The 72,089-nt window shown below is 40.1% G+C and overlaps 1 protein-coding gene across 4 annotated transcripts; it reads left to right on the top strand.

Moving 5' to 3' along the window:
* The first annotated feature begins 31,476 nt into the window (after positions 1-31,476).
* Positions 31,477-70,452, top strand: LOC121998550 (G-type lectin S-receptor-like serine/threonine-protein kinase At4g27290). 4 transcript variants are annotated; one of them, XM_042553522.1, is made up of 7 exons: positions 31,477-32,849; positions 32,917-33,033; positions 33,115-33,254; positions 69,128-69,341; positions 69,436-69,673; positions 69,754-69,904; positions 69,987-70,450. In XM_042553522.1, exons 1-7 carry the CDS (start codon positions 31,520-31,522, stop codon positions 70,293-70,295), a joined length of 2,499 nt encoding a protein of 832 aa, XP_042409456.1. In that variant the 5' UTR covers positions 31,477-31,519; the 3' UTR covers positions 70,296-70,450. The 4 variants fall into 4 exon arrangements, with proteins under 4 accessions (XP_042409456.1, XP_042409455.1, XP_042409453.1 ...); XM_042553521.1 differs by lacking the exons at positions 69,128-69,341; positions 69,436-69,673; positions 69,754-69,904; positions 69,987-70,450 and adding exons at positions 33,360-33,573; positions 33,670-33,907; positions 33,988-34,138; positions 34,221-34,619 and having other exon boundaries at positions 31,497-32,849; XM_042553520.1 differs by lacking the exons at positions 31,477-32,849; positions 32,917-33,033; positions 33,115-33,254 and adding exons at positions 67,217-68,629; positions 68,699-68,821; positions 68,890-69,029 and having other exon boundaries at positions 69,987-70,452.
* The last annotated feature ends 1,637 nt before the right edge of the window (positions 70,453-72,089 follow it).

The following is a 72,089-nucleotide window of genomic DNA, read 5'->3' as shown; positions in this document are numbered from 1 at the left end:
GGTCATCAGATGCAATGAATGATGAACATGATATATATATATATATATATATATAATCATCATCCATGCAACACCCCAAACCTCATAAATACCTCCAACATGAGTATAATCGTCATGATACCTCTACGTATCCCACCAAACATATGTACACACTACACATGTATAATCAACCAAAAATCTCCAATAATCCCACCAGACACATGTACACAAAATATAAGTACAATCAACATGTATCCTCCAGTAAAAACACAACAAACATGTGTATATACCCCAAACATACAATCAACACAACTCCTCCAAAAGTACATGACAAATACGTATGTACACATCACATGTAAATGCACGGTCAACAAGATGACTCCTATAACACATACCCACCTATGTACAGTCCACATCATATACTCAATCAGCATGGGAATACCAACAACCCGACAATCCCTACAAGACATATTCTACATGTGTAATCACAACAGAGTAGATATCAAGGGTTGAGGCTGTATATGAATTAAATGGAACACCTCAAAGATCAAGTATAAGTCTCAAGCAGGAAATCAACAAACGAACACGATATAAGATAAAGAAGCTCAATCCATTGAATAATAACCATGCACTAAGTACAAGAAAATCTACATAGAGCCAAGGAAGAAATACCCGCCTTAATACGTAGATCGTGTCCGAAAATCTCACGTCGAGACGCTCGTCCCGAATCCAAGTCCTGCGATCACATAATATATTTAGCTACTCACATAATCAACAACAAACTAAACTCAAAACCTAATCCTACGTATTAGGTAACCCTGTTTAGTTTCCACCTAATGATCCAAACCAAAGTAGATGATAGGCCCATCCTTAAATTCAACTCTTTCTATATCCAAACACAATTCACAATCATCACACTAATCAAATCTCCTCATGAATTAATCCAATTTAATTCACGTAATTCATCATCAATCAAACACTAATTCAAACTCATCATAAATCCTTCTAAATCCACTAATCAATCCAATACAACTTAATTTAAATTCCTACAATCCATCACATAAAGATATCAACCACAATAACCTATCATAAAATCAAATCTCCATCACCACAATACTACTATTCACCTCCCCTTCCTCTGCCAATTCACATTCACAATGACTACTATATCACAATCAATCCAATGATCCTTAATAACAATCATGAACTCATCAAATGCAACCAACCCCTAATTAATCAAACCACAACATAATACAAACTCCAAGACGGACACTACTCTAATTCAGAAAATGATTCATCCATTACATCCAAGAAATAAGATCTCCCTTAATCAAATACTAATACAGAAATGGAAAAATGATTACTGTTTGTTACCTCCACACTAGGGCACAAAGCTTCATTTTGTCCAGCTGCCCTGACCACCACAAGGTTCACCAACCTTCGATTGTAGCTGTTGAAATCTAGAGCAAAACGATCCGGTGGCCATGGCTACAAACAATTAGAAATGTGGAGGCTGGAGCCAAGCGAAGCTACTGCCTACCAAACAAGAACCCTAAATCAACACTACATCAAGATCAAATGCCCAAATCTAATGTTAGGGTTAACCAATTACCTTCAAGAATCAATCCAGTTCCATAAACTCCTCTCGGATGAACACTACTGCTGTGATCATGAGCAAAGGCAGAAGGTAGGGTGACACCGCCCATATAGAGCAACGCTGTGTTAACCCAAGCTAGGGCAATGGATCTCCTTAATCCAAGATCTCGTGGTGAGGAGGCAGCTAGGGCTCAAGTTGGCCAGCCGGTTGTAACTCGATCGCAAGAAAGGTAAGGGAGAAGAAAGGCTCCACGCTGCCAGAGAGAGAGAGAAAGAAAGGGGGCTCGACCGGCAGTAGGTTAAGCTGCATCGACGCGATCAGAATGCCCACAAAGCGCCCGATGTCGCTGGGAGAGAAATCGCCGGAGAAGGGAAGTTAGGGCAGAGGCGAGAGGAAGAATGGGCGGGGAACAAAAATGACATCATCGGCTAACCTCATGGCCTCCAGCGACGATGATGGCATGGAGCTAACGGCGCTAGGGCACGACTGGGCGACGGTGGAGATCGAAGAGGAGAAGCTTCGGTGACATCGTCTGCTCTGATGTTGCGAGAGCTCAGCGTTGAGGGGTACATAGAGCACTGCTCGACCGTCAACAATGGTGAATCGGGAGGAGGCGGAGAGCTTTGGCCGAGGGATTTGGGGGAGGAAGATGGTGAATCGAGGAAGGAGGGGGATCGGGCGAAAGGGGGGTTTTCGGGAGAAAGAATAGGAGAAGGAAATTATAAACCTAGGTTAATTAAAACTTAGGTTAGTTTAATTAAATGCTAAATTAATTTCTTAATCAACTCCTAACTTATTTTGGGTATCTCAAACCGGTCTCCACTAGTCCCACGATTTATCCCCTCAAAACGAGTCATACGGACTCCGTTTAAATCCCGAAAAATTTCTAAAAATTTCAGAAAAATTCAATAAAATTTTTCTTCCAATAACATTTATTATTTAATTTTGCAATATCTTACATTCTCCCCTACTAACAAAAATTTAGTCCCCAAATTTACTGGTCAACTCAGGGATCCTCATCTAAGAATAACAACCAACCAACATCCTCATATATCACTCTAGCATAGCATTATAAACATATCTCCCAACATGACAATCCACCCCCAAGTGAAAAGTGATGACTCTGTGAGCTACGAGCTCACTCTGCTTTCGCTACTTCCACACTGCTACTTAGCCAACTGTGGACAAATCAACTACCTCTAAAATAAAAAATTCACTATCATCAAATCCTCCAACATCTATATAGGGTGTTCAAACTATCCATCAGTCTGAGGGTAAAATTTTATACTAAAGCGATGCTCCTAATCCAAAGTCTGCTGTAACCACAGTCAAAACCATGATGTGAAATCACTGATCTCCATCCAATACAATACTCAGAGATATACCATAAGATCCGGTAATCTCTCTACAGTATATTATCCCTCTACTCAATCCAAAAGAATACGTCCTATAAATCGATAGCTAGGGAGCATAGTCCTCAACAAATCAATGATTACCCGACGCACCATATCCTCTCCATTTCCTGGATAATCCCACAACAAAATTCGTCAAACATGCTCCCAACTCCACTCTAGTACATGAATCAACAGAGACAATCCTGCTAGTCTATGATATTCAGCCTCCACGTGCTAACACACTAGACATCACGATACAAAATCCGCGATGTCTTCCTTCATGTCAATCCACCAATAAGAACACTCCAAATCTCTATACATCGAGTGTCACCCAAATGTATCGCAAACTCACATCAACGTGTTTCCTGCAGTAACTTCTCCTGGATCAAAAGTGACTCGGAAACACACATAATCTCCCACAAATATCAATGAATCTCATTCCCATCACACGATGATTCGGTATAATGGCATGAGACTGTTCCGCTCATGCTACATCGGAACTGCACCAAACCCCAGGTACGCCACATCTGTGTAGAATATAAATCCGTCTACACTAGAATGTACAACTAAGACGGTGCAATTAACAACTTTTCGTTTCAACTCCAGAAACTGATCTCATAAGCATCTATCCAAGAAAATCTCATACCCCTCCTAGACAGTCCGATCAACTGCCTAATGCTAGAGAAATCCTCAATCAATCTCCAGTAATATCCAACGAGATCAAGGAAGCTACGAGTATCCTGTATAGACTACGACTACTCCCAACTGATAACAGCCTCTATCTCCTGTGGATCCACCGATATCCCTCTACCAGAGACAATGTGTCTCAAAAATCCCGCACACGACAATCAAAATACGCACCACTGAACTTCACATATAGATGTTCCCATCGAAACATCTCTAGAACTATGCGACGCTAGTGTACGTGATCCACCTCGGATCGAAAATAGATCACAACATTGTCAATAGAGACAATGAAAACTGATCTAAACACCCTAATAATACCAACTACATCGAGTCCATGAAAACATAACGTCAAGGGTACTATAAGCCTAAACGATAAAACCATAGACTCATAATATCCTTACAACAGGCACACCCAACTGTAAGATCCCCAACAAATCTGTGACCTGATCACGCACTACAAATCAACAAATCCATATATATTGTTGGGTTTTTCGGGCCGCGAAAACCGCTTTTCGCGTCGCGGAAACCCCGAATCACCCAAGGCCAACGGATCCGTGCAAGGTAAAAATTTTTCGGAAAAACCAAATACGAGTTTGAAAAACCTTTTTAGATCTACTCCTAGATCTATGTGTTGAGAACTTTACCTTTATTGCGTGCCCTTTCGCGTTCCCGCTCTTCCAAGGAGTTGCCGGATCTCAAGACCGTCAAGCGTCGGTCCTCTAGAAGTATCCACACGGACACGTAGGTGGAGAAACCTCACACAAAAGGTGTGCTAGCACCTTGGTGAGATTCGGCCAAGCAAAGAGGAGAGGGAGAGGGAGAGCTTGAGGAAGAAGAAAGGAGTAAATGAGGAGTTGAATCAAAAATGCATTTCATTTCCCTCACTAAAGTGGTCGGCCATATTTGGTTGTGTAACCCCCATTTCCATTTAATTACAATTAAGTGGAGGCCATTAAGAGGTGTCTTGTAACTCCTATGATGTGGCACATCATGAAGATGTGGACCATTACCATTGGTCCACATCTTGCCAACTCACAATGATGTGGCAAATGAGTAACCTCCACTCATTTAATGTGGCCAACCCACATTAAATGCAATGGAGGCTTGTAACCTCCATGAGGTGGCAAAACAAGATGATGTGGAACAACACTATTGGTCCACATCTTGCCACCTCACTCATGATGTGGCAAAGAGTCAAGTCAAACTTGACTCTTCCTCTTCCTCTCTAGTCAAGTCAAACTTGACTCAATCTCTCTCATGGTTGATCTAATCTAACCATTTGATTCAAGCCAACTTAATATAATGAATCTAATTCATTAAATTAAATTGATCTAATGAGTCATAATCTAAATTAGACTCATTAAATACATAAATCAACTTGAGTCTAACTCAATTAGCCCAATTTGGATTACTCTTAATCCAATTTGATTCATCAAATGAATCTAATCCTCTTGGTTCATCAAATGAACCAAATCTCCATCTAAATGTCCTAAGTGTGTGCCCCTATAGGTTCTTGTAACGTTGGCAATGCCCTAAACCCATTTAGGAGCATAAGTAATGAGCGGTATCTAGCAACACATCATTACTACCCAAGTTACAAGAAATGTCGAGATCCAACATCACCTTGTGATTACTAATTGTGACTCCTCACAATATGTGACAATGTCCTTCTATCATAGACATCTAGATTGATCAATATGAGGCATAGACCGTGTCATCCTCTAATCAATCTAAATCTTGAACTCCAAGTAGACACACTAAATCAAATGAGCTCAATATCCCATATTGACTCATTTGGGCATGGCCATGCACTTCGTGGTCTCACTCTATCAAGAATACCGATGTCGCTCCCGTCATATGAGAGGGATAGATCCCATCTACATCACTCACATCCCTCTACATAATTTGTTATATACCCAGTAATCACCTTTATAGTCCACCCAGTTACGGATGACGTTTGACGAAACCAAAGTACATAACTCCTTATGTAGGGATCCATGGTGACTTCAGGTCTAAGGACTAATAGTCATACTAATTGCCACATGAGAAAATATATGACACTCATATAACGATCCATGATACTTTCTCATGGCGGGTCATTCAGTATACATTCTCTAATGCATACCCATGTGTCAGCTTGATATCTCTATATCCATGACTTGTGAGATCAAGTCATCGAGCTGACCTACATGCTAGTCTTATTGTATTAACATTGTCCCTGAATGTTAATACTCGACTAGGAATGATTTAGAGTAGTATTCCCTATATCATCTCACTATCGATTCAACTAATCGATTGATATAGGTATGAACCTACTACTCAAGGACGCTATTATACTTAGTGTATTTGTCACTAATACAAATAAGTATAATAACCAAACAAATACCTTTACTAATATACAAGAATATGATACAATGAGTCCATACAATCATCAAATGATTGACTCTAGGGCTCTAACTAACATATATCACACATGTGATACTTCTCATGTCACTATCAACATCAATTACCAAATAATAGATCATCAAACCAAATATCCACCAATAGATCATCAACAAATAACATATCACCACACATGATCTCACAATGACCACTAATCACAAATCATCCTCAACATCAATCAATCATACCAGATAGTCTCCCAAACAATGATAAAGGAACACTAGATACATCAAGGATATCTAACTACATCCGATAGGTCTATGAGTCAGGATCTCCCATAGAGCAACGATAGGCGAGTCTACTAATCATCACCTTATAAACCATCATGCTACCGAAAGAGGTAAAGAAGTACTCCCTCTCCAAACACCTCAAAGAAATCACTAAGTGATGATCTGATCTCCAAAAAATATTCTCTTCTTCTTCCTTCACGTAGTACCGGGTCACGTAAAGGTTAAGCAGCTAACTTCAACTCCCTCACGTTAGTACAAATCATATATCCAATTGTACTCTCCAAGTTATACACCCTAGTAACGGTTGTATCTCATAAGTGTTAAGCATGCAGCTTTGATTTTAAACACCCCTTGTTGGAGAAATATTCAGCAAGTAAACTAATGTGGACACTGTTGGTTAGTCCTAGGAAAACGTACCGGTTCCACTGTACAAAAGATTTTTTGTACAAGTGTCGAACCTTTCCTTAAATAACCTATTGTGTTCTTAAGAAGTTAAATTAGGAATCACAAACGGAACTTAACATCTTTGATTACAAATTTAATTTATCTGTTTTTAATGGTTTAGATTTGAATCGCAAGCGGAACTTAACACTATTGAGTCAAATCCACCTATGTTATTAATTCCATTAAATATTAATTTCCAAAATTGGCTTCCAGGATTGCATGGCGAGGCACATGGCCTTCTTGGATATGGGAGCAACCACCACCGCCTAGACAAAACCTTTTAAGGAAAGCTAATATTTAATTTCCTTAAATAATTCTAGGTTAACCAAAAAGAACAATCGAATCACAAATTCGAAAAAGAAGAAAACACAAACTCGAAAAACTAATTCGAAAAACTAGATCTAATGCCTCTTATGTTTGGAATTCTTACAAAAAGAAATAACTAGATGGTGCGGAAAATAATTGTTAATTATACCTTCTCTTGTAAACTAATGACCTCGAGATTTTCTGCCGTATTCCTCGCCTCGCCTTGGACGTCGTGTGGGCGACGATCCTCCAAGATGAACACCACCCAAAAGCTTTCTTCCTCTTCCTCTAAAATCTGGCCACCACCACCACCAAGGAGAAGAGAGCAAAGGGAAAGGGAGAAGAGAGAGGGCCGACCACCAAGAGATCCTCCAAGCAAGAGAATAAGAGTTGTGTCTCATGAAGCATCCTCTCCCCTTCTTTTATAATACTTGCCCAAGGCAAATAAGGGAAGAATTTTTACAAAAATTAAAATCTTCCTCTAGTTTTTTCTTTTCCCTTTAATTTTTCCTTTTCTTTCCTCTTGATTGAATCAATCACTAAAAATTAATTAATGATTTTATTTTTTTCAATATGACCGGCCACCTTGCTTGGGCACCAAGCAAGGGTGGCCGGACCCGATAAGAGGAAAGGAATATTATTTTTTTTATAAAATTTTACAAGAAGAAAAACTCTTATAAAATTTTACAAGCTCTCTTTCCTAAAGTAAGAGTTAAACAAGGAAAGTTCTAAAAATTAAAACCATGTTTTAAAATTTAAAACTTCTCTTATAAAATTTCCTTTTTTTAACATAGTGATAGAAAATTTAAATTTTAAAACTTATCTTCCTTTTTTTTCTTAAACCATGAGGATGGTTAAAAAAGGAAAGTTTTAAAACTTTTAGAATTCTCTATTAAAACATGTGACCTAATTCAAATAAGGAAAATTTTAAAAAATTAAAATCTCTCTTTTAAAACTTATAGTTTTCTACAAAGAGAATATTTTAAAAATTCAAAACAACCCTCCTTATTTGATTAATGTGGCCGACCCCTACTAGTTTGTTCACCAAACAATAGGGTCGACCCCCATTGGAAGAGGATGTGGTCGGCCCTTGCTTGGTCACCAAGCATTGGACCGGCCTCCTTCTTGGACACTAAGATGGACTTATATTTGGATGAACTTGAGGCTATAATGAGGCTACGACAGGGACCTAGAGGAGAAATTGGTTTTGGCCTTCCGATGAGCTTGAGTATCCCGTGTTCGCCCCGAACACACAACTCAAGTTCATCGATAATAACTCATTCCACTAGAGAGTTATTATCGCACTACCACACCAATCCCAAATTACATTATGGGATTCTTTTTATCATGAGTGTGTTAGTCTCCCTGTGCTTAAGATAACAAATACCCACTAATTAAGTAAGTTACTGACAACTCACTTAATTAATATCTAGCTCCAAGAGTAGTACCACTCAACCTCATTGTCATGTCGGACTAAGTCCACCTGCAGGGTTTAACATGCCAATCCTTATGAGTTCCTCTTGAAGACATTCTCAACCTAGATAACTAAGACACAAATTCCTTCTATAATCAACAACACACACTATAAGTAATATCATTTCCCAACTTATCGGGCATATTGATTTATCGAGTTAAACCTCACCCTTTGATAAGTCAAAGAAATAAATATTAAATATATGTGTTTGTTATTATATTAGGATTAAGAGCACACACTTCCATAATAACTAAGGTCTAGTTCTTTTATTAAGTTAGTACAAAAAGAACTTACCTAAAATGATCCTACTCAATACACTTAGAGTGTACAATGTAATTTATTAATCAAGATAAATTAATACTTAATTACATTACGACTATTATGATGGTTTGTTCCTTTCCATCTTAGTCGTGAGCAACTGCTTATAATTTATATAGAACCGACAACATGATCTTTTGTGTGTGACTCCACACACCATGTTGTCTACTATATAAATTAATTGAATAATTACATTTAACAAATAAATGTATATATTGACCAATGTGATTCTTTTATTTCGAAAATAAATATTTACAAAAACTAGGCTTTTAGTATACACTCTAACAGACACTACTTCGACCCAAAAAATATTTGGAAGTCCTTTAATATTCAGCAAACTTCTTGCCATTTCTACAATGGTTCGATTTTTCCATTCAGCAACACCATTTTGCTCTGGTGTATAAGGCGTTGTTAATTCCCACTACAACAAAAACCCTCATAGACATTGGTTTTCCACCGGTGTCTATTATATTTTCGACCGATATCTATGAAGGCGATGTAAAAGGTCTGCCATTTTAGACATCGGGTTAAAACCGGTGTAGTATCACTTAACGACACCGGTTTTTGAATCGGTTATTAACCGGTGTAGTATCACTTAACGACATCGTTTCATCAACGGTGTAAAACCGATGTAATATTATATAGTAATAACACCAGTTTTGGCAGTGGTATACGACCGATGTAATATTAGTTAATGACATCGGTTTTGCAGCAGTGGAAAACCGATGTAATATCAGTATTTTTTACCAACACAAATTTGATTTCCGAAAAAGTGAAAAATCGACAGTAACCAAGAAAATACACAAATATTCACAAATTACACAAATATTCTTCATTCAACAGTATCTATAAAATACACAAATATTCACAAATTACATAAATATTCTTCTTACAACAGTATCCATAAAATACACAAACATTCTTTTTACATCAAAAGCTAATAGATATCAAAATCAAGGTAGAACATTCTTTTAACAACACATCAAGGTAGAACATCGTGAGTCAAAAATCAAGCTGAGGCTACATTAAATTATATGAATCAGAATCTATTCAACTTGCTATACTGCTCCATTCTTCTTGCACCTTTCATTTCCCTAATCTCACCACTTTTCACCTTCAAATGCCTAGTTTTCTGAGTTAAAACATCCACTGTTCTAATCTCTCAAACAAAAGTATCATTTGGTCTACTTAACTACAGCAAAGAGCAAAAATAGAAGAATTATACATGCTACAGAAGTCCTAGAATATCACCATCAGAAAAAAATTGACATGAGACAATATACGCAATTTACATTCCGTGCAAATGCATGCATCATCCAAAGTTTTCAAAAATCAAATACCTTTCCTACTCAAATGTAATCTAGCATGCATTCAGCCCACTCGAACCGCACTTCATCAATTTCAACTCTGGAATACTTGAGATTTGTAAACTGTAAAAACACATAAATAATATATTAGTAAACCAAGACCAAAAATCATAGTTGAAAAAGTAGTAAGAGCACCAGGTAACAAGATGACTAATTTGAATGCTTAAAAAGAGACACATGCATCATTTATCTCAACCACATCATATGGTGATAGATCTATCATTCCTGGGAACTTAATATATTCCAAACCAGAAATTATTGCAATAAAGTTTTCTCATAGTTGCAATTTAATTAATCAGTACTTGATGGAGGTTCAATCTTTTCATATTCAGAATATCATTCAAACGTCCTGGTGTAGCAACAATGATTGAACACTGCGTTCAAAAATTAATCAGTACTTTAGAGCCTTCAAAAATTCCCACTGCGTTCTTCACAGACTCAACATCAATGTCTATTAGCTTTCCTGTGCTTGATGCAATGATTGAACACCTCTTTTCTCGGGCATTAGGAACAAAGGTGTTTGCTTTTTCTTCATAAGAAAACAATGCAATACTGAAAAGAAACATCTCAACTATCACAAACAAAAGAATGATTTGTTTGTTATTAACCACTTACGAATCAAATAAAGTTGAGCTAGAATATTGAGGTGATGGGAATTTAGATAAAGACTTCTTTTTTTTAATGTACAAGGTTTATTAGTAAAGAGATTATTTTGCTGATCTCTTTCATCCTATATCTTTTCCAATCCATCATGGTATCTTACTGGACATAAACTTCAAACGATGCCTAACAAAATATCAAAAATAGTACTAGAGCCAAAATTCTCAAACACATCAATCCTCTTCTTCCTTTGGTTTATCTTACGGCAAACATTTTCGTATATTTCCTTTACGGCACCCTCTTCTTCCCTGGTACTTTCTATACCAAACACATCAACCCTCCCATGGAGCCTCTATATAAAACAATGCCTATGCGATATAACTCATGATATATGTCATGCAAACTTTATATGCATTCAGTATCATCAGTTTATGGAGGTATTAAGGAAAGATTAAAGTGATTGTTGTCTAATTCATAACCAATTCTGCCTTGATCCTTTCCAGCTTGATGTATTACCATATTAAACTTCCTAATTGCTTTCGCATGATGTGATTTTTCTCTATTCTTGTCCATTGTTTTTATGTAACTGCTAAAGTACTGCTTGTGTTAACTATGAACTCTGAACAATGCTGAACAAATCATCAAGAATATTATTCTTTCCACAAGTTCTCACAAAATTGTGTATAATTGATCTAAATAGTTAGCAAATGCAATTTTGTGATTGTTTTTTCAGAAAGATATATAAAGGAAGCCCTTGAGCCTCCATTCCCCAATAACTTATAATTGTTGTAAGACATTGACATTGTTGTAATACAATTTCAAAGCGTGTTGTATCCCAAAGGTTCAACTAACTGGGGCTCTGACAATATTAATCTTAACTCACCAATTAGCTTATATTGCTAGTAATACCATAGTTATCCTTCACACACCTTTTACTTAAATCACAACTTAAAGGCCTAGATAACCAAATAAAAGGATTGAACACAGAGTTAAGAAAAAATGACCTCGGTTTGTTGCGAGCATTAGCGAGTTGCAGGGCAGCAGTGTTTGTGGCAATTACTCTGATTGCATCATCGACGAGAGCTGCTAGCTAAGGATGCAATTGCAAAGCAAATTAGTACTGAATGCATTTGAAATATAGAAAAGGATAAGTAATTAGATTTAGGATACCTGGCCAGGAGTGGTAATGAAGAGGATATGTGTGTCATCTCCGACCACTTCCTCTACATCCTCCCTCACTTTCTCATGTGGGATGACAAAGAGAGGCTTCACACCCCTGTTTCCACAAGCTAATAAGATGTATCTAATATGAAATCAATTCTTGAAGATTTGATATTCATAAAAATAGGACACATAATTCTAAATTCACTTTCCAAGAGTAAGTATTCTTCTGCATACCATCAAAAACAAGTACTGTATGAATTAGACAGTGAACTAAATTTTCTATGCAAAGCAAGGATACATTACCACCATCACGAAGGGAACTATACGATTATATTGTCTTGGCTTCTTTATTCATGAGCTGAAAATCACTCATCTTATGTGTACTGATCTAGTAGTTAAAGTATGCACATGAGTTAACATCTAGTAAAGTGTCATTCATGTCTAGATTATAGATTCTACATGATGGCAATAGTGTCATCCATGTATACTTTGTTCTTGACTGTTTCTTCCACTTGACTAAACTTATTGTAGATAGCATGACTTCACTCTATAAACTCGTATCTCTATAAAGGAGTTCTGCATACCTCAAACCTTTTACTATTTCAACCCAAACTTAGATCGGCAACAAGCTATCACTGTCCCCCTTGGATCTCATTGAAACCACAGAATCTATTTCAATGCCATGAATGACAACAGATCCCCCCCTTTCGAACTCCAACTTTGTTGTATTTTTCTTCCACATAGACCCTGAACTTCTTTGAGATGGACACTCTGAGAGGAGACACTGGGTGCCTTGGCACACTGCGAAATGGTCTCCCTAACCATTCCTCCATTTCATCATACCTGAAACGTCACAAGTATCACAAATGAACAATCCATAACAACAAAAGATTTTTTTGTTTGTTTGTTTAGAATTGAGGCATCAATGGTGGTTGCCTCACATGTGGTATCCACGTTCGGAGAGGTTCATGGTTGGAGAAGTGAAGGTCTATGTGAGCAGCAGGCCTGCGCCTGTTCACATGAGATAATGAGCATTGAGCATGAGCTGTCCCACGCACTAGAAGGTGACAACAAACCTAACAGTGCCCAGGGCCATGCAGCATCAGCAATTGGTGGTATCTCTCTAACGCCGGCATGTCATCTACGCTTGTTCACGCTCCCCCTCACTGTGCCCACCTATGCTCTCACTCCCACACATGACAAGTAGACTCTAACCTTTTCTCCATCGTCTCCTATAAATTAAATCTACTTATTGCTTTCTCTCCAGCATACTGTCAAACACCTTCAGTGCGCGGGCCTTCTCCAATACAATGGCATTGTCACTCCGTCACACCTGCTTCTTCTTGCTCTGTTCGCTTTGTTTCCTCATCTCTGCAACCTCAGGCGACGGCTTCGAAAACTGGCAGAGTGCGCACGCCACGTTCTACGGAGGGGGAGATGCCTCCGGCACCATGGGTGAGATAATTTAAGTTTGTTATGTTGCTGAAATAATTACTGATGGAACTGTTTGCAGGAGGTGCGTGCGGGTACGGGAACCTCTACGTCCGGGGATACGGAACCAACACGGCAGCTCTGAGCACGGTGCTGTTCAACGATGGGCTCAGTTGCGGCGCTTGCTACGAGCTTCGGTGCAACGACGACCCTCGGTGGTGCCTTCCGGGCTCCATCGTCGTCACGGCCACCAACTTCTACCCGCCTAACTCCGCTCTCCCCAGCAACGACGGCGGCTGGTGCAACCCTCCCCGCCCGCACTTCGACATGTCCCAGCTGGCCTTTCTCCACATCGCACAATACCGAGCCGGCATCGTCCCCGTCGCCTTCAGAAGGCAAGCTAAATAGGCAAACATTTCGACGAACATTTTGTGTCTGCAGTTTAAATCCGGTGAGATTTCTGCTGTCATTCCATTTCAAGGATCATGTGTTTTTCCCCTTTCATTTGTACCTTTAACAGACCGATCATGTTGACGTACTCCGCCGGCTCCGGGAAATCTTCGTCGAGGTCATACACATTCGCCCACCTCACATTCTTGTTCACCTCGTACACCTGCTTCCCCCTGGGCGAGGCAACGACATTGATCTGCACGTCGGGGTACCTATCCTTGATGAGCTGGATCACGGGGAAGAAGAGGAGCTTCTCGTAGACTCCGCCGGAGATGACGCAGCAGCAGAGGCGCACGTCGCCGCGGACCTTGGAGGCGAGCGAGGCGAGCTCGACGTTGAATCCCATGGGAAACTTGAGGAAGCCGTAGGGGTTGTCTGGAGGGCGAGGGTCCTCCTTCTGCTTTCTGTCGGTGAAGAGGGATCAGTACTCGATGAGGTTGAGGAAGGGGAAGAGGGAGATAGGTTAAGAGAGATGGTCGGAGGTTTAGGTTTAGGCTGAGAGATGGTCGGAGGAAGGGGCGCGATATAGGTTTAGGTTTGGAGGGAACTTTGTGAAGTGTTGCAAATTTTAGGGAAAATTAAAATATTTTATTTTGGTTCATTAACATCAAGTTTTAAAAATCGCTGTTAAAATCGGTGTCTATTAACGAAAAAAAAAGACGGTTATAGACATCGCCTAAAAAACCGATGTCTATGAGCGAAAATCTGTGCTCATAGACACCGATTTTTGGAAAATCGGTGTTTGCTTAAAACTGTTGTTGTTCCACCGATGTCTATGAGAGTTTTTATTGTAGTGTCCCTGTGAATACCATGTTCTTCACAAAATTTACTAAATTCTTTAGATAAGAACTCACCTCCTCGATTTGTACGAAAAGTCTTTATTAAAGTACCATTCTACTTTTCCACAAGCACCTTGAATTTTTTGAAATTTTTAAAAGTCTCAGACTTGTCTGCTAAAAAATATACCCAACTCATCTGACTAAAATCATCAGTAAACATTAAAAAATATTTACTTCCACCAAACGATGTAGTTCTCATAGGACCACATAAATCACCGTGAATTAGCTCAAGGCATTCTGAAGCTCTCCATGATTGCCCACTTGGAAAAGACTTCCTTGTTTGTTTTCCATAAATACATCTTTCGCATAAACCAAGAGAACTAATTTGAGGTAATCCAAAAATCATACCTTTCTGATTTAAAAGTTGCATGCCTTTGATGTTGAAATGCCTATATCTCAAGTGTCACATCTTGGATTCATTATTTTCGCTAGCAATAAAAGCTTGGTTTACCATATCAGAGATCTTCAATGGAAACATCTTATTTTCTGTCATTTGGACACTAACAATAGACTTTCTAGAATCTTTATCAGAAATAACACAAGCTCCATTATCAAATACAATAGCATAGTCACCCATCATCAATTGTCCAACACTTAACAAACTATGTGCCAAACTAGGAACAAAATAGACATTATAAAGCAATTTTACTTTACCATCGCTAGTCTCTACGGTAATTGTGCCTTTGCCTTTGCCTTCGACTTATATCTGCTTATTATCTCCAAGTCTTACTAGCATCTTCTGTGATTCATCAAACTCTTTAAATAATGACTTAGTTCTAGTCATGTGATTTGAACATCCACTATCCAAAAATCAAATATCGGTTTGAACTTCGTTAAAATGAGAATGAACCATAAATAACTTACTTTCCTCGTTTTCTTCTTTCACATAGTTTGCTTGTGAGTCATTTCTGCAATTTACCTTTACATGCCCAAATCTTTTGCAACCATAACATTGAATGAAATTTTTATTCCATTTTTATCCCCGTTAAATTGCTTCTCTTGTCCATTAAAATGGTTTATTCCTCTACCATGTCCTCTACCACGAAAACCTCCTCTTCCACAACCTCTGCCAGCGAAGTCTTTCTTTTTTCTATCTCCCCCTTCACTTGAGAAGCCTGAAATGCCTTTTCTTCATTCTTCTTAGCGGATCTATTTCGCCTTGCCTCATGAGCTTGCAAAGAACCCATTAGTTCATTAAAAGATAAAATCGAGAGATCTTTTGCCTCCTCGATCACAGTTACTATGTAATCATATTTAGGAGTCAAACTTCGTAAAACTTTCGAAATAATAATTGCATCAGTGTTCTTTTCTCCATAAGATATCATTTGACTGATAATTGAAATTACTCTAGATAAAAAGTCTTGTAAAGTTTCATTACCCTTCATAAGCAAGGCCTCAAACTCACTTTTGAGAGTCTGGAGTTTCACTACTATCACCTAGGAGGAGCCTTGGAATTTTTTTTTGTAATATTTCCCATGCTTCTTTGGAAAATGAGGCAGTTGTAATTCTTGAGAAAATCGTCTCATGTACTGCTTGTTGAAGAATGAACAGTGCCTTCGAATCTTTCTTTCTGTTCTCCTTCAATCGACCTTCATCTGTATCCTCGTCGTCAAAGCCTTTCTCTAGTAAATCTCAAAGATCTTGAGATCTAAATAGAGTCTTCATTTTGATACTCCAAAATTCGTAGCACTCTCCTTTGAAAATGGGGATGAGGGGTTGAGAAACTCTGTTGATTGCCATTGCGAGTAAACTAGTGTTGGATCGTGAGTTTCGCTAGAGGGGGGAGTGAATAGCGATAAAAACTTTCGTAAAGAGTTAAGCAGCGGGAAAAGAATAAGCAAGAGAAGAACAAGGCTAACACAAGTTATTTTTACTTGGTTCGGAGCTTGTGTCGACTCCTACTCCAAGGCCCGCATGTTGGTTGCTACTCGGAAAACCTAATGGTTCCACCGTACAAAATTTTGTACAAAGGTCTGAACCTTTTCCTAGCTACCATGTGTTCTTTTAAATTAAATTTTGGATCGCCTGCGGAACTTAACACGTTTGATCCAAAACTTAATCTATTTGTTCTTTTAGGTTTAGACTTGGATCTCCTGCGGAACTTAACACGTTCGATCCAAATCACCTTAGTTATTAATTCCATTAAATATTAATTTCCATAATTGGTTCCCAGTACTGACGTGGCGAGACACATGGCCTTCTTGGATATGGGAGCAACCACCACCGACTAGACAAAACCTTTTAAGGAAGGTTAATATTTAATTTCCTAAAATAACTTTAGGTTAACCGAAAAGAACAATCAAATAACAAGGAAAAGAAGAAAACATAAGAACACTACATCGAAAATAAATTCGAAATACTAGAATCGTAAGCCTCTTGTATTTGGTATTATTTCCAAAAATAACTAGTATGATGCGGAAAGGAAAAATACTAGTTATACCTTTTAGAAAGACCTTTTGATCTTCTACTGTATTCCTCTTCTAACCTCGGACGTTGTGTGGGAAACGATCTTCCGAGATGAGAAACCACCAACACACCTTCTTCTCCTCCTTGCTAGGTTCGGCCAAATCAAGAGCTTCACCAAGGATGAAGAGAAAACATCAACCAAGACTCCAAGGGAAGCAAGCTTTCTCTCCTTCTTCTTCTTCTTCTTCTTCTTCTCCAAGTAGTATCTGGCCACCACAAAAGCTCCAAGCAATGGAAGAGTTTCGACCACCACAAAGAGGAAGAGAGGGAGAGAGGTTGGCCGGCCACAACACCAAGGAAAAGAGGGAGAGAATAATAGAGGTTGTAACCCATGAAGGCACCCCCACCCCTTCTTTTATATTCCTTGGCTTTGGCAAATAAGGAAATTTATTTATAATAAAATTTCCTTAACTTTCCTTGACAACAATTAATTAAGAAAAATTAAATAAAATTTCTTAATCTATTAATCATGGCCGACCACCTCAAATAGACAAAATAGGAGAGTTTCAATCAACAAAATAAAACTTCCTAATTTATTTCCAGAAATTTTAAAAATAAAATTTCTCTTCAAAAATCCCTTCATGGTTGATAAAAAGAAATTTCTATAATTTTATTTTTCAACATGTGAATAATTTTACAAAGAGAAAAAATAAAATATCTTTCCAATCTACAAATAAGGAAAGAGATCTAATCTCTTTCTTTAATCTTTTGTAAATCCTTTTAAGAGAGATATTTTAATTTTAATTCTCTCCAATAAATTATATCTTCCACATAAGAAGAAAATAAAATTAAAATTCTTTTTAATTTCATTAGGGTCGGCCCCCTTTAGCTTGGGTTCAAGCTAGGGCTGGCCACCCATAAACCATGCTTAGGTCGGCCCTAGCTTGATCCCCAAGCTAGCTTAGCTGACCCCCTTTAGGTGAGTATAGAAGGTGGGTATAGGTGGGTATAGTACTCTATAAATAAGAGGCTACGATAGGGACCGAGAGGAGGAATTGGTTTTGGTCTCCCGATAAAATTAAGCATCCCGTGTTCGCCCCGAATACACAACTTAATTTTATCAATAATAATTCATTCCACTAGAGAACTATTATTGAACTATCGCACCAATCCCAAATTATATTTTGGGCTCCTTATTATGAGTGTGTTAGTCTCCCTGTGTTTAAGATAACAAATGTCCACTAATTAAGTAAGTTACTAACAACTCACTTAATTAATATCTAGCTCCAAGAGTAGTACCACTCAACTTCATCGTCATGTCGGACTAAGTCCACCTGCAGGGTTTAACATGACAATTCTTATGAGCTCCTCTTGGGGACATTCTCAACCTAGATCACTAGGACACATTTTCCTTCTATAATCAACAACACACACTATAAGTGATATCATTTCCCAACTTATCGGGCTTATTGATTTATCGAACTAAATCTCACCCATTGATAAATTAAAGAAATAAATATCAAATATATGTGCAAGTTATTATATTAGGATTAAGAGCACACACTTCCATAATAACTGAGGTCTTTGTTCCTTTATAAAGTCAGTATAAAAGAAACGACCTCAAATGGTCCTACTCAATACACTTTAAGTGTACTAGTGTAATTATATAGTTAAGATAAACTAATACCTAATTACACTACGACCTTCCAATGGTTTGTTCCTTTCCATCTTGGTCGTGAGCTACTGTTTATAATTTATAAGGTACTGATAACATGATCATATGTGTGTGACACCACACACCATGTTATCTACAATATAAATTAATTGAACTACTACATTTATCATAAATGTAAACATTTGACCAATGTGATTCTTATTTCTAGATAAATGTTTATACCAAAAGCTAGGCTTTTAATATACATCCTAACACCGCACACAAGGGTGCTTTCGATGGACAATTCACTAGCAATTCGAAAAACTTGATTACAAATTAATTATAGGAATGCTAATGAAAATAACAACAATACCGAAAAAATAAAGAAAAGAAGAGCGTGTGGTTGAAGTAGCTTCGCAGCATTGTAGGAGCACAAGAGAGCAGATTGTGAGTTCTGAGTTGTTATTCTGACTCCAGCCTTGACCCTCCTTATAAAGGAGGTTCGGGGCACCCTGGATGTGACGTAGCCAAGCCAAATATGAAGCTCCACATGTTGACGCCGCGAAGTGGATAATTTTTGCCTCCAGGTGCCCGGACCTTCAGGCGCCTGGATCCCTCCCGGGGCGCCCAGACCCTGTTTTCCAACGGTTTCCTACCTGCAAGAAAACGTTAATCCGAGGCAAATATATATCCTGCAAAATAGAGTGTTAGCACAGTTTAAGTTCAACAAGTAGAGTATGACTTAGATTCCGTCTTTCCGAGACCGAAATCTAGTCAAGATCTCGACTTAGAGTTCCGAAATGGTTCTAAGTCAGATCGACACCTAAGTTCCCTTCCCAGGAATGCGTTCTCACAGTCACTCCCCTCTAGTGACTTACCTTTACTTATCTGCCAGACGTCCAGTCAGCCCTTCGACCCGTCTAGGCTTCGTGCCAGCTATCCGGTCAGCCCGTCGACCTAGCTGGGCTTCGTGCCAAACATCAAGTCAGTCGATCGACCTGTCTGGACTTCTCCTACACTCTCGGTCAAAGTGTTAGAAAACAACAAAACTAATATAACCTATTTTGTCATTCATCAAAACTTGAGTTAGACCGTTAGTGCTAACTGCACCAATAATCTCCCCCTTTTTGATGCAATGGCAACCCGGTTAAGTTAGTGATAAATATGCATGTAAGAAACAAACATATGGTTGTTAAGTTAACTTTTAAGTTTTGTTCTGTTTGTGTGTTTGTTTAACTAACTTAACCACCTATCCCTCCCCCTTTGACATTCATCAAAAGAAATAACATAGAATCAGCAAGGTAAAAAAAAGTGCAAGGTAAACGTATTATAGGTCAGATCTTTTTGGGGGAGTTTAAAAATAGATAATTTTCATTTAAAATTATCTGATTTTAGCAAAATAACTTAGTAATAAGTTTGCAGATTAATTTTCAAAAGATAATTTTAGAAAACATAAATTTATAAGAGCTAATTTCAAGTATAAGTTTATTAAAGCTAACTTTATAAAAGCCAAGTTCAGAAAATTCAAATTTTCATACATAAGTGTAAATTAATTTAATTTTTCAAATTAAGTTTGAAAAAAATCCAATTTTTAAAACTAAGTAACATTGAATTTTCAAAATCAATTTCCAAAACTAGGTAAGATCGAATTTTCAAAATCAATTTTCAAGACTAAGTAAGATCGAATGTTTTAAAATCAATTTTCAAAACTGAGTTTGGCAGGTTTAAATCAGAAACCAAGTTTAGAAGGTGTCATTTTCAAGATTAAATTTGAAAATTTTAAAATTTGAACAATAAAGCACATTTTTTTTAAAAAAAAAATTAACTTTCAAAACTAATTTTGAAAACTAATTTTAAAATTTTTAAACACTTAGTTTTGACTTGTTTTAAGAAGAGGTTTTTTGTAAAAAGTAATTTAAACTAAGTAGAATAATAATTAACCTCCCCCTGAACCTGACATTACAAAATCTGTCTAACCAGTTAGCTACTTACTGACTATTCAGAGGATAGCAGCTTTCACTTGGTTAGTCAAGTTAAGTCTAAGCATCAGTTAGTGTTTGACTACACTGAATGACTTAATTTGATTAATATATGTTTGGTATTTAATGCCCAGACTTATATCGATGCACTGACATAAGCATTTTAAGTCCAGGCAATTTGCCTATGCATCTCACCCCTTTCTATGTTTGGCAATCACAAACAAGAGAATCCTAGGATGTTGGTCAGATGCTCAAGTACTATCTCTAGGGGAATATGCTTTCTAAGGGATTATTCTAGTCTAAGGCTAAAACTAATTTTGAAATACTAAAAATAGGAAATTTTGAAAACATAAAAGCATTTTACCTTAGAATTTGAAAATAGTCATTTTTGAAAATAATTTTAAAATTCTTAATCTATTAGACACATCCCTAATTTTCTACGTAGATTGCTAAACTTACTTTCAGGGAGAGGTTTAGTAAATATGTCAGCTAAATTAGATTTTGACTCAATCTACTTGAGTTCAATGTCTCCTTTAGTGACATAGTCCCTGATAAAGTGATGTCTAATTTCAATGTATTTGGTTCTGGAATGATGCACTAGATTTTTTGTTAAATTAATTAAACTAATATTGTCAATTAATACTTTTACATTTGTGAGGTTTAAATTAAAATCTTTTAATGTGTGCATCATCCATAATAGTTGGGCAACGCATTCTCCTATGGTTATATATTCTAACTCAGTTGTAGATAGAGTAACGCAGTGTTGCTTTCTACTAAATCAGCTAACAAGTGATCGACCTAGTAGTTGACATCCACCACTTGTACTTTTGCGATCTAATTTGCATCCAGCATAATCTGAGTCAGAATACCTTATTAATTCAAAATTATTAGTTCTGGGATACCAAATACCTACATTTGTTGTTCCTTTAAGGTATCTAAAGATTTTTTTTGACTTGAGTCAAATGTGATTCTTTAGCACAGGTTTGGTATCTAGCACACTAACTGCAAATAAGATATCGAGTCGACTTGCAGTTAAGTACAGTAGGCTACCTATGGTACTCCTATAGTGTTTTAAGTCAACTGATTTTCCATTTGCATCTTCATCTAGGATTGTATTTACTGCCATAGGTGTTTTTATTTCTTTAGTGTTTTCCATTCCAAATTTTTTAAGTAATTCTTTAGTGTATTTTTGTTGATAAATATAATTACCTTCATTTGTTTGTTTGATTTGTAATCCTAAAAAGTAAGTTAACTTGCCTACTAGACTCATTTCAAATTCTTGTTCCATTAACTTTGTGAATTCATCTAAAAATTCTGAATTAGTTAACCCAAAAATTATATCATCTACATAAATTTGGGCTATAAATATGTCCTCTTTTATTAATTTAACGAATAGGGTTGGGTCAATTTGACCTTGGTTAAAACCTTTGGATATAAGGTAAGAGGTTAACCTTTCATACTATGCCCTAGGTGCTTGTTTAAGTCCATATAAGTAGGGCTGTAAACGAGCCGAGCCGAGCCGAGCTTTGGGGTGTTCAAGCTTGTTTGATAAGATAATCGAGCCGAGCCGAGCCGAGCTTAAAATGAACCAAGCTTTTGAAATGAGTGTTCAAGCTTGGCTTGGTTTATTTTTTATGAGCTTGAGCTTGTTTGAAGCTTGGCTTGAGCTTGGTTCGTTTAGATGTTATCAAGCTCTCAATTCAAGCTTGGCTTGAGCTTGGTTCGAGCTTGGCTTGAGCTTGGTTTGAGCTTGGTTCGTTTAGATGTTATTAAGCTCTCAACTCAAGCTTGTTTGATTGTTTGAAACTTTTAATTGTTTGATTGGTTATTAAGATTGATAATTTAAATTTATTTATTTATTTTATTTTATTTAATTATTTATTTATGATATTGAAACGAGTTTTATTAATAAATATGGTTCGTGAACATTGTTCACGAACGTTGTTCACGAATATTGTTCACAAACGTTGTTCACGAATATTGTTCACGAACGTTGTTCACGAACGTTAACGAGCTGAACACATATGTGTTCAAGCTTGTTTGTTTAGCTTAACAAGCTGTTCAAGCTTGTTTGTTTAATTAATCCTATGTATATTGAACGAACATAAACAAGCTCTTACCAAGCCGAACACCAAGCTTGTTCACGAACGCTTGGTTCATTTACAGCCCTACATATAAGGCTTTCTTTAATTTGAATACATACTCAGGGTGTTCTAGACTTTCAAACCCAGGTGGTTGTCCTACATAGACTTCTTTTATTAATCCATTTAGGAAGACTGATTTGACGTCCATTTGATATAGTCTAAACCCTTTATGGGTTGCATAGCTGAGTAACATTCTAATGGACTCTAGTCTAGCTACTGGGGCATAAGGTTCATCATAGTCAAGTCCTTCAACTTTACTAAACCCTTTGGCGACTAACCTAGCCTTATTTCTAGTAATTTCCCCAATTTCACTAAGTTTATTTCTAAAAACCCATTTTGTTTCTATTACCTTTTTGTTTTTGGGTGGTGGTACTAAGTCCCAGACTTCACTCCGCTCAAATTGAGCTAGTTCCTCCTGCATAGCTATGACCCAGTCTGGATCAAGCAAGGATTCAACTATGATTTTAGGTTAGATTTTTGAAATTAAAGAAATTTGACTTAGGTTCCTAAAGGATGACCTAGTCTGAACCCGTAGATCTGGATCACCAATTATCTGGTCAGTTGGATGATTTGGGTTGACTCTTATGGTTCTAGGAGGTTGATTTTCTTGAGTTCTTTCTTCTTCTTCATAATTTAAGTCTTGATTGTTTCCTTCATGATTACTATTACTTTGAATGAACTCAATTGGCTGAAGTTGGGTTTGATCTAAGTTTGGTTTGGATTTCTCAAATTTTACATTGGTGGGTTCTTCAATTCTTAATGTAACCTTATTATATATTCTGTATCCCCTACTGTTGAGGGAGTATCCCACAAAAATCCCATTTTCTACTTTAGAGGTAAATTTTCCTAAATGTTCCCTTGTGTTTAAGATGAAAGCTGGACACCCAAATACTTTAAAATATTTTATATTAGGTTGTTTGTTATAATAAACTTTGAAAAAGGTTTTATTATGTACTTTATTTAGAGTTGTTCTATTTTGCATGTAGCAGGCTGTACTAACAGCTTCTGCCCAGAAATATTTGGGAAGATTATATTCATTTAACAAAGTTCTAGAGGCTTCAAGAAAAGTTCTATTTTTTCTTTCTACAATCCCATTTTGTTGAGGGGTTTTAGGGCATGAAAATTCGTGATGATAACCATTTTCAAGACATAATTTATTAAAGTTATGAATTTTAAATTCTCCACCATTATCACTTCTAATTCTTTTAATTTTAAGATCTTTTTCATTTTCAACTTGTTTACAAAAGTTTGTAAAAATTTCAAAGGTTTCATCCTTATTTTTTAAAGAATTTTACCCAAGTGAACCTAGAGTAGTTATCTATTATTACTAGACAATATAAACTACTGTTTATAGACTTGACCCCATACGAGTCAAACAGGTCTAGATGTAAAAGTTCTAGTATTGAATTAGTCTGAGATTGATTAATTGATTTGTAGGTAGATTTTGTTTGTTTGCCTTGTTGACAAGCATTACATATGGTTGAGTCTAAGTTAGGTAATTTTAGTAAGCCTCTAACTAATCCATTTAATTTGCTTATATTTCTGAAATTGGTGTGTGACATTCTTCTATGCCATAACCATGTTTCTTCTTTTTGTGTTAAATAACACTTAATTGAAGAAGTGGTTAGGTTAATTGCATATATGTTGTCTTTTCTAAACCCTTTTAGACTTATTTTAGGGTTATCTAGGTGCTTGATTAGACATTCTGAAGATAAGAACCTAACCTTATACCTAGTGTCACATAATTGACTGATACTTAGGAGATTATACTTGAAATTTTTGACAAGTAAGACGTTTGTAATAATGAAGTCAGATTTTAGCTCAATGTTACCTATACCAATTACCTTGAGTTTGCCATTGATTCCAAAGGCAACTGTCCCTAAGCTTTTGTAAGTAAGTTGGGTGAATTTTAATGTGATCTCCAGTCATATGTTTGGAGCAACTACTGTACAAAATTCACTTGGTTTCCTACAATAGGTAGGAACTAGAGTTAGTCTAAGTTTAGGTTGATAAAATTTTAAGGTTAGTTTTGACATAAACCTTAAGTTAATTAAAATTTTAAGTTAATTTTAAAATAAATTTAATAAAGTTTTAAAATTAATTTTAAGTTAATTTTTAAAATAATTTTAAAAAGGATTTTTAAAATTTTTGAAAGAGTTTTTAAAATAATTTTTAAAATTTTTTAAAAAGAGTTTTTAAAATAAATTTTTTAAAAAGATTTTTAAAGTTTTTGAAAGAGTTTTTTTAAATAATTTTTAAAAAGATTTTTAAAAATTTTTAAAAGATTTTAAGGTTAATTTAATTTAATTTAATTTATTTTATTTTAATTTAATTATAATTTTAATTGAGTTCTTAGTCATCTCACCCGATCTACGTTTTCAATCAGAGAATCCTATAATTTTGTGAGATGAATTAGGTTCAATTTTAGAGTTTGATTTAACTTTGTGTTAGATTCAGGTTTAGCTTTGGGTTCAACCAATAGACATTCTCTGGATAAACTTCTGGGCTATCCACTGGACACCATTAGAGTAACCATGCCTTTGAGGTTTTCCAAATAGTCCTATCCACTGGACTTAGTACAAAACCTTGGTCTAACTGGTTAGGATTTATAAAGGGTAGCTTCGGTCAGTTCTGTAGGATCGAAAAGAATTTAGATATCTCCACAATAGCATGATATTGTCCACTTTGGGCCTAAGCCCTCATGATTTTGCTATTGGACTCTCCCCAAAAGGCCTCATGCCAATGGAGATATCTTTTCTCTTATAAACCCATGATCTTTCCCATGTGTTTCCAATATGGGACTATGTTTGCAACCTTGCAACCCTAACAATCCCCCCCTCAAACAAAGGACCATAGGCTTCCCACGTCCGATCCTCGACCCACCAGGTCTTCCTGCCCCTCGGTCCACCCGACCTACTAGGACTTCCTGCCTTGACCCTCCTTATAAAGGAGGTTCGGGGCACCCGGAACCTTCAGGGCGCCCTGGATGTGACGTAGCCGAGCCAACCATGAAGCTCCACGTGTCGAAGCCGCGAAGTGGATAATTTTTGCCTCTGGGCGCTCGGGTACCTCCCGAGCGCTTGGACCTCCAGGCGCCCGGATCCCTCCTGGGCGCCCGGACCCTGTTTTCCAGCGGTTTCCTACCTGCAAGAAAACGTTAGTCCGAGGCAAATATATATCATGCAAAATAGAGTGTTAGCACAGTTTAAGTTCAACAAGTAGAGTATGACTTAGATTTCGTCTTTCCGAGACCGGAATCTAGTCAAGATCTCGACTTAGAGTTCTGAAATGGTTCTAAGTCGGATCGGCGCCTAAGTTCCCTTCCCGGGAATGCGTTCTCACAGTCACTCCCCTCCAGTGACTTACCTTTACTTACTTGCCAAATGTCCGGTCAGCCCTTCAATCCGTCTGGGCTTCGTACCAGATATTCGGTTAACCCGTCGACCTAGCTGGGCTTCGTGCCATACATCAGGTCAGTCCGTCGACCTGTCTGGACTTCTTCTGTACCCTCGGTCAGAGTGTTAGAAAACAACAAAACTAACTTTACATATTTTGTCATTCATCAAAATTTGAGTTAGACCGTTAGTGCTAACTGCAACAACAACTAGGACACGACAAACTCGACGCTCTGATATCACTGTTAGAGAAAATTGGAAGGAGGATAAGAGGACAATAATGGACAAGTGGTACATAATAATCTCTCACGCTTTAATTAAATTATAAAACATGTAGCATATTTATAAGCTACCTACATAACTCTTTACAACCCACTAACTCCATAATTCACCCCACTAACTAAACTACTCTACCCCACTTCTACCACTACTACCACTCATTGTCACCACTAACTTAATTGTTAGTTTTGAGTCATTTATCAACATATTGAATATAAGTCTGATAGGCGACCAACTAAATATATAGTTGATTTAAGTATAAGTTTTGGATTTTCCACTTTTTTATTAATGATAATCTCCATTGTTAAGTTTCTAACTAGCTGTACTATTGGGTGAAATAAAAAAAATTAGTTTCTTTTACGTCAGATAAGATAATAATTATCTTATAACCGATGAGAAAATGAAATTATAGAGAAAGTAAAAAGAAAATCGGAAGAATACTCTAGACCCCAAGATAAAAAGAAATACTAATATATAATTATAATTCCTATCTCTTTAGAAAAAGAAAAATCCTTTTTTTTAAAAAATTCTTAACAAATTAATAAAATAGGATAATGATATAGGTATACTTAAATTATAAATACTTAAAATATCAAAATTACCTAAATAATCATAAAATAAAAAATTATTAAATATAGTAAAAAAATTTCGAAGACTTCGACGAGAATTACTTCTTTGGATTTGAAATTTGATGATTATAAATTTCTTCGTAATAAATATATATCTTTAAATTTTGCACATATGACCGTTTAACATCTGATTCCGAATATCAAATAAGAAATTATGACCCTTTAAATATTATTGAATTGGTCCCACTTCACCTTTCCACACTTATTCTATCTCTTCACCATTATCTTGGGCAAACATCAATAGAATGATAAAAAAAAACTCTCCTTGATTAATTGGCATCTGGGACCAAATGGTACAACAGTTACACGGTCAAAGGACGGTAAACATGGCACTACTATTAGATCACGGAGGCCTTTGGTAACCTGGGCATCAGTAGTATAGAGATTTAGGATCATGCCCCAACATTACTTTATTGTTTGATTTCTTGCTCATGAGAAGTTAAGGACGACGGACAGATTGCCGTATAAGATTAATACAAATGCTGTGCTTTGTGTATATAGGCATGAATCAATTGCGCACATCTTGTTTGAGTGCCCATCACCCGAGCCTCATGGAGCAGGTAAAGCAATGTGTGGACATTATACATGAGATCCGAATGTGGGAGAAGCTATTCCAGAGTTTTCGACCGCGCTACAAAGGAGACAGCTACATCATGAAGGCGCTACTTGGTGTTTTTTTTTCTATGATTTATATTTTGTGAGAGACTTGTAATAGTGTCGGCTTGAGGACTTCGTGTTTGATGTTGATAGGATATTTCATATTTCGTCGTAAAATACAGATACACGTGTATCATGTTGGTGGACTTTCGATTAGTGTATGAGCTTAGAAGTATGATCTTGACTTTACCGTTTTTTATTGTACTCTTCTTCTGAGATATTTATAAATACCTTTTCCTCCCCAGAAAAAAACTCTCCTTTTTAAAATGTTCATTTTTTTCTATTTAAAAAATACTTTTATTCTACCATTGTTATACTAACCACAGAGTTTTGGATATATAAAATTAAAATATTTTAAATTTAATTTGGTCAAAATTACTAATGCGATGGTAGGAAAGAAAGAACCCACCTGCACGGGTCAACAGCTATGATGAAAGTCAAAATTAAAATGGTCAATGTCTGGATTTAGAGGTTCAATTGCGTCACCCGAGTGAGAGGGGGCTACATATATAGGTTGATCGGAGGAATCGCTGTCCGGTCGGTTGTCTAGATGAAACAGTGTCTAACCAGCCCGATTAACAGGAGAGTGGGTCGAGCGAATACTGTTCAGGCTCGGGATATGCCATTGACAGTGTAATCAACTGATATAATAAAAGAATAAAAGACGGATACTTAATAAACCCGCCCTAGCGGGACATGTTTAATATTTTAATATTGAACTAAATATATTTTAAATATGACGGGTCTAACCCGGACCCACCTCGCCGGGTTCACAGGGTGGGGCAGGTCCAAAGGGAGGCAGGACGGGTTCCGGGTTTAGCCAAACCCACCTCAACCCGGACCTGTTATCATCCCTAGGTCTGAGCGCTCGAATCGGGGTGCTCAGACATGTGAGGATTGCCCAGGAGTGTAAATCAAATGAATGTACAGACTATATATTTATACACATCCAATATCCATATCTCGAGAGAGATAAAACCTCATATTTTTTTTTCAAATATGTCTGGTGACGCAAAGTTTTTGATGCATAACCCTCGAGATAGTAGAACTATAAATGAATCAAATATTCATAAATAAATTTGGTGTTTGGCTCGGTAAAAGCTTATTTATATTCGTTCAATATACACAAGATCAATTAAACAAACAAACTTGAGAAACTCGTTAAAATAAACAAACACAGTTGAACATATGTGTTCAGCTCGTTAACAATGTTTGTGAACAATATTCATGAATAATGTTCATGAACCATGCTCATTAATAAAACTTTTATCAATATACTAAATAAATAATATAATAAAATAAAATTAAATAAATAAATAAATAAATTTGATTTATCAAACTCAATAACTAATCAAATAGGTAAAAATTTCAAACAATTAAACAAGCTTGAATTGAGAGCTTGATAACATCTTAATGAACCAAGTTCGAATCAAGCTCAAATAATCCTTGAATTGAGTGTTCGATAACATCTTAACAAATCAAACTCAAGCCAAGTTTCAATAAGTTCAAACTTATAAAAAATAAACCAAGTCAATCTTGACAAATCATTTCAAAGACTTGATTCATTTTAAGCTCGGCTCGATTTGGCTCAGTTACCTTATCAAATAAGCTTTACTTAGTTATCTTATCAAATAAATTTGAATATCCTAAAGTTCAACTCGGCTCGACTTATTTAAAGTCCTATGTGATAGTAAAATATAATATTAAATGTATTTAATTAAATTTATTTGATAGACGAATTAAAAAGAAAGATGATTCATTTAGATCCCATCACGGTTTGGAGTTAACGATTCGATGATTCAAAACGGTCAGTTCGATAGTTTAGGAAGTCAATTTAATCTTTCAAGAAGATAATTACGAACGGTTTGAAATCAAAAGTTATAGTACTTAAAAATATATATGTATCTATATATGGGTTTGTATTTTTTTTTTTAAAGTTGATTACGTACTCGGGTATGAGAGAATTAAGGCACGTAATTTGTTAGTTATTTTGATATTAAAATATTCTATTTCGTCCTTTCAAAATTTTATTCCTTTTATTCTTTTCGTAACTTGGGGCTAATCATTAGCGGTGAGTTTTCGAAAACCCTAAAGTCAAAATAGATTAAAAAAAAAGTTAATTATTTTAAGGCTACAATACTATAGTGCATTGAATATTAATATATTCAATTCTGAGGTAAATTAAATATCTTCTCTAATTATATAACCAATCAATTTTGTTTTAAACAATGACTATTATATGACTAAGATTTGATATTATTATGTATTATTGATTATTTGATATAAAAAATAAATAATTTATTGTCCCCGTAATAACAATCCAAATTAGGAGTCACTGCGAAGCTTCTCCTCGGCTACAAAAGCGGCGTGGCAGACTTGCAGGAAAAATAATTAAGATGAAGTAGTTTAGTGCAAGTGGCGTATAACAAAGGAGAGTTCCATCAAGGAAATAGAATATTTCAAAAATACTAGTAGCTAAGTGTGACGTCAGTTTGAATTATACTGTCCTGAGAGAATGAACGCTAAATCGGAATCGGAATCGGAGGATAAAGATCATAAATAACTTCCTCGTAGATGATTTTGAGGTTGATCGGGTGAGAAATGATAGATTCTATCTTTTTCTTATCATAAATAATATAAATGTCTGGTCCGTTTGTAGTTTCATTCTATTAAATTTAAGGAGACTTATAATATGGTAATTGAGATGGCCTTTCAAGTCAGGTCAAAGTTCAGGAGATCGGTTGATATGACGGTCAAAATCAAGGAAACTAGTGTAGTAAGTCGTCTAACCAAGAGATTATCCGACCGGATTAATGGACAGATTGGACGTTGAGTCTTTCTTTATTGAGGAATAACTCAAGACGAGTCAGCACTCTACAAAGTCAACACTTCTTTGCCACCGGAAGATAGCACGATTGACTAACTTGGTCGAGTAGTCTAGCCGATCGAAACTACGTCTGATCAGACAGAATGGACTCGGTCTGATTAACTCTTTGGTTAAAGCAGATAGGTTGAGTGAGGGATGAATCCCCAACAATATTCTATAGGTCCGATCAACTTGTCCTTACAAGCGATGGTCGATCGGATCATGATGAGAGAAATTCGGTTGCTTGCTATATAAGCATATTGTGAGTTCTCAATTCAACGACCTCATATTTCTTTTGGTATTTTATATTACAAAGAATAGAGAATATTTTATATGCTTGCCATTAGAAGGTTTTCTTTACTAAACACAAAGATTGTAAGTCCATTTTGAAAAAAATATCAGAGTATCTTTATGATCGGTCTCTTTTTAAAACGCTTTGACATTTATGTATAGAGAAACAGTTACCCTCTATCAATAATTACAGGAATATTAATTTTACATACCTATTTACTGTTCATTCTATTATTTATTATCTTCTACCGATCATTAATTTAAGCATCGCGTTGAAGATTCGTTTTCTGGTCCGATTACTAATACTTATTTTGACAAGTAAGAGCACTTATCTTCATCTAATCAAATACCAGAACTACCTACCCAATAAATTATGCTCTCCGTTTTCAGACGGATTAATTGTCATTGCTATGCTTGGAATCAATTCACTATTATTTTTTCATGTTCTTCCATTCCAGCAATTATTACATATCACCTAGACAGCTGGATGTTATTAAATGGCTTCATTCTTTTGCCTCTCACTGGAATTGACCATGAAGCAGCCAACGATTGTCTGGCTCTGCTCCTTCCTCTTCTTCCTCGGCACAATTTTCTTCTCTCCCTCCATTGCTAGCGACACCCTGACCGTCTCCACTCCTCTCCACGACGCCAACAGAACAACCTTGATCTCCGACGGCGGCAGATTCGAGCTTGGATTCTTCAGCCCCGCCGGCTCCAACAACCGCTACATAGGCCTATGGTACCACAGCATCGCCGACAACCAAACCGTGATATGGGTCGCCAACAGAAAGAATCCGGTCACCGATCGCTCCGGCCGTCTCTCTTTAACCACCGACGGAGCACTCACGATCACCGACGGAAACTCAACCGTCGTTTGGTCCTCCGATTCGCAGACAGCTCTCCAGAACCCCGTGGCGAAACTCCTTAACACAGGAAACTTCATCGTCCGAGAGGCCAGCGCTGCAGATTCCGACGGCGCGTGGCAGAGCTTTGAGTTTCCCGCCGACACGTACATCCCGGGCATGAGGCTGGGATGGAATCTGACGAGCGGGCGCAGCTACAATATTACGGCGTGGACGAGCGAGAGCGATCCGTCACCCAGCAACTACGCGATCGGCGTCGACTACCACGGCGACCCCCAGCTGGTTATAATGGATGGGCAGCGACTGCACTGGCGGGGCGGCCCATGGAACGGCTTCCGGTTCAGCGGCGCCGAGGGGATGCAACGCGACAACTCTCTCGGCATCGGCTTCGGTTACGTGACCGGACCTGACCATGTCTTCTTCTCCGAGTACTTGATCGACTCCTCGATCATCGACCGGCTCGTGATCAACACCTCCGGCACACTGCAGCACTTCATCTGGATCCAAGACAGGCAGCAGTGGACGTTCGTGGGGTTCGCGCCCCGTGACGAGTGCGACAGCTTGGCCAGGTGCGGCCCCAACGGCGTGTGCCACCCCGACGGCTCGACGCTGTGCATGTGCCTGCAGGGGTTCAGCCGTCAGAACAACAGCGACGGCCTGGACGGCTGCGTCAGGATCACGGCGTTGGACTGCGTCAACGGCACGGACGGGTTCGCGAGGCAGAGCAGCGTGAAGCTGCCGGACACCTCGACGGCGTCGGTGGACTGGAGCGGGGTGAGCCTGGAGGAGTGCAGACTCCGGTGCCTGCGGAACTGCTCCTGCACCGGCTACGCGCAGGCCAACGTCAGCGGCAGCGGCAGCGGGTGCGTGTTCTGGTGGACCGATCTGACGGATATCAAATTCTACGAAGGCGGAACAGGGCAGGATCTCTTCGTCAGAGTAGCAGCAGCCGACCTCATCATCAGTGAGTTCGATCTACAGTTTGTTCGATCACAATTTTTCCTCCAATGATCTCGCCGTTTCTTGCTCAGCCACGGGGAGAAATCACGGACATAGGAGTCCTGCAGTGGCCATCATTGTGGTCCCAGCTCTGGCTATTTTCCTTGTGGTATTCGTTGTTTATTGCCTTTGCAAGAGGAAGAAGAAACGTACGTGATAATGATCTATGGCGACATCTAACTACTTCTCATTGAATTTAGAATAATTAATGAAACAGTCGTGATTTGCAGACGGCAATTACTTCGATGATGACACAGAAGAAACGGATTTGGATCTACCACTCTTTGATCTAGACACCATTACAGAAGCCACCCAAAACTTCTCGCCCAGCAACAAACTCGGACAGGGAGGCTACGGACCAGTGTACAAGGTATTCTTTTGACTATATATATATCCCAATCAAAATTACCTGCCTAAATAATCCAAGCTGAGCTACATTAATTTGGAGATCCGATATGACGATGGCAATTGGCAGGGCAAGTTCAAGGATGACGGGCAAGAGATAGCCGTGAAGAGGCTCTCCGAGACGTCGAGTCAGGGTGCCAATGAGTTCAAGAACGAGGTGATGGTGATTGCTAAGCTACAACATCGAAACCTCGTTCGACTTCTGGGATGTTGCATTCAAGGGAGGGAAAGGATGTTGATCTACGAGTTCATGCCTAACGGAAGCTTGGATGCCCTTCTATTCGGTTAGTTCTTTTGTACGCGCGTCTTCAGGTGATCAACACGATCACTTCAGTTGATCGTTCCGTATTTACTGTCTTTTGCTTTGTTTTCACAATCAGATCCAACAAAGAGTGAGACGTTGGATTGGAAAACACGACACAATATCATAGTTGGGATTGCACGAGGACTTTTGTATTTGCACCATGATTCTAGGTTAAGAATCATCCATCGGGACCTCAAAGCTAGTAACGTTCTTCTTGACAAGGAAATGAATCCTAAAATATCAGACTTTGGAATCGCGAGGATATTTGGAGGTGATGATACAGAAGTGAATACAATGAGAGTTGTCGGAACCTAGTAAGTTTTAGTTTTCTGTACAAATGATTGACTTCTAAATTTAGACTTGAATTGATGAAGTTGATTTTGTACTAATACAGTGGATATATGTCACCTGAATATGCCATGAATGGAATATTCTCAGTTAAATCTGACGTATTTAGTTTTGGAATATTGACACTCGAGATTATAAGCGGTAAAAAGAATAGAGGTGTTTTCGACTCTTCATCCCCTGTGAATCTTCTTGATCATGTGAGTAAAAGGAGAATCATTCTAAGAGATTTTGTTTCACATTAATTTATTCTTCTAATTCAATGTAATTGCCTCATCTTAGGTTTGGAACTTGTGGAAGGAAGGTAAAGCATTGAACCTAGTGGATAAATCAATTGGAGATTCATTTCCAACAACAGAGGTATTGAGTTGCATAAAAATTGGCCTTTTATGTGTTCAAGAGCTACCGAAGGACAGACCGACGATGAATACCCTGTTGAAAATGCTGGACAGTGATATTTCTCTTTTACCGGAGCCTACTCAGCCTGGATTTGTGAATTTAAGAGGTCTATTCGACACCGAATCCTCATCGACAAGCAGAACGAACATCTCTAAGAACACTGTTTCACATACATTATTTGAAGGCCGTTAATGGATGCACACTGTTTCTGTTTCAGGTATCGAATGTATACTATTTCATGCAAGAATTAGAAAGAGTAACTGAAGCGATTTGAATTCAGAATTTTAAAGATTTAAGTTCATGTAGAAAGAAAAAGCTCTCTTCTCTGAATGAAGCTTATTCAATACAAAACAGTGACAGTGATATATGACCAACTAATTACTACTTTTTATTCAAAGGAAGAATTTTCCCTACATTTTTTAATTAATGATAATCCCCACTGTTAAGTTTATAACAAGCTTAAGCCGAATTGGACGAGACAGAGAAAAACTTGTTCCTTTCCACACTTAATTTCCATCTCTTTCCTTCGATTGTGTGCATTCGAATTCCTTGTCAACTGCGTAATATGAATTAGCATGTTGGATCTTATTGTACCGATGGATTCTTCTCCATCTGCGTTGACCATTGAAAGGATTAGAAAGAGTAATGGATGCGGTTTGAATTCTTCTCCACCTGCGTTGACTCTAGAGTTTGTGGATGAAAGATTAAAGATTAAGGGCATCTTTAATTATTAAATCTTTTAATAAGTTTTTTTTTTAGTTTTGAATATGTCACATCAATGTCACATCATAAATATAAAAAATTTTTAAAATATCTCCAATGGTTAAACCTTTCAATTAGCTTTTTTATAATTTTCAATATGCCATATGTCACATCACAAGCATAAACATCCACTATATCTTCACAATGAAAAAACTTCCATACAATTTTTTTGTGTGTGTCTTATATTATAAATCATATATTGTTATTTATTAATTTTTTATTTAATATATCTATATATTTTTCATTTAATATTTTAATTAATTTATGATTTTGATTTTATTTATTTATAATTTTTAATTAATAAATTTATGATTTTAGTTTAATTATAATCATTTCTATATTTTTAACTTATCTCAAATATAGTTATTTTTAAAAGAAAAAAAATCATTTTAATTATTATTAACTATTTATGAAATAAAATATTATAATTAAATATTACACCAAATAATTTATTTTTAATTATTTAGAAATAATCACTTTCAAGAGAACAAAATAGATTTAAAAACTCAAATATATTTTTAAATTAAAAATCTCAAACTTCACTTACACAATCATAAAATCTCTTTTTAATTAGATTTTTCAATTTTACAAATCTTTCACAAAAATTACATCGAAGATGCTCGTCATCAGCTAAGTTACTTAATTTGTAGATCCTACATTACAAATCATACATCTTTATTTTTATTTTTTCATTTAATATCTCTATATAATTTTTACTTAATATTTTATTTAATTCTCATCTTTAAATTAATTTATTTGTAATTTTTAATTAATAAATTAATAAACTTATGATTTTTAATTTAATTTGTAATTTTTATTTAATATTAATTAACTTATGAATTTTAATTTAATTATAGTCATTGTATTTTTTTTAATTTACCAAATATATTTATTTCAAAAGAAAAGTGTATAATTTAACTATTAAATAAAATATTTAAAATCATATTAATTTTTCAATAATTAATGACTCCATCTTCAAGAGAAAAAAATAGGTTTGAAATATTAAATCTGTTCTTAAAATAAAAACCTCAAAGTTTATGTCTCTACTTATTAGAGTTTTTTTGTTGAACTTTTTTTAATTTTACAAACCTATTAAAAAAAAGCTGTATTGATGATACTCTAAGTCTATTTAACAGTGTGTTTTAGGAGTAGAAAGAAAGAGCTCTCTAGTCTTCCGTGAATGAAATGAAGCTTATTCAATATAAGACAGTGACAGTGACATGTGACCAACTAATCGCCACTGTTAAGTTTCTAACAAGCTCTAGGATTGGAAGAGACAAAGAAAAAACTAGTTCCTTTCCAGACTTATTCAATCGCTTTACGTAATCTTGGGGGGAAAAAATAAAGTGTCTTATTCATCAGAATCATAAAAATAAAAATCTCTCCTACTTTAAATGTTAAAAGAGACCCTCTATTTTAAAAATACTCATATTCTAACCTTGTTAATCGCGAAGTAACTTGCAACATGTATAATTAAACTATTTAAAAAGTAATTTTTATAGGATCAAATCGATGACCTCTATAATTAATCGATTTAAAAAGTAAAATACCTAGATTACTTTTTTGTTGCATACTATTACAATTGCATAATGTCAACCCTCCCTCTCTCTCTCTCACTATATATATATATATATATATATATATATATATATATATATATGTATATATATATATATATATATATATATATATATATATATATATATAATTGCCAAGGAAGAAGATGAGGAGGATTTGAAACACAAATTAGACTAGGAGATTCCGAGAGACCATTTCAACACTCAAGTTAGGGTTTATTTGAGAAACAAGAAGAGTAGAGCAGAAAGAAGAAGCAAGTGAGAGCTTAATGGAGTCAAAAAGATAATGTGTGTAAGTTACCAAAAGGAGATCCCTTGTATTTACCTTCTTTAGGGTTTATATAGCTATCAGGAGAGTATCTTCACGTCGGCACCAATTAGGAAACCATGTACAATAGTCGTTGCATGTCTCTCCATCCATTGAGGACCATGTGTTTAGAGGACATTTAGAAGACCAAATTTGGCAAGCACATAACAGCTTCTACATTTAACTGATGCCACATGTTCTAAAATAATCGTCGTTGTTGTCTGCATCTTCTAGGAAAAAAGAACTCATCAATGAAAGTTTAGTGTGAGTCTGATATGAAGATGGATGAGCAAATGATGTCGATATTGAATGACCTTGAATATAGATGAAGTCAGCTATTGAAGCCGATACAGGGAGGATGCTAGCGATTGAAGTTGAGATAGGGATGATGTCAAGATCTAAGACTGAGACGTAAAGAGTGTCATCAACTGAGGCCAAGACATGAATGATACCGAGAAAGATATCTGAATCTAGGACTGAGGCAGTGAAGATGTCGATAGCTGATCGAGACATGGAGGATATCAGGAGAGATGTCTGAATAGGCTAAGTCAGTGAAGATGTCGGTAGTTGAGACCAAAACATGGAGGATACCAAGGAAGATATCTGAATATAAAGCTAAGGTAGGGGAGATGTCAACAATTGAGGTCGAGACATGGAGGATGCCGAGAAGATGTATGGATCTGAGGCTAAGTTTGGGGAAATGTCAATAGCTGAGGCCGCGACATTATGGTTGATTTGTCTGATCAAACTCGAGTTTTGTCTAGACTGAGTCTAATTCCCTTTGAGTCATGTTTGACTCATCGGACGATGATAAGATATCTTATGCGTCCACAATAAGATCTATCATGTATACTATGTTATGTATAAGACCTAATGTATCGTATGCTCTGAGTGTTACAACCATATACTAGTTTGATTCAGAAATGGATCATCGGACGCCTATTAAGATGAGCACTTGGATTGCTGACATGGCGGCTCCTCGATGGAATTCTATCTCTTAAATTTTATCCTTTTATGGGCACCTGGACTTGTCCAGGCGCCTGAACTGTGACGTAGGCTGGCCAATTAGCGTGCGCCATCTCAACTTAGCTAGTTGCCAGTTTGGCCCCTTCCTGGGTGCTTGTACCATCTCCAAGCACTTGGATGTCCATGCACCTTGAGCCCGCTTTTTAGCCACATGATTTCCTACATCACAAGGTTAGCCCAACAATAAATAATACGGAGAGAAGAGCAGTAATAAAATATCTTTCAGTTTCCAGAATGTCTGGTCCTGACTTTAAGTTTCTCTAAAACCCTAGGTCAGACCGACGTCTATTGTCCCCTCAATTGGGAACACGTTCTCACTGGATCTCTCCTCCAGTTGCTTACCTCCACTTACCAATCATAGACTTCCTTGATATCAGGTCCCTTGACCCATCAGAACTTCCTTCTAGATCTCAACTAATCTAGACTTCAACCAGTTGTCAACCCAAATGCACTTCCTTCTGCCAGATCTCAACCAATCTAGACTTCGTGCTAGCTATCAACCTAGCTGGATTTGAGCCTGGTGTTTCGGTCCTCTAGACCCATCAAATTCATATCATGCACACTTGATAAAATGATTAGATCACAACTCCTAACTTTAACCTTTTATCATACATCAAAATTTGAGTTTGATCGTCAGTGCTAACCGCAACAACAGATTCCACCAATCAATCGATCCTAGGAGAAGGTAGTAGTCTTTAGGGAAGGCTATGTTATGGTTTAGGAAGTAAATGCAAATTTGCCATTTATCCCTAGCTTAGTTACCAAGACCATGTTTGTTAGCCAAGATGGAAACTGGACCTCACGGATATATCCTATCTCCATGAGCTTGGTGACTTCATCTAGAATCACCTTATCATGCTCAAGTACAAAGTGTCATTTTTTTTACCAAACAAGCCAAGACTCTGGAAGGATGTTAAGGCGATACTCCATCACAGTGGATGCCACATCAGTGAGTTCATGAGATGATCAGGCAAAGATGTTATTGTTCTGAATGAGATAGATGGTTAGTCTATCTTTGACCTCTGACATCAAATCAACCGCTATCTAAGTGGCATGGTCAGGCCGACTTGGTAGAATTTGAGCTTCTTCCTTTTCATGAATCGGCTAGGGAATAGACTCTTTCTATAAGGAGTGCACCCTTCTTCTTTGCATCCTTCATTCCTTCTTGCGGCTTTTCTCTCCAATGGAGTCAAGGTTGTCAGTAGTTTTCTAGTGTTTGTTGGATCGAGTGGATCGACTAGATGGGATAAATAACCTGCAATTTACAATTCCAATTTTCTTGCTTCTAGCTTAGCAAGGATACACACATTGAATTAAAAAAAATAACATAAAAGTAAAGTAAGAGACTAAGGATTTACTTGATTTATAACCAGAGAGGTTGATAATCTAAGACAATGAAAGTACATTAAGAATACTCAATCTTTGACAAAAGTCAGAGGCGGAGAAGTCTCTTACAACGTGATCTGGTAGTAAGAACAGGGGACCCCGCCCTGTGGAGTCAACGCCACGTGGAAGTCAGTGGCAGTTGTCCATCCGGAGAGGGTCGGGTCCGACCGGACGGCCGGAGAGGGCCGGGTCCAACCGGACGTCCGGCCGGCCGATGGAATCGAACGCCAGGAGAGGGATGGGTCCGATCGGCTTGCCGGCCGGACGATATTCGGCTGATGGTTAACGGCGCCCTGTCGAAATCAGGGTTCCGGCGCTCAGTGGAAAAGGCCGTGGGCCGAGCGGACCTCACGCTCGGCCAAAGCCATAAGGTAACACTGCTAATAGTCCCCATAAAGCACGTGATGGAGGATCTCCCCAAGTAAACCATCGCATATGTCCGGCCGGATGTTGAGGGAGCTGTCCGCCCGGAAGCCAGATTTGGAGCAAAGGGGAAAAGGACAAGGAACGTCTTTTTCTGACAGCAGGTATGTTTCACGTGTGGGCCATGCTCCAAATCTTGTGACAGGGGATTCCGCTGTCCCATCGAGGACATGCTAAGACTGTAGCAGTATGGGTTAGGGAAGCTCACTGACAAGTCCTTACTGGAGTATGGGCTATGGACACGTGTGTACACCTCGGTAGGTGTACACTCATTTCTTCGCTGCCCTATATAAAGGCCCTCATTCTTCGCCGGAGGTACGCGGTCTACAAGTTTTAAAGCCACTGTTTCTTTCTGGAGCTTCGCCTGACTTGAGCGTCGGAGGGTCGCCGCCGGGAATCCCTTCCCGGCCTGACTTCTGTGCAGGTTCGCCGGAGCTTTGTGCCGCCAGTCGAAGATCCACGCAAGCAGCCGGAAGCGCCACGTGCCCAGCGTCCGTTGATTCGGCATTCGGACAGGATCAAATTGGCGCCGTCTGTAGGAACGTTCCTGTATCCGAGCGGAAACAATGGATGAAGCTGGACGACAACACGTGGTGACGCTTTCGAACGAGGAACTCGACGCTCTGATCGAGATAAGAGCTGCCAAGCTTGTGGAGCAAAAACATAAAGCCACAGCCGAGCCACAGCCGAGCGGCCCGAGCAGCAAGCAACGTCAGCGTCTGGAGGTCGAGCGGAAGCACCGCCGGCCACCGTCGCATTTCATCGAGCCCTATTCCGCACCCCTGAAGCCGTACCAGCTCATAGAGATAAGGGATCTTCTTCGGATGAGATGCCTAGACGAGATAACAAAAAAGGGAAAGCCCCCCCGAGCGGACTCATCTCTCGAGCGGATCAATCACCAATTTTCGGAGGCTATTCTGCAAGATCCTCTGCCCAAGCACTACGTGCCTCCGACGATCGGCGAGTACAATGGGACAACCGACCCGGATGATCATCAGGGTAAGTTCGATAACACAGCCACTCTCCATCAATACACAGATGGAGTAAAGTGCCGAGTTTTTCTTACCACTCTCTCGGGATCGGCTCAACGGTGGTTCCGGAGGCTGCCGGACGGATCCATCACAAGCTTCAAGGACTTCCGAACGGCCTTCCTCCATCATTTTGCAAGCAGTCGGCGCTATCAAAAAACGAGCGTGAGCCTGTTCGCCATCAAGCAAGAAGCCCGTGAATCGCTTCGAGCTTACATCCAGCGGTTCAACCAAGTAGCGATGGACATTCCAACGGCCACCTTGGAAACCATGATGAATGCCTTCACACAAGGCCTAGTGGATGGGGATTTCTTCCGATCGCTCATCCGAAAGCCGCCCCGAGACTATGATCACATGCTACACCGGGCGAACGAATACATCAACGTGGAAGAAGCCCAAGCGGCAAGGAAAAAGGAAACTCCAGCCGAGCGGGCTCCTCCGACCGAGCGGAAACAGCAAGTCACTCATCAGCCGCCTAGAGGACCAAGGGCCGAAGCAATCCGATCCCCCCACGCCAGGTCCCATGTGCAACAGGTAGCTGCCGCCCGGCCCAAGCCAAAAAAGAAATGGACCCCGATGTTCTGCTCCTTCCACCGGACGGACACGCACAATACAAGGGATTGCCGAAGTCTTCCCTTCGTGACTCATCCTGTGCCTTGGAATGCCGGACGACGGTCTCCCTCAGTCGACAGGCGATAGAGAACTCATGAAGCCGATCGGACGCAAGCTGGTAGGCCACAGCAACAAACTCCCGATCGGCATCGTTCTCCAAGGCAGGAGAATCGCCGAGCGTCCGGAGAATCGCCGAGCGTCCAGAGAACGGTCTCGACCGTCCGCTCGGGAAGAGGAAAATAGAAGCAATACTTCCCGAGGCGAGATCAACGTTATTGCTGGCGGGCCGACCGGAGGAGACTCCAATCGAGCCAGAAAGGCGAGCGTCCGGCAGCTCCAGATTCATGCGGTCGGCTGTAGCCGAGAACGAGCAGAAGGACCCGAAATTAGTTTCGGGCCCAGGGACTTGGAAAGAGTTGAAGTACCCCACGACGATGCTCTGCTCATCAAAGCGGTAATAGCAAATTATACTATTCATCGCGTATTTGTTGACACAGGGAGCTCAGTCAACATCATATTCAAGAAGGCGTTCGATCAGCTGCAAATTGATCGAGCCGAGCTGTTGCCCATGACAACTCCGCTCTACAGGTTTACGGGTAACGAAGTTCAGCCGGTCGGACAGATCCGGCTGGCTTCCTCGCTGGAAGAAGAGCCGCTCAGGAGGACAAGGACAACAAACTTCGTGGTGGTCGATTCTCCCTCGTCCTACAACGTTATTTTGGGACGACCGGCTCTCAGCGAATTCTGAGCGGTCGTCTCAACCTTCCACCAGAAGATCAAGTTCCCCGTGGAGGACAAAGTGGGAGAAGTACGGGGAGATCAACTAGCAGCTCGGCGATGCCACATAGAGATGGTCCGAGCAGAGGCCAATTCCGCTCAGAAGGCGCCCCGGATCGAGGTAAACGCCATCACCGAAAAGCCACCCTCTTTAATTTATGAAGAAAAAGAGGAAGTGCAGATTCACCCAACCCGATCGGAGGCCACAACCTTTATAGCGTCCGATCTGGAGGAGAAGCAGAAAGAAGAACTGATCCAATGCCTCCGAAGAAATCATGATGTCTTCGTCTGGTCGACACATGAGCTGCCCGGAATTTCGCCGAGCATAGCGCAGCACGAGTTGCATGTCCGACCGGACACTCGGCCAGTGAAGCAAAGAAAAAGGGACTTCAGCGCTGAGCAGAATTCCATCATCCGAGCGGAGGTGGAAAAACTTCTGGAGGTCGGCCATATACGTGAGGTGCAGTTCCCGAGCTGGTTGGCTAACGTAGTATTAGTCTCCAAGCCAGGCAACAAGTGGAGAGTGTGCATAGATTTTCGGAATCTCAACAAAGCTTGCCCGAAAGATTTTTATCTTCTGCCCCGGATAGATCAGCTGGTGGACTCTACGGCCGGCTGCGAATTAATCTGTATGCTCGACGTCTACCAGGGCTATCACCAAGTGCCGCTCGCCCGTGAAGATCAAGAAAAGGTCAGCTTCGTGACGGCCGACGTCACTTATTGCTATAATGTAATGCCGTTCGGATTGAAGAATGCGGGTGCCACATATCAGCGCTTGATGAATAAAGTATTCAGAGAGCAGATCGGGCGGAATCTAGAAGTTTATGTGGATGACATTCTCATTAAGTCCGTCCGAGCGGCCGATCTCTTCAAAGACATGGAGGAAACCTTCCGAACGCTGCGCAAATATGGAGTCAAGCTAAATCCCCAGAAGTGCCTGTTCGGAGCAAAAGGAGGGCGCTTTCTGGGGTACATAGTGATCGAGCGGGGAATCGAAGCAAATTCCAGCAAGGTGAAAGCTCTACAAGATATGCCGCCTCCAAGAAATACAAGGGAAGTGCAGCGTCTGACCGGTCGGATAACCGCTCTGTCCAGGTTCATCTCCAAAATCGCCGACCGAAACCTTCCTTTTTTCAAGATCTTACGCAAAGCTACAAAATTTCACTGGGACGAAGAATGCGACCAGGCGTTCGAAGATTTGAAGGCATTTCTGAACTCTCTCCCTGTATTAGCCAAGCCGACTGCGGGTGAGCCACTTCATATGTACTTGTCTTCAACCGAGCATGCAATCGGCTCAGCTTTAGTGAGGTCGAGCGGAGAAGAGCCTGTGTATTTCCTTAGTCACATTTTAAAAGATGCTGAATCTCGCTACACTGGGCTTGAGAAGCTGGCTTTCGCTCTAGTCCTGGCCGCTCGGCGCCTTCGTCCATACTTCCTGGCTCATACGATCATTGTCAAAACCAATAGCCCGCTCGGACGTGTTCTACTAAATCCAGAGGCATCCGGACGGCTCATCAAATGGACGACGGAGTTAAGTGAATTTGATATCCAATACCAGCCCCGCTTGGCGATCAAAGCGCAATCCTTGGCCGATTTTGTGACTGAGGTGCAAAGGCCGGAGCCGGAAGCTATGTGGAGAATATATGTGGATGGGTCGTCCACTCGGCTCGGAAGCGGGATTGGAATATTGTTACTCTCCCCTCAAGAAGAGAAGATGCACTTATCCGTCCGGCTGGATTATAAAGCTACTAACAATGAAGCAGAGTATGAGGCCCTCATTGCCGGCTTGCAGGCAGCTCGGCATGTGGGAGCCGGTCGGGTAACACTTCACTCGGATTCGCAGTTGGCCGCTCAGCAGCTCTCTGGTACCTTCGAAATCAATAGTGCTCGGCTCAAGCTCTACGCTGAAGCCTTCGAGAAGCTCAAAGCTGATTTTAGATAAGTTATTGTCCAGAAGATACCCAGAGCAGAAAATCAAGCAGCCGATGAGTTAGCCAAACTCGCTAGCTCAATAGCGTCGGTCGCCATTCAGCAATCAATTGAAAAAGTACTGTTGGTGGCGCACGTCGACTGGATGGAAGGCCTCACATTTCCAAGCGACTGGCGGACACCCATCATAGAGTTCCTCCGCTCGGGAGCCACACCGTCCGACCGGAACGAAACCCAGCTGTTAAGAAGGAGGGCCGGTCGGTTCACACTCATCGGCGATCAGCTTTATAAGAAGGCTTTCTCTCGCCCGCTGTTGAAATGCGTGAGCTCGGAAGACTCGGCTTACATCCTCCAAGAGGTACATCAAGGATCGTGTGGAGGACATCCGGGCGGACGATCACTAGTTAAGAAGATCCTGCTAGCCGGATACTTTTGGCCGACCTTACAAGAAGACGCCACTCGTATAGTATCTATGTGCCTTTCGTGCCAGAAGTACCATAACTTCTCCCACCGACCGGCCGAGGAAATGAAGGCATCAACCGTTTCATGTCCGTTCGATCAATGGGGAATGGATATTGTCGGTCCATTTCCGATAGCGACCGGGCAGAGGAAATTTTTGCTAGTGGCGGTGGATTATTTTTCCAAGTGGGTGGAGGCCGAGCCGTTGGCAAAGATCACTGAACAAATGGTCAAAAAATTCATCTGGCAACACATCATTTTTCTGTTCGGCATCCCTCGCCGATTGGTTTCCGACAATAGGCGGCAATTCACAGGGAAGGTGCTAGAGGATTGGTGCAAAAGCTACGGCATCGAGCAACACTTCATGTCCGTGGCTTATCCCCAAAGCAACGGTCCTGCCGAAGTAACCAATCGGGAAATTCTTCGTATTCTGCGCGCTCGACTCGACCATTTGGGAGGAAATTGGCCGGATGAAGTGTCGGGCGTCTTATGGGCCATCCGAACGACTCCGAAGGAAGGGACGGGCGTCACACCGTTCCATTTGGTGTATGGCGGCGAGGCGGTTATTCCGGTTGAAGTCGGCGTCGAGTCCGTCCGAATCCAGAGCTATGATGATGACAACGCCGAACGGAGGAACATGGAGCTGGATTTGGTCGACGAGGAGCGAGTCAAGGCGTCCGTTCGGCTGATGGCGTACCGGCAGCGGATGAAGCAAAATTACAACCGCCGTGTAATCCCCAGATCATTCCAGGTTGGTGATCTTGTCTGGAAGAAAGTCAAGCCGGTCGGCGACGTCGGCAAACTGGAGGCACCGTGGGCGGGCCCCTTCAAGGTTATTGGAAAGCTCCGCTCGGGCGCATATTATTTGGAAGATGAAGACGGACGGCAGCTGGATCGACTGTGGAGTGCAAATCATCTCCAGCCTTATCGAGCTGGATGAAAGGTGCACGAATGTAACTCATTCTTGTGTATATGCTAGTCGCCCGTGTCCTTGTAATGCAGGAAGCGAAATTAATTCAAAGGATGGCCAAGGGTTCCGTCGATCGGCAGTATCGAAGTTAGCCGTAAAGGCCGTCGAGCTCCGACTTTAAATATCGAGAGACGAGCCGGCGTCTATAAACCCTCCGAGCGGAAGGCCGTCGAGCTCCGACGTTAAATATCGAGAGATGAGCCGGCGTCTATAAACCCTCCGAGCGGAAGACCGTCGAGCTTCGACGTTAAATATCGAGAGACGAGCCGGCGTCTATAAACCCTCCGAGCGGAAGACCGTCGAGCTCCGACGTTAAATATCGAGAGACGAGCCGGCGTCTATAAACTCTCCGAGTGGAAGACCGTCGAGCTCCGACGTTAAATATCGAGAGACGAGGCGTCTATAAACCCTCCGGTGGAAGACCGTCGAGCTCGAGGCGTTAAATATCGAGAGCGAGGCGTCTATAAGCGTCCGGCGGAAGACCGTCGAGCTCGGCGTTAAATATCGAGACGAGCCGCGTCTATAAACGTCCGAGCGGAAGATCGTCGAGCTCCGGCGTTAAATATCGAGAGACGAGCCGCGTATAAACGTCCCGAGGCACCCGAGCTCCGACGTTAAATATCGAGAGACGAGCCGGCGTCTATAAACCCTCCGAGCGGAAGACCGTCGAGCTCCGACGTTAAATATCGAGAGACGAGCCGGCATCTATAAATCCTCCGAGCGGAAGACCGTCGAGCTCCGACGTTAAATATCGAGAGACGAGCCGGCGTCTATAAATCCTCCGAGCGGAAGACCGTCGAGCTCTGACGTTAAATATCGAGAGATGAGCCGGCGTCTATAAACGTCCGAGCGGAAGACCGTCGAGCTCCGACGTTAAATATCGAGAGACGAGCCGGCGTCTATAAACGTCCCGGCGTCTATAAACGTCCGAGCGGAAGACCGTCGAGCTCCGACGTTAAATATCGAGAGACTGCAAGTGTCCGAGTTCACCTCCAATATCGTTCGACCGACTCTACGTTCCGCTCGGCTCAAGGCCCAAAGGTTCTTGTCGGCTTATAGTGAGCGATCCTTGCTAGCAAAGCGGAATGTTACGCGTCTGGAATATTTGCCCGAGCGGAAGGGCCTTTCGAATGCCAGAGGTGTGATAATAGGCAAGCGGGCAACATATATATTAATTAGCAAAAGGACAAGGTGCAAAAAGATAGAGTGCGCGAAAGGAAAGCATTGCATTAAAAATAAAATCTCAGGCCGGGCGGCCTAATTACAAAAGGGATCATATTTAGCCGAGTGGCCAAATTACAAAAATTACTCGATATAATCGTAGAGGGTCTTGGGGATGTCATCTAGGAGCGCCACCTGATCGCCGGCCGGAATATTGGTGGACTCCGGAAGAAGGCCCTTCGACTTCAGATAGGTCATAGTGGCAGTCATGGCCAAGTCAAAGGCTGTATACATCCGTTCGTAGATTTTCTCCGAGAATTCGGGCGAACGGATGTAGCTCTGTCGTAGAGCGGCGACTCAGCTCGGCTCGACATCCTGATATTCTTTGAAAGCCGCCTGGGAGCCTGTGAGGGCCTCGTTCAGATTCTTAAGCTTTTCTGCGTCAGCCGAGCGGCCCGCCTTCTCCCTGTTGAGCTGCTCTGTCAACTCCTTTATCTTCAGCTCCAGGCCCCGAGCCTTAACGTTCTTCTTCTCCAGATCGGAGATAGCTGTATTCTTCCGAGTGGTGGCCAGGGCTATTTTCGTGTCAAGCGACTTGACTTGTCGCTCGGACTCGGCCAAGGCATGGGCCTGGTCGGCTGTTTTCTTCTGTTCGGCCGTCAGCAGAGTTTGAGCTTTCTTCAGCTCCTTTTGCAGCTCGGAATAGGAAGGGCCCTGAAGGCCGGACGGACCAACTGCGGCCTTCAGTTGCCGTAGCTCTTCATCCACCAAGGCCAAGCGGTTGGAAACCACAATTTCCTCCACCCATCTCTGGCAAAAGAAAATTATAGTTATTAGCGGCCGATCGGAAAGAATGAACACCAAAGTTGGTAGATTACAAACTTACCCCTGTGGCCTGCTGCATATGGCTGTTTGCCAAATTTCCGAGGGGTATCAGCGCAGTGCGGGCCCGAGCATCGGTCCACATCTTAGCTAGGGGCCCTTTCAGGGTGATGGTGTGCTCGGGCGCAGCTGGACGGTCGACCTCTGGAATCAGCTCTTCAGTCGGAAGATGAAGAGTGACCCAAATCGTGCGGCCATGACCGGGGGTCGTCCGACCGGCGGTCGGAAGGGGATCAGAAGCCGGCGTAGAAAACTGGGAATGAATGGTCGAGCGCTGGGCTGAATGGCGAGCGGGAGGAAGGGTGCTGATTGGAATAGCCTCCACTGGAGCAGCTGGCTCGTCCCAATCCGAAGGCATCTGGTCGGACGAGATGGTTTCGGTCTCTGGCGCCTTGCCCCGAGCAGTTGCAGTGACCCGCTCGGATGGTTGGACAACGGAGGTTGCCGACCGCAGGGGAGTCTCCACTCGACGCCTATTTTGTAAGGGTTGCTCCTCCCGAGCGGAACCTTCCTCGGGGGCAGTTGGTTCTCCAGGAGGAGTGGCTCCGCTCGCCACATTTTGCTAAGAAGCTGGAGCGGTCGACTCAGCCTGAGTCCCGCTCTCTCCTTCGTGGGATCCGACCGGCTGGATACCCAAAGCTTCCATTTCTCTGGCCGCCTTCTTCTTCAAAACACCGGCCATGACCGAATCCATAACGATGTCCGCTGCAAAGAAAGGAAAAGAAATCAGTTAGAAATCAAAGCAAATGGCCAACCAAAGTTCTTACCGAAGCCGGCCGGCAGAGGGGTCCGTATAGGACTCAGCCCGAAGATGTACATCACTCCCTCATGGAGAAGTTTGTTGATGTCAAGTCACAGACCGGCCAGTATATTTGCAGCGTGGAGGTAGTCCGGTCGAGTCTTGAACTTCTTCAACTCGGGAGTGGGGGGCAGACTGACCTACCACTGGGTCGGGAAGTTTGCTTGATTGGGCATACGGATGTAGAAAAAATAATCCTTCCAATGTTTATTGGAAGTAGGAAGTTTGTTGAAAAAGACCAAGCCGGGCCGAGCTTGGAACATGAAGGTGTCCGGCTCGGCTTGCTTGGGGTAATAGAAATAAAAGAAGACCTCCGGTCGGAGGGGGATGTTGTGAATCTTAAACAAAACGACAACACCGTAGAGGAGACGGAAGGTATTGGGTACTAAACTGCCGAGCGACACACCGAAAAAATTACAGACATCTATGATGAAAGGGTGCACAGGAAAACGAAGACTGGCGGTAAACTGGTCTCGGAAGACACAGAAAGCTCCGCACGGCGGCCTGTGAGGCCGAGCGGAGGGACCAGCTAAGAGAATTTCGAAATCCTCTGGGATTTCGAAATTGTCTGCCAAAATATCAAAGTCCCGCTGTTCGAATCGGGACTGCATGGTGGTGTACCATGGGCCAAGCGACTGATCTTCGGGATTGGAAGAGCTAGCCATGGGCCGATCGGGAGGAGTCAAAAGGCAAAAAGGCAGGAGCAAAACAACAGCAAACAAAAGGAAGTTTCAAGGATCGAAACTGAGAAAGAAATGCGGATGAAACACCGGAAAGGAGGAAGGAAAGATATAAAACCTTGCTGCGGGGAAAGGGATCAAGGAAAAGGCGCCGGAGAGCGTCGGAGAGCAGAAACAGGATCGCCGGAGCTCCAAAGCGCAGGAGGCAATGGTCAAAATCGCGGAGGCAGGTGAGGAAGAGAAGGAAACGAAGAATTTATAGGGTGAAGGCCGGGCGGCCTCCACCGTTGGATCCAAGTCACGGGAATCAAAGCATGCATCGAGCCATCCATTTCGAATCACTTCGATCACATCAAAACAGCACGCCACCGCCGCCGTACGCCGATGGCAGTGCTCCACGTTGCATTCAATCATTCGGAGCATTTAATGAAAGCATGCTCAACCTTAATGTCGAAGATTGGCGCAGAACACGAGGAGATCCGGTGAATGCCATTATTGATTCGCTTAAGGCTATCTCTATGGTTGGCCGAGCGGATGATACAAGCACGGAGGAACCGCTCGGCCGGCTTCTTAGTCCAGTCAGTCGGACTATTCGTCTCCTTCGACTAGACTTGAAGGGGAGGCAAGTGATCCGGTAGTAAGAACAGGGGACCCCGCCCTGTGGAGTCAACGCCACGTGGAAGTCAGTGGCAGTTGTCCATCCGGAGAGGGCCGGAGAGGGCCGGGTCCGACCGGACATCCGGCCGGCCGATGGAATCGAACGCCAGGAGAGGGATGGGTCCGATCGGCTTGCCGGCCGGACGATATTCGGCTGATGGTTAACGGCGCCCTGTCGAAATCAGGGTTTCGACGCTCAGTGGAAAAGGTCATGGGCCGAGCGGACCTCACGCTCGGCCAAAGCCATAACGTAACACTGCTAATAGTCCCCATAAAGCACGTAATGGAGGATCTCCCCAAGTAAACCATCGCATATGTCCGGCCGGATGTTGAGGGAGTTGTCCGCCCGGAAGCCAGATTTGGAGCAAAGGGGAAAAGGACAAGGAACGTCTTTTTCTGACAGCAGGTATGTTTCACGTGTGGGCCATGCTCCAAATCTTGTGACAGGGGATTCCGCTGTCCCATCGAGGACATGCTAAGACTGTAGCAGTATGGGTTAGGGAAGCTCACTGACAAGTCCTTACTGGAGTATGGGCTATGGACACGTGTACACCTCGGTAGGTGTACACTCATTTCTTCGCTGCCCTATATAAAGGCCTTCATTCTTCGCCGGAGGTACGCGGTCTACAAGTTTTAAAGCCACTGTTTCTTTCTGGAGCTTCGCCTGACTTGAGCGTCGGAGGGTCACCGCCGGGAATCCCTTCCCGGCCCGACTTCTGTGCAGGTTCGCCGGAGCTTTGTGCCGCCAGTCGAAGATCCACACAAGCAGCCGGAAGCGCCACGTGCCCAGCGTCCGTAGATTCGACATTCGGACAGGATCACAACGTTTGAAAACACGAATATGAAATTCATCATGTAGAAATTAAGAACAATGTATTGTATGTACATTTCGAGCTTAGGGCTTAATTTATAGCTCACTAGTTGAAACTGACCGTTTGTTGACATGGCAATAGAGGCGTCTCAGTTCTAATGGAGGTGGTACCTCAGTTCGGCTGAGTTGTTATTTGCTTCACCAATGTTTGGATGATCTGGTGACATTGGAGGCATCTCGATTCATCGGAGACACCTTAGGTCAACTAACATGGATTCTCGCTTCTTATCCACGTTACAACATCTCTTTTCTTCAAATGTTCCTCAAGTGAACGAAGGCGCCTCAAGTCTCACAGCTATCATCCGCAACAACAACTCTTACTCCAGTCATCTGAGGTGCCTTAGGTAATTTGAGATGCCTTGAGTCTTCAGGGCTTCAGGTCATCCGAGACATCTCAAATGGTCAACATTAGAAGTTGAACATTCTTCAATCATCTTGCTTGCGTGATGCTTTGGTCATCCGGAGTTGGGTTCACTTGAATCTAACTTTGACCTTCTCCTTAAGCAAACTTCCTCCCAGCTTCTCATCCCTCAGATGCACTGCATGTATCCTTCTCGCTCCACCTGTGTACTCTTCCCTAATTTCTCGTTCCTCGGATGCACCAATCACGTCGGCTCCCTTCCCATTCTATTTTTCTCGTTTGATGCAACATCCACTTGACTTCTTGTATTCGTAAGTTCCTACATACTTAGATACAAGACATCAGACACACAGAACTTAACTTAATTTAGTTGATCAACATCAAAACTAACCTAGAATACTTACAGTGTTAACCATCATAGTGTCTTGACTCAAAGTTTCCATTGACAAGGCCAATTTGTTCTGACCAAATATCGTGGATGATTAAGTCACTAGTCAACTAACAATTCAACGTGGGCACTCTCTGAAAATCCAACAAAGAGGATGAGGAGGACCTGAAACACACTTTAGAAAAGGGTTAGACTGATGTTAGGGAGATCCCGGCAAGCCACTCCAATGTTCAAGTTAGAGTTTACTTGAGAAGCAAGAATAATATAGCATAAAGAAGAAGCAAGTGAGGGCTTGATGAAGTCGAAAAAGCAAGTACGTGTGTGAGTTACCAAAAAGAGATAACACCGGAAAGTATCGGAGAAATAGGAGGGAACACAAGGCGAATTCTGAACTCACACTCGACGGAATCCACTGAAGAGTTTAGAGGGTAATCAGAAGATCATTCTTCAAAATCTTAAAGCTCACAATATTTTTATCATCCAAAAAAACTCCCTCAACAATACAAATGATAACATTTTATAGGGGAAACTTGGATCACTTGCCGAGATGAATCAAACTATTTTAAATGACCCTGAGAGTTCCTAAGACCTCATTAAGTGATTTATATTTTCTAGGACTCGAGAATAGAGTTTGCCCAAAAAAAACATGCAGTGGCATTAAAGAAGGCGCGTCACCCGAGCAATTGGATTGTCCTAAGTAGAATTTTTGGCATCAGTCTCCCCCGGTTGGAAAAGATTCGTCCTTGAATCAAAAGGAGGTTCATCACCAATATAAGGAGAGAGGTCAGCGACATTGAAGGTTGTAGAAACACCATACTTGCTTGACAAATCAATTTCATAAGCATTATTGCCAATCTTCTTTAAGATCCTAAAGGGACCATCAACTCTAGCCTCTAGGTTGTAACTTTCCATGTTGACCACGGGGGAAACACTCCTTTCTTAAGTGAATTCATACCAATTCTCCTTCCTTGAAACTTACTTGCTTTCTGTGTTTATTCGTATTTTTCTGATACTTCTCATTTTGTTTAATAATTTCTTGCCGAACTTGCTCATGCAACTTTTTGATGGACTGTGTATACTCTTCTCCATCTCCACTTAGAAGACGAGAGGCTGGAATGGGGACCAAATCCAATGGAGTGAGGGGATTAATTCCATATTCAACCTCGAAGGGACTTCGTCCTGTTGTTTGGCTAAGAGACAGATTATAAGCAAACTCGGCTTGAGCTAAAATTGCATCCCATTGGTGGGGATTTTTACCAATCAAACTTCTAAGAAGATTTCCCAAGCTCCGGTTTACTACTTCCGTTTGTCCGTCGGTTTGGGGATGGTGAGAGGAACTGAATTGAAGTTGTGTTCCCAATTTTCACCATAAGGTGTGCCAAAAATGACTCATAAATTTAGGATCCCGGTCAGAAGTGATGGTTTTGGGAATTCCATGAAGTCTTACAATTTCTTTGAAATAAAGATCAGCTACATGTGTAGCATCCAATGTTTTGGTGCAAGGAATGAAATGGGTCATTTTAGAGAACCTATCAACTACCACCATAACTGAATCTTTGTTCCTTTGAGTGCGTTGTAATCCAATAACAAAATCCATGCTTAAATCTTCCCAAGGACTTGTTAGTACGGGTAGGGGAGTGTACAAACCCGTATTTTGTCCATGACTCTTGGCAATATGACAAATTCGACACCTGCAATATATGTTTTGATATCCCGGTCCATGTGTGGCCAATAAAAATTCTCTTGAATGAGTGTAAGAGTTTTGTCCCTACCAAAATGTTATGCCAACCCTCCATTATGAGCTTCACTGATGATGGCAAGTCGTAGCGAATAATCAGGAATACATAGATATTTTTCTTTGAAGAGAAATCCATCGTGAATCAAGAAGAGTTTGAATGGAGCTTTTATGCACTCTTCCCAAATATGACCAAAATAGGGATATCATTTTGTAGAGTTCTTTGACTACCTCAAATCCAATTACCTTTAGTTGTAAAGTAGACAAGAGAGTATGTTGTCTGCTAAGAACATTCACCACCCGATTAAGAGCACCAGATTTGTGCTTGATAAGGAAGTTGAAGGCTTGTAGAAACTCAACCCATTTAGCATGACGAGGTTTCAATTTGTGTTGAGTATTCAAATACTTCAAGGCTTCGTGATATGAGAAAAGGACAAATTCCTTATGGAGGAGATAATGTTGCCAATGATCCAAAGTTCGAACAATGGCAAAGAATTCCTTTTCATAGGTAGAATAATTGTGGCGAGAATGATTCAACATTTCACTAAAGAAAGCAATAGGTCTCCCATTTTGACTAAGGACACCGCCGATTCCCACATTTGAAGCATCACAGTCTATTTCAAAAATTTGGTCAAAATCTGGTGGTTGCAATATTGGAGCTTCCGTAACCCTTCTTTTAAGAAGTTCAAAGTTTTGTTGTGCCTCGTTCATCCACTTGAAATTGCCACCCTTCAAACATTCAGTTATAGGCACCATGATGGTGTTGAAATTTTTAATGAACCTGCAATAAAAGGATGTCAGACCATGGAAACTTCGAATATCATGCAGGGATTTAGGCATCGGCTAACTCATAATAGCTTCACTCTTATTCTTGTCCATTTTGATGCCATCAGAGGAAACAATATAGCCTAAGGAAACCAGACCATTAGTAAAAAAATGTTGAATAAGTGAATGGAGAAGAAATGGAAGAGGAAAGAGGTTTCATTGTGAATGAGATTTTAGTCCCACATTGAAAGTTTCAAGGTATTTTTGTTGGTTTATATTGATTCACATACATTGAGGATGTGAACAAATGCATGGGGAAAGGCTCTCTCTCATGCGTGGGTGCGCAAGGGGAGGTGCAAATCCAGGGTCTGGATTGCACTGAACCAAGTTGACTGGTCGGGGAAAAATTTGGCCAAGTGGAACAATTAACATTTTGCCACATATATCTTTTGCTGCTGTGAAACGGATGCATTAAATTCGAGATTAATGCAGAATAAAATCAACCGAGTAATAATGAGTGAAGCGGTGGTCGTTTCCTTGCTCGACTAATAATGACCATTAAGATCATTAACTCTGGCCATTGATTCGAACTCCTATATAACGAGGCTCCGATCATAGGCAGAAAAAACAACAGCAAACAAAGCAAAGGCTCTTCATTTGTTTTTCCGCCTCCTCTGTCGTGCAGCTCCTGCTCGGCGGAGTGCTCGTGGTAGCATTCGGGTTCTACTCAGCTCGTCGTGACCACTAGTGCTTGGTGGAGTCCACAGTCAACCGTTGTATCCTGGGAAACAGACGACCCTTGTGAGCCTCGAAGCACAGCCGGAGGTGGGCGAATCTGTTTCAAGGAAACTACGACTCGCAGGCCTCGGTCAACTCGCCCGGTCGGTCTCTTCATCTGCCCGTCAGACTTCTTTGCCCGCTCAGGATCTTCGGGCCGGCCTGTCAGCTAACCCAGTCGGCCAATCTCTCTCTGACAGCCTGACCTGTCTGCTCAACCTGACCGACCTCTCTGACAATCCGACCTGTCTGCTCGACCCGGCCCGCCTCTCTGACAGCCCAGCATGTCTGCACTGCTCAACCAGTCTGCCTCGTCCGACCGGCCACTCCTGCTCGGCTTGTCTGCCTCGTCTGACCGGTCTCTCCTGCTCGGCCTATCTGCCTCGTCCGACCGCCCACACTGCTCGGACGCTCTGTTCACTCAGTCACTTTGAGGTTGAAACTTGGATAAAAATCAGCCCCTGCTGGTAGCCTGAGATCATCTGCTTAGGTCAACTCAACTGTAAGTTGAATTTAAATTCTGTGTAATTTTAAATTCAGCTAAGTCCCTAAAATCTCCGACAACAGATTGTTTGTGTCCAATAAAAAAATGATACTTCTTCAAGTTGGCATATAACTTTTGCTCCCGTAGTAATTCAAAAACCTGTCGAAGATGTTCCAAATGTTCTCTTGGGCTAGAGTTGTACACAAGAATATCATCAAAGTAGACAACAACAAACTTTCCAATGAATGGTTTAAAGATATGATTCATAAGCCGCATAAACTTAAAGGGAGCATCTAATGACTGAATGACATTACCAATCATTCATAAAGACCGTCCCTTGTTTTGAATGTTGATTTCCATTCATCACCCGGTCTCATACTAATTTGATGATAGCCACTTCGAAGATCAATTTTTGAGCCGACCTGAAACCCATGAAGCTGGTCGAGAAGATCATCAAGGCGAGGAATAGGAAAACGATATTTGATAATGATCTTATTGACCGCTCTACTATCAATGCACATTCGCCATGAACCATCTTACTTTGGTACAAGAAGGGCTTGGACAACGCAGGGGCTCTTGCTTTCTCGGATAAGACCTTTAACCAAAAGGTCCTCAACTTGTCTTTGTAACTCTTTATACTCGTCGGGGCTCATTCTATAGGCTGCCTTGTTTGGAATTGAAGCGTCGGGGACTAAATCGATGCAATGTTGAATATTTTACATGGGAGGAAGTCCTAATGGAATTTCGGCTGGTACTACATCTTGAAATTCTTGGAGAAGAGGTTGCACTTGGGAAGGGACAACATGTCCATCTTCATTTTCTTCCAAGACTACCAATGCAAAGGCCCCACCGGATTCACACATAGCACTTTCCACTTGGGACTTGGAGACTAAACTATTTCCACCCCTGTTTAAAGGGTTTGGAATAGTGTTTGTCTTGGCCAGCCCTAGAATAATCTTCTCGCCATCCTTGACAAAACTATAAGTATTTTTGAAGCCATCATGATGAGTTTTCCTATCAAATTGCCACGGTCGACCAAGAAGCAAATGACAAGCATCCATTGGAATAACATCACACAAAACTTCATCTTGATACTTATTGCCAATAGAAAATTGAATAAGACATCTTTGAGTTACCTTCAACTCGTTACTTTTACGAAGCCATGATAATTTATAAGGCTGAGGATGGTCTTCGGTCTTTAACTTCAGCTTGTCGACCATTGTAGTAGCCACAACATTTTCGCAACTTCCTCCATCAATAATGACATCACACACTTTACCATGAGAAGTGTATCTAGTGTGGAAGATATTATTGCGAAGCCATGATTGATCTTCTCCATAGGTAGTATTGAGGCTGCGACGTATCACCAAGGATTCTCCATGATCTGCATAAGTAATTTCTTCGTCATCACCGGAATCATCATAGATAGGGGTTGTGCCATATGATTCCTCCTCTTCTTTTTCCTCAACAAAAGTAACAACCCTTCGGTTTAGACAATCGGCAGCGAAATGCCCAAAACGCTTGCATTTGAAACATATCTTTTGGTTGTTAGGACCACTTGGTTTTACAAAATTAGTATGGGTTTCCTTACTTGCAGTAGCTTTTTGTTTTGTATCTTTTGATGTTGATGCATTTTTAGACGGAGAGGCACTCCCTCGGTTAGAAGCACCACTACTTAAAGAGAAACGCCCACCAAATCGACAAGCATCCTTTTATGGTTTTTCCACCTTAAGAGCCAGTTTGCATACATCATTATAATTCCAGTAAGATTGCAGTTGCACAATATTCCCGATCTCATATCGAAGCCCTCCAAGAAATCGAGCGATAGCTTGTTGATCCGGTTCTAGAATATCACATCTCATCATGAGATTCTCAAATTCGACGATGTACTCTTCTACGGACAAATATTTTTGTTTGAAATTATGGTATTTGAGAAACATATCTTGACGATAATTATATGGTAAGAATTTTTTGCGCAATACCTTTTTCATCTTGTCCCATGTTGTAATCTTTTGTTTGTCATCACGAGCTCGCTGCTTCTTTAAATGCTCCCACCAAATTGATGCATATTTCTTCAACTTGATAGCAACAACTTTCACCTTGCGATCTTCTGAAATTTCTTGAAATTCAAAGATCCTCTCAATAGAGTTAATCCAATCTATGAACTCATTCGGATCATGTCGTCCATCAAAGTCTGGAATGTCAACTTTAAAGTTAAAAGATTTCTTACGATCAGTGGTCCTTTGATATCTTTGACCTTGTGTTGCATCATCACTGGAATCGTCGCATCCATTACCATGAAATGGGTTATAACCCATCTCAGACATTGTAGAATTAGCCTCCAAACCATGACCCTCAGCATCATGATCCACAGGTTCGCCCCGAGCGAGGCGCTGCTCAAGTTGTTGCACTTGTCTCTGTAAGTCATCCAACTCGATGTCCCGAAGGTCTCTTTGATGAACTGCAGGATCATCACCATTTGGCCTTTGTCTTCTCCGACTTGCCATGGTGAACCTGGGACCCTAAACCTCACTCTGATACCACTTGACACCGGAAAGTATCGGAGAAATAAGAGGGAACACAAGGCGAACTCTCAACTCACACTCGACGGAATCCACCGAAGAGTTTAGAGGGTAATCAGAAGATCATTCTTCAAAAGCTTAAAAGCTCACAATATTTTTATCATCCAAAAAACTCCCTCAACAATACAAATGATAACATTTTATAGGGGAAACTTGGAGCACTTGCCAAGATGAATCAAACTATTTTAAATGACCCTGAGAGTTCCTAAGACCTCATTAAGTGATTTATATTTTCTAGGACTCAAGAATAGAGTTTGCCCAAAAAAAGCATGCAGTGGCATTAAAGAAGGCTCGTCACCCGAGCAATTGGATTGCCCCAAGTAGAATTTTTGGCATCAAGAGATCTCTTATATTTACCTTCTCTAGGATTTATATAGCTATTAGAAGAGCATCTCTATGTCAACGCCAATGAAGGGACTAGATTCGACAATTATTGATTGTCTCTCCATCCATTGAACGCCACATGTTTGAAGGAGGAGATCTAGGCGACAAGATCTGACAACAATATAACTGTGTCTCCATTCACTCGATGACACGTATTCTAGAAAATCCATCATCATTGTTTGCATATCCGGGAAAAATGGCCTCGTCAATGAGGGTTTAGTGTGGGTTTGATATGAAGACAAATGATGAAATGATGTCGATATAGAGTGACCTTGAAGATAGACGAAGTCGGATATTGAAGCCGACACCGGGAGGATGCTAGCGGCTAAGGCCAAGATAGGGGTGATGCTGAGATCTGATACTAAAGTATGAAGGGTGTCGGTGAATGAGACTGAGACATAAATGATATCGGGTAAGATATCTGAATTTGACATGAAAGCAGTGGAGATGTCGGTAATTGAGACCGAGACATGGATGATGTTAGGGGAGATATTTGAATTTGAGGCTAAGGTAGTAGAGATGTTGGTAGCTGAGGTAAAGACATGGATGATGTTGAGGATAATATTTGAATCTAGGGCTAAGGAAGTGGAGATGTCGACAGCTAAGGTTGAGACATGGAGGATACCAGGGAGATGTCGGGATCTGAGGCTAAGTCTGGGGAAATGTTGATAGCTGAAGCTGAGATATGATAGCTAACCTGTCCGATCAGACTCACGTCTTGTCTGGACTGAGTATAATTCCCTTTGGATCATCTTTGACTTATCTTAACTTTAACCAAGAGCTCAGCATGACTTTTAACTATGCATGACGGCAAAAAGCGAATATGCGCGCCCACCAACTCATCCCAGGGCCAACATGGAACATATGGGGGGCTGCAGGATTCCATCGTATTATAAATAAACCATAATTAGTAATTTATTTTAAAAATATATTTAATAAATAAGCATTACTTTGTTTTTCTTGAACCTTTTGGATTTATATATCTATTTTTACTATTCATGTTAGATCAATTTAAAATCGTGTAATACTTGTAGTCAAAGTTGCTATAGCCATTTACCAAATCACACACCTAATTTTGCATATTACCCAAAAAGCATACTCATTTTGAAATTGACCAAATCACATATCCCTTCCCATTTTCTTTCATATAATACCCCTTTTATTTTATTTTATTTTTTGAAAAAAAACTTAATATCCCAACCCTCCTCTTTCATCATATCTATGTTTCCTCTACCGTCGGAGCAACGATGACGGTTATCTGTCATAGTCCGTTTGTCTCTGCCTAGTAGCACAAAAAGACATAGTAAGTTGGCAACAGTTTATGATCAAGGCTGAGTTTTTAATCAATTCATGTTGACCAACTCCGTCGATTTTAAAAGAGGCTCCGAGGGTGATATTACTTTACAATTTCATTCCAACTCTATTCACTCTCTTTTCATGATCCCCACGCCATTAAGTTGCCTTTTTCAACATTTGGTCTCTTTTTTTAGCTTCTTGTTATTATTAAGGTAAAGCCCGACGAGTCAGAAAAGTCGGCCATGAGAGGAGAAACATGAGCTCTTTCAAAGGATGAGACCGACTTCATTGATTCTTCGTTGAAAGATGACTTCGGTCGCAGGAGTGTCTATGTGTCTTCAGTGGTGAAGTAAACTTTTTATTTCAGATTAGAAATATGAACTTTGTGTATCTTAGAGTGATTATATTTTTTTGACTGGTACTTGTTTGATCAAATGCCAAGGCGGATGATGATGGAGGAAACTCATTGAGACAGAATGAAGGAGGATGAATGAGAGATTAGTTTTTTTAGAGAAAAAATAAGACTATATATACATTTAATTAAGCTTACTTAACAGTATTCATACTAAATTTACACTATCGATCCGTGTCACTAGTTCTCAATGAGTAATGAAATATCTATAACTTAACATATAAAGTAATAAATTTTAGTTGTCTTACCCTAAATTTATGTAATTTTTAAAATTTTATCTATTATGATATTCATAACAAGGAAGATAATCAATTTTTCATATGTGAATTAACATTCTATTTTGAGTTTTCTTCCTATTGATTATGAAATTTTCTAGTAAGCTATTTATAACTTCTTTAGGCTTTCATTATCTTTCTATATGTCTAAGGCTCATGTTTGGCTATTGAATCTACAAGGGCATACCAAGGAGAACCACTTAAGGTATCTTATTACAGGGAATCATCTAGGATAGTTGAAAAAAATTGAAGAACTTAATTTTTCATGAAGAACTTTGTTTTTTCTAGCCAATATAATTGTAAGCATGTTGGTTTGCTGTGGGTCTTAAAGAGGAATATTCATAATATTTTATTATTATTATTGTCTACATAATTGTTATTGATGTATACTACTAATTATTATTTTATCTAAATTATTGTGCTCTTTTTGTGCGTTATTATTGCAATATGTTGTTCTTGTAAAACTTAATAAAACTGTTGTTATTATTATTGTAATTTTATGATATTACAGTTGTAGATTGATCTCTCTCTTTTTTTTTTTTAGTATGACAATTATTTTTTATTAAGTTTGTTTATAGTCATTTTGAGATATCTCTTGATCCATCAATATTTTTGTTTCAAAAGTGACTAACAAACTTAAGACATTCTAAAAATTTAAATTTTAAATTTGTCATATATAGGGGAGTCATATTTATTTATGGTGTCGGATAGTAAGTATCATTGCCATACCATATATGGTGAACTTTAAACTTCTCTAGTGAGCAATAACATGTTGTTGATTTAAATTTTAAGATATTATAAAATTTGACTCAAATTAAATCACGGGACACACAATATATCAAATCGAAGATCTCTAAACAAACTTCAATTTGATATATTATACGTCTCATGATTCAATTTCAATTAAAAATTATGATTTCTTAAAGTTTAAGTCAATAATTACATTGTTGCTAATATGTGAGCACATCATTCATTTTGAGAACATAAATTAATATAATATTACTTAGAAAAATAATTAATCTTTTTTAAAAATGATTCTCAATCATAATACTTTGAAGTCATTGTTTGTATATTTGTACCAAATTCATTGCATTCACCATATCCTATAACTTTTCTTTTGCGATGTTATCGATAATTCAATCAAAATTATTAAGATATTTTTTATCAAATGTAAATTGAATACAAATGAAAATATTGACTCCAATAAATTAAATATCTTAATTTTTTAATCAACTAGAAATGAGGTTTCCAAAGCATGTCTGGAACTCTGTGTTATTTGTTTGTCCTTCATTGTAAACTACATGGCTCATCCATCCCTTTGATGGATCTTTACAAATCAGTAGAGGTAGCGCCCCTAAGAAGAACACAATCAAAACCCAGAGCTTCAGTTGATAATTAGGATAAATACATGTCCGAATATCTTTCCATCACCGTCTCTCCCGATGACCTGCACCTTCCAATCAATTTTTTGATCGGGGCCCACCGGCCCTATGGGCAAAGATTACTGCCTTGTGCCAATCTCTTAAATGACAATCGGGATCCGTCCGCACTTTACGGATTGGAAGGTAGATCATAAAAGCTGATTGATTAATTTAAATGGGCCTTACCTATTTACCAATTAATATAGTGGTCTATCCCCTCTCCTCCTTAAATTGGAACTAGATTTTTTTTTAAGAAAAAAAATATCTGGACCCCGTGCGGGCAGCTGGCCATGTAAGCTACGTTCGCTCACGGCTGAAAAAGAACATCCACAGGTATAAATGCCAAACTATTATTACTAGTTTAGGATAAGTGCACCATCCTTCCTTCTAAAACTCAATATATTGGACATCTTGAAAGATGGAACACTTGATTTTGCAATCTCAATTATTAAATACTTTTTTTAATATTCAAAACAGTTGAAATATAGTTTTATCAATCAATTCAACCTAACTTCGATTAGGTCTAACAATGATAATAAAAAATTTAAATTGGAAGAGAAAATTTTCCTATTGTAATTTCCTTCTGCCATAACAGAGGCAATGCTTTTAGTGTTACCATAAGAATTTGGTTGATTGTGAAGAATTTGAAATCATCTGTTATCACAAAATAAAAACATATTATTAAATAAAACTTGTACTTACAAAAAGAATGATACGTATATCTAAATCATTCAAAATTGAAAAATAGAAATATTGTACAAGTTCATAAGATCCAAGGGGAAAAAAGAGTTCAAATTCAGGATTTACGGCTAGTGTTAGCCAAAACTGTTGTATGGATTTAAATTATTCAAAATTGAATAAGGAATGCATTGTACATACATACATGTTTAAAAGATTTATTGAACACAATATGAAGTTTATATTTAAATTTTCGATAGTTTAGTTTTATCTAGCAATTTTGATAAAAATTACTATGTGCATCTAAACTATGCATAATTACTAAACAAATTGATCAATGAGTTCATAGGGTCCCGTGGACAAAATCAGACATTCATATTTGGGATTTGTTAGTTCTATCAGTTGTAGTTTTGATAAAAATTGTCACATGTACCTAAACTATTTAATTCGGAAATAGAAGTATTATAGAAATGCAGAGGCCTAGGGAACACAGTATAATTAAGGATTCATATTTGAGTTTTGAGGGGTTTAGGTTCATGCAACAACTTTGACTGAAATACTTTAACGGTTTAAAAAAAGGAAAAAGGAAAGGTATTGTATAAGTATAAATGATTCAGGGGCCTTATGGATTCATATTTAAATCTTTCATAGTTTAAAACAGTTTTATTAAAATTATTATACAAACTTGTATATGAATTGCAAAACAATGATACTCTGCATCCAAGGGTCAAGAAAATAAAAGATGAGTCTAGATTTTAGATTTACAGTATACATGTATACAACAGCTTTGACAAAAAAAAACTATATATTATTTATATTCTAAGGTTTCAATAATAAAATAATGGCACAAGCTTCAAATAGAATAAATCTTAAAATTTAATAAATCATGAGATAAACATAAATTCTATTCCAGTGCCACCGTGTTAGTTTTTTCTTTGTTGAATTTATTCGTAGGGGCGTAGAAGGTGATTGATCCGGGCTATAGCAAATTGATCTCGAGGATGATGTAATGGTTAAAATTAGGATAAGATGTGGATCGAAGTTAGAATAAGGGAGCGTTTTTTTATATGACTCTGTCGATAGTTCCATGATAAAATTTTAGGATTCTGACCGAGTAATTATAAAGTAGGACGCTCGAATAAAATTGATCGGCCATAAAGTGGGTCGGATATAAGGGTTCTAATGTTTTACTTTGGAAATTAGGAAATAATATATTTGATTAGTCAAGTAGCCAACTGAATATAAGGGAGCTTGACCAGGTGAAAATCTAACTGAATTCTAAGCGCTTAAACTTTCTAAAACCCCTTAGTATAAGATCGGCCGGATGATGGTCGGTCGAACATAAGGCTCTATCTGTATACCCGGCCAGGTATCTAAAGCCCGGACGAACATAGAGACACATGACCTTATAAAACTCTTAATATAAGATTGGTCGGACGAAAGTCGGTCGAACATAAGGCTCTATCTATATGTCCGGCCGAGTAAAGCCCGGACAAACTTAGAGACACGTGGTCTTATAAAATTCTTAGTATAAGATCGGTCGGACGAAGGTTGGTCGAACATAAGCCTCTATCTATATGTCCGGTCGGGTAAAGCCCGAACGAACTTAAAGACACGTGGCCTTATAAAACTCTTAGTATAAGTTTAGTCGGACGAAGATCAATCGAACATAAGGCTCTATCTATATGCCCGACCGCGTAAAGCCCGGACGGACTTAGAGACACGTGGCCTTATAAAACTCTTAGTATAAGATCGGTCGGATGAATGTCAATCGAACATAAGGTTCTCCATGTACGCCCGACCGGGTAAAATCTGGACGGACTTATAAAACTCTTAGTATAAGATCGGTCGAATGAAGGTGTGTTGGAGATCGGATGACTGGCTAGAAAGGGGAGTTAAATAGCTTGGTCACCCCCAATTTGTTTGCTTCCTCCTACAATGGTCAGTTTGCACAAGCGGAATAATAATAAAACAAAGTAAAGAGAAAATAAGAATACAAACGCTAAACAATCGATGTAACGTGGTTTGAAATTGCTTGCTCCTATTCTACGACTTATTCTTGAGGCGGACGAACCCTCAATCCTTCGGTGGATTAGTCCCCGGCAATCTTCGGCTAGATAAGCTCCCTCTCGGTGGAGCAAAACCTCTCACAAGGTGCTCTTCTTCCTTACAAGATTGAGAATAAGCTTTGGAAGAAGAGTGTAGGCTTTGGGAGCTTTGAGCAAGAACTTATGAGTTATTCAATGAGCATTAGTAAATTCCTTCATGCCCCAAAGCTCCCTTTAAATAAGAGGAGAGAGTTGAATACAAAGTCAACTCATCTCGACACCAGTCGACTGCTCCATACATCAGTCAACTAATGTAGCCGTTAGACACAGCCAACGACACTCCGCAGAATCTGAGATTCTACTAACGGCTTTCTACCAGTCGACTGGTGTCATCACCAGTCGACTGATCTTCGCAACCGTCGGGCACAGAACCATTTTGTGCTCTCGTGAATTTGGGTTAGTCGACAGGTCTCAGTACCAGTCGACTGGTACTTTACATTCACTCACACTCATTCGGAGACCAAACGACTGGTACTTTACATTCACTCACACTCATCCTTTCCTAAGTCACCCTTGAAGCCCTCTTCCTTGGCCTTCATCCCTCATATCCTCTCCGTGTCATTCTTCACGTTGCCTTGAAGTCTGCTTCCCTCAGCTCCACTTAGTTGCTCCTCGTCCAACGGTCTCTCAGATCCATCATCCTTCATCGTCTCAAGGACCCGAGCCCTAGGATGAGCTTTTCCCACAACTTGGTCATACCAAGTTCCTCATGTGTTTCATCAAATCCTGTATGACTTAAACACATATCAAATAGATGTGAAAACCTAACTTAAACTTTTTGACACACACATATGAAAACCATGATCGTACCCGATCAACCAGATCGATTGCACCAATAGATTGGTCGAACATAAGGCTCTCCATGTACTCCCGGCTGAGTAAACCCTAGACGGACTTAAAGACACGTGGCCTTATAAAACTCTTAGTATAAGATAGGTTGGACGAAGACTGATCGAACACAAGACTTCCCTTGTACGCCTGGCCGAGTAAAGACCAGGCGGACTTAAAGACACTTATCCTTAAGAAATTCTACATGTCCACTCGGTCGGACATAGGTCGACTGGGTTTAAGCTACCTAATATCACATTGTCCCTCGAATAAAGTTATAGCATACATGATCTTTCATATGATTTCTTGAATAAAGCTTTGGAAAATTATAAGCATTATATTAGTCTCTGAACAGATCTCTATAGTATTTAATATATGACAGAGCATATTGATATCATGGCAAGTAATACGGCTGGCCTTGTGAGCCGACTGAGATATATTTAGTAGACCAGTAGGTGACAACATTATGACAACATGTCAAAACTTGTCGGGAAAAATATTCCTTTAGGGCTTTCTTCGAAAGCTATTATGTTTCTCATATTAATTATAGTAGCATATTCTTTTAACTGCCTCAATAAGGGCGCAATACATAAACAACAAAAAAGATACATCTGTGGGTAGGAAAAAGATTCCTCGGACTATATGAAACACCCAGGTTGTACTTTCTTTCATCTTTTAACAAACTCTGATGTACCGAGGACTACCTCACGATCGCGGAGGTTATGTGAGATGATATAAAAAAAAAGGGTCCTCTCTGTTGGTTGATATGCAATCATTTGCATCTGAACCCTATCTTCTCACAAGAATTTTTCTTACTGTTCTTCATCCACCTTCTGGAGATCGAACTGACTTGAGCGTTAGAGGATTTAGCCAGAGCTCTCCACCCCGATTCTAGGTCACTAACGCTTTGTTAGATCATCTGATTATGTACAGAATCGTTGAGGAACTTCATCACAGATCCAGAAGTCAACTATTCATCAACCAATCCTCTATTTAAACCAGCACACGCCATCTCCCCAATCTTTCCAATAGAATCAGTGATATTATTATCTTAAATGATTCAATATTATCAGTCCTATAATAAAATACCAAATAAATAAATCTATCCTATTACAGTGACAGTTTATATGAATAAGGTTAACTGGTTAAGTACCCAATTAAATATTTTATATTGGCTGAAAATAGATCCAAGACGGATTAAAATAAATACAAAGATACCAACTAATCCATAGCGGCTGAATTTACTTGTAATGTCTGTATTGATGGGAGTACTCTGCAAATATTTAATTTTAAGAAAGCTACTTTATTTTTTACTGGCCAAGTCAAGGAGGGTTGGAAATGATAAGGAAAGTGTAGTTATTTACACACTTTGTATACTGAATTCTGATTGTTAATTTGTCATAGAACGATTAAGAAAATAATTTGTTATTCATGTATTGATCACGGTAATAAAACCCCAAAAGAAAGGTAATTATCAAGTTCAATATTGACAGAAAACTTTCCAAATTAATTATAAATTTTCAAATATACTAACAATAAAATACTTAAAACATCCGTATATATGGACAATCAATTTGTAATTTTAAAAATTCAAAGGATGTCGAATATTTCCATGGTCAGTGCTCCACGGAGAATTTAATTTTGTCACTGAGTAAAACATATAGTTCATAGATTTTTTAGAATATGTCTGAGCCCCTGAGTCAATGATGCATCGTGCACATCACCCTCAAGATAGTGAATGATAGCATAAACTCCATTTCAAATTTGTCCTGTAGACAAATCAAAGAGAAAAGTCCAAAGTCAAAGTCAAAGTCAAGTCAAAATCAAAAACATTATTTAAAAAAATATATTAAGGCTTCAAAGTTAAAAAAAAAAAACTATTATTGATAAAAAAAATTGTGCTATGTTCGGAGATTTTTTTATTTTTATTTTAAATGCTAATTGAAAACCTTTTTATTCTTTTTTTAGTTGACGTATTCAAATATTCCGCTAGAATGATCTTGAGGTACCGATTTAATCTTACGAAAATTTCGTATAACACACGCGGAGATCTATCCGGACTGTAGCAATATATCATACATAGTTAGTCTCAGATTCCAAATGTCGCCAGCCCAGGGTCGAAAATCTCTTATACAAACATGGTCGATGTAAGATTTTCATGTATCATTAAATTAGTTATTTTTAATGTTCTTCCAATATCCTTGACCATGAAGCCAAGGATTGTCTGGCTATGCTCCTTCCTCTTCTTCCTCGGAACAATTTTCTTCTCTCCCTCCATTGCAAGCGACACCCTGACCGTCTCCACTCCTCTCCTCGACGCCAACAGAACAACCTTGATCTCCGACGGCGGCAGATTCGAGCTTGGATTCTTCAGCCCCGTCGGCTCCAACAACCGCTACGTAGGCCTATGGTACCACAGCATCTCCGACAACCAAACCGTTATATGGGTCGCCAACCGAAAGAGTCCGGTCACCGATCGCTCCGGCCGTCTCTCTCTCACCAGCGACGGAGTACTCACGATCACCGACGGAAACTCAACCGTCGTTTGGTCCTCCGATTCGCAGACAGCTCTAGAGAACCCCGTGGCGAAACTCCTTAACACAGGAAACTTCATCGTCCGAGAGGCCAGAGCTGCAGATTCCGACGGTGCGTGGCAGAGCTTTGAGTTTCCCGCCGACACGTACATCCCGGGCATGAAGCTGGGGTGGAATCTGACGAGCGGGCGCAACTACAACATTACGGCGTGGACGAGCGAGAGCGATCCGTCACCGAGCAATTACGCGATCGCCATCGACTACCACGGCCAGGCGGTTATAATGGATGGCCAGCTACTGCACTGGCGAGGCGGCCCATGGAACGGCTTTCGGTTCAGCGGCGCCGAGGGGATGCAACGCGACAACACCCTCGGCATAAGCTTCGACTACGTGACCGGACCCGACCATGTCTTCTTCTCCGAGTACTTGATTGACCCCTCGGTCATCGACCGGCTCGTGATCAACACCTCCGGCACACTGCAGCACTTCATCTGGATCCAAGCCAAGCAGCTGTGGACGTTCGTGGGGTTCCAGCCCCATGACGAGTGCGACAGCGTGGCCCGGTGCGGCCCCAACGGCGTGTGCCACCCCGAAGGGTCGACGCTGTGCAAGTGCCTGCAGGGGTTCACCCCTCGGAACAACAGCGGGGGACTGGACGGCTGCGTCAGGATCACGGCGTTGGACTGCGTCAACGGCACGGACGGGTTCGCGAGGCAGAGCAGCGTGAAGCTGCCGGACACCTCGACGGCGTCGGTGGACTGGAGCGCGGTGAGCCTGGAGGAGTGCAGACTCCGGTGCCTGCGGAACTGCTCCTGCACCGGCTACGCGCAGGCCAACCTCAGCGGCAGCGGCAGTGGGTGCGTGCTCTGGTCGACCGATCTGACGGATATCAAATTCTACGAAGGCGGAACGGGGCAGGATCTCTTCGTCAGAGTAGCAGCAGCCGACCTCATCATCAGTGAGTTCGATACATGCAGTTTGTCCTATCACAATTTTTCCTCCAATGATCTCGCCGTTTCATGCTCAGGCACGGAGAGGAAGCACGGCCATTGGAGCCCTGCGGTCGTCGTCATTGACATTGTGGTCCCGGCTCTGGCTATTTTCCTTGTGGTATTCGTTGTTTATTGCCTTTGCAGGAGGAAGAAGGAACGTACGTCATAATGATCTAACAACTTGGCATTGAATTTATCATAATTACTGAAACAGTGCGATTTGCAGACGGCAAGTACTTTGATGATGACACAGAAGAAACGGACTTGGATCTACCACTCTTCGATCTAGACACTATTTTAGAAGCCACCCAAAACTTCTCGCCCAGCAACAAACTCGGACAGGGAGGCTACGGGCCAGTGTACAAGGTATTCTTTTGACTATATATATATCCCAATCAAAATTACCTGCCTCAATAATCCAAGCTGAGCTACATTAATTTGGAGATCCGATATGACGATGGCAGGGCAAGTTCAAGGATGACGGGCAAGAGATAGCTGTGAAGAGGCTCTCCGAGACGTCGAGTCAGGGTGCCAATGAGTTCAAGAACGAGGTAATGGTGATTGCTAAGCTACAACATCGAAACCTCGTTCGACTTCTGGGATGTTGCATTCAAGGGAGGGAAAGGATGTTGATCTACGAGTTCATGCCTAACGGAAGCTTGGATGCCCTTCTATTCGGTTAGTTCTTTTGTACGCGTGTCTTCAGGTGAACTCGATCACTTCAGTTGATCGTTCCGTATTTAACTGTCTTTTGCTTTGTTTTCACAATCAGATCCAACAAAGAGTGAGACGTTGGATTGGAAAACACGACACAATATCATAGTTGGGATTGCACGAGGACTTTTGTATTTGCACCATGATTCTAGGTTAAGAATCATCCATCGGGACCTCAAAGCTAGTAACGTTCTTCTTGACAAGGATATGAATCCTAAAATATCAGACTTTGGAATCGCGAGGATATTTGGAGGCGATGATACAGAAGTTAATACAATGAGAGTTGTCGGAACCTAGTAAGTTTTAGTTTTCTGTACAAATGATTGACTTCTAAATTTGGACTTGAATTGATGAAGTTGATTTCGTATTAATACAGTGGATATATGTCACCTGAATATGCCATGAATGGAATATTCTCAATTAAATCTGATGTATTTAGTTTTGGAATATTGACACTCGAGATTATAAGCGGTAAAAAGAATAGAGGTGTTTTTGACTCTTCATCCCCAGTAAATCTTCTTGATCATGTGAGTAAAAGGAAAATCATTCTAAGAGATTTTGTTTCACATTAATTTATTCTTCTAATTCAATGTAATTGCCTCATCTTAGGTTTGGAACTTGTGGAAGGAAGGTAAAGCATTGAACCTAGTCGATAAATCAATTGGAGATTCATTTCCAACAACCGAGGTATTGAGTTGCATAAAAATTGGGCTTTTATGTGTTCAAGAGCTACCGGAGGACAGACCGACGATGAATACCCTGTTGAAAATGCTGGACACTGATATTTCTCTTTTACCGGAGCCTACTCAGCCTGGATTTGTGAATTTAAGAGGTCTATTCGACACCGAATCCTCATCGACAAACAGATCGAACATCTCCAAGAATACTGTTTCACATACATTGTTTGAAGGTCGTTAATGGATGCTCACTGTTTCATTTAAGGGTGGCTCAAATTTGAAAAATCGAATGTGTACTATTTCATATAAGAATTAGAAAGAGTAACTGAAGCGATTTGAATTCAGAATTTTAAAGATTTAAGTTCATGTAGAAAGAAAAAGCTCTCTTCTCTGAATGAAGCTTATTCAATACAAAACAGTGATAGTGATATATGACCAACTAATTACTACTTTTTATTCTAAGGAAGAATTTTCCCTACATTTTTTAATTAATGATAATCCCCACTGTTAAGTTTATAACAAGCTTAAGGGGAATTGGACGAGACAGAGAAAAACTTGTTCCTTTCCACACTTAATTTCTATCTCTTTCCTTCGATTCTGTGCATTCGAATTCCTTGTCAACTGCGTAATATGAATTAGCATGTTGGATCTTATTGTACCGATGGATTCTTCTCCATCTGCGTTGACTGTTGAAAGGATTAGAAAGAGTAATGGAAGCGGTTTGAATTCTTCTCCACCATGCGTTGACTCTAGAGTTTTTGGATGAAAAATTAAAGATTTAAGTCTATTTAACAGTGTGTTTTAGAAGTAGAAAGAAAGAGCTGTCTAGTCTTTCCTGAATGAAATGAAGCTTATTCAATATAAGGCAGTGTCAGACCAACTAATCTCCATTGTTAAGTTTCTAACAAGCTCTAGGATTGGAAGAGACAAAGAAAAAACTAGTTCCTTTCCACACTTACGCAATCTCTTCACCTAATCTTGGGCCAAAAAAAAAAAAAATCTCTCCTTTTTTAAATGTTAAAAGAGACCCTCTATTTTAAAAATACTCATATTCTAAACCTTGTTAATCACGAAGTAACTACATTGTTAGATTCACCACGGAATAACCATTCAACATGTAAAATTAAACCATTTTTAAATTTATTTGGTCAAACAATTATACGAAATTTATTTTTATATGAAAATTTTTCTAACCAATTTGATCGATATTATTTAATTATAATTTAAAAACACTTTAAATAATATTAAAATCAGTTTCAAAAGGTTGAAATCTATTTAAATAATTACCATAATAGTTGCTCCAATAATAGTGGTAACATTGCTAGTAGGTGTCAAATAGTAACTACTATAATCATTATAGTAGTCAATTATATATATATATATATATATAATCTTATCAATTTGGATTTTTATTAAACTCATTTTTCCTTACGTGAGACAGTCGTGAGGGACTCACTAATATAGCAATACTACATATGATAGTGGATCATGTGACAAAAAGGTGATTCGCTCGCCCCCAACGTCCCCGTCAACCCGTCTCTAAGTCAACACGGAAGAGGTAAATCACGGATGGCTACTAGCCATTAGTGCAAATGGCCAAGACACGGGTGGATCATGTATCATGTTATGAATGCAACGCGAAGTACGATTATCCATGAGCCTGAGTCCACTAGTCGAGTGACCGAGTTACGAGTCATGGTTGAGTACTCAGGTGGAGCATAACTCTCATTAGTGAGTAGCTACCTTTGAAGGTTGTCTACTAATTTCCAACAACATAAGCATTTCTCAAATTTACTGTAGTAGTCGATGAAAAATTTTTATAGGATCAAATCGATCACCTCTACCATTAATCAATTTAAAAAGTCAAATACCTAGATTACTTTTTTTTTTTTGCATACTATTACAATTGCATAATATGCCTAGGGTATATATATATATATATATAGAGGATTGATATGCTGCGCGCCTGCAAAGTGCGCGACTGTGCGCGACTTGCCTTCCTGATCGGTCACCAGTCCGATCAGGGAACCTCCTG

The sequence above is a fragment of the Zingiber officinale genome, chromosome 6A (assembly GCF_018446385.1).
Source record: "Zingiber officinale cultivar Zhangliang chromosome 6A, Zo_v1.1, whole genome shotgun sequence".
NCBI classification, from domain to species: domain Eukaryota; kingdom Viridiplantae; phylum Streptophyta; class Magnoliopsida; order Zingiberales; family Zingiberaceae; genus Zingiber; species Zingiber officinale.
Note: the sequence above shows the minus strand (reverse complement) of the source record. Positions and strands in the feature narration are given on the sequence as shown.

Bases quoted from the DNA above. Each gene is read 5' to 3' on its own strand.
- LOC121998550 (XM_042553519.1), top strand. From the start codon at position 67,276: ATGGTCGATGTAAGATTTTCATGTATCATTAAATTAGTTATTTTTAAT. The intron at 69,030-69,127 runs GTATTCTTTTGA...TGACGATGGCAG, and splicing joins GCTACGGGCCAGTGTACAAG to GGCAAGTTCAAGGATGACGG. The intron at 69,342-69,435 runs GTTAGTTCTTTT...TTTCACAATCAG, and splicing joins CTTGGATGCCCTTCTATTCG to ATCCAACAAAGAGTGAGACG.